This window comes from Panicum hallii, chromosome 6, assembly GCF_002211085.1.
Source record: "Panicum hallii strain FIL2 chromosome 6, PHallii_v3.1, whole genome shotgun sequence".
Classification (NCBI taxonomy): Eukaryota; Viridiplantae; Streptophyta; class Magnoliopsida; order Poales; family Poaceae; genus Panicum; species Panicum hallii.
In genome coordinates this window covers 33,780,897-33,850,799 of record NC_038047.1, presented here as the reverse complement: position 1 = coordinate 33,850,799, position 69,903 = coordinate 33,780,897, and the positions used below count along the sequence as shown (strand labels likewise).

General features: G+C 43.7%; 6 protein-coding genes and 1 long non-coding RNA gene across 16 annotated transcripts; 4 read left to right on the top strand and 3 right to left on the bottom strand.

Moving 5' to 3' along the window:
* Positions 1-18,747: 18,747 nt before the first annotated feature.
* On the bottom strand, positions 18,748-22,137 carry LOC112896368. Of its 6 annotated transcripts, none has more exons than XR_003229437.1 (8): positions 21,660-22,136; positions 21,489-21,567; positions 21,287-21,377; positions 21,157-21,238; positions 20,799-21,080; positions 19,954-20,111; positions 19,596-19,811; positions 18,748-19,526 (listed from the first exon to the last, which is right to left on the bottom strand). It is a non-coding gene; the product is annotated as an uncharacterized LOC112896368 (long non-coding RNA). The 6 variants fall into 6 exon arrangements; XR_003229436.1 differs by having other exon boundaries at positions 21,157-21,218; positions 21,660-22,134; XR_003229435.1 differs by having other exon boundaries at positions 19,596-19,878; positions 21,157-21,377; positions 21,660-22,137.
* A 309-nt stretch (positions 22,138-22,446) lies between these two features.
* LOC112896390 (RNA polymerase II degradation factor 1) lies at positions 22,447-35,749 on the top strand. 4 transcript variants are annotated; one of them, XM_025964345.1, is made up of 15 exons: positions 22,447-22,645; positions 23,433-23,530; positions 23,726-23,955; positions 25,204-25,371; positions 26,026-26,386; positions 26,489-26,632; positions 26,730-26,750; positions 28,067-28,219; positions 28,309-28,425; positions 28,702-28,779; positions 28,875-29,024; positions 30,909-32,738; positions 34,480-34,530; positions 34,708-34,836; positions 34,920-35,749. In XM_025964345.1, the coding sequence occupies exons 1-14, from the start codon at positions 22,567-22,569 to the stop codon at positions 34,789-34,791; spliced, it is 3,564 nt and encodes a 1,187-aa protein (XP_025820130.1). In that variant the 5' UTR covers positions 22,447-22,566; the 3' UTR covers positions 34,792-34,836; positions 34,920-35,749. The 4 variants fall into 4 exon arrangements, with proteins under 4 accessions (XP_025820130.1, XP_025820129.1, XP_025820131.1 ...); XM_025964344.1 differs by having other exon boundaries at positions 34,708-35,749; XM_025964346.1 differs by lacking the exon at positions 26,730-26,750 and having other exon boundaries at positions 34,708-35,749.
* Positions 35,750-36,451: 702 nt separating this feature from the next.
* Positions 36,452-38,598, top strand: LOC112896761 (thioredoxin-like protein CITRX, chloroplastic). The gene is made up of 4 exons (XM_025964890.1): positions 36,452-36,780; positions 36,877-36,999; positions 38,026-38,106; positions 38,222-38,598. Exons 1-4 carry the CDS (start codon positions 36,535-36,537, stop codon positions 38,336-38,338), a joined length of 567 nt encoding a protein of 188 aa, XP_025820675.1. The 5' UTR covers positions 36,452-36,534; the 3' UTR covers positions 38,339-38,598.
* Positions 38,599-41,688: 3,090 nt separating this feature from the next.
* On the top strand, positions 41,689-46,827 carry LOC112896758. Its single transcript, XM_025964886.1, has 3 exons — positions 41,689-41,766; positions 43,809-44,008; positions 45,128-46,827. Exons 1-3 carry the CDS (start codon positions 41,720-41,722, stop codon positions 45,973-45,975), a joined length of 1,095 nt encoding a protein of 364 aa, XP_025820671.1. The 5' UTR covers positions 41,689-41,719; the 3' UTR covers positions 45,976-46,827.
* A 348-nt stretch (positions 46,828-47,175) lies between these two features.
* On the top strand, positions 47,176-50,526 carry LOC112896759 (RNA exonuclease 4). 2 transcript variants are annotated; one of them, XR_003229541.1, is made up of 8 exons: positions 47,176-47,548; positions 47,645-47,729; positions 49,194-49,302; positions 49,403-49,491; positions 49,559-49,623; positions 49,712-49,790; positions 49,897-50,132; positions 50,381-50,526. XR_003229541.1 is itself a non-coding variant. In XM_025964887.1 (7 exons), exons 1-7 carry the CDS (start codon positions 47,274-47,276, stop codon positions 50,062-50,064), a joined length of 870 nt encoding a protein of 289 aa, XP_025820672.1. In that variant the 5' UTR covers positions 47,177-47,273; the 3' UTR covers positions 50,065-50,364. The 2 variants fall into 2 exon arrangements, 1 of the variants encoding a protein (XP_025820672.1); XM_025964887.1 differs by lacking the exon at positions 50,381-50,526 and having other exon boundaries at positions 47,177-47,548; positions 49,897-50,364.
* Positions 50,311-51,277, bottom strand: LOC112896760. The gene has a single exon (XM_025964889.1). It carries the CDS (start codon positions 51,141-51,143, stop codon positions 50,361-50,363), a length of 783 nt encoding a protein of 260 aa, XP_025820674.1. The 5' UTR covers positions 51,144-51,277; the 3' UTR covers positions 50,311-50,360.
* A 3,618-nt stretch (positions 51,278-54,895) lies between these two features.
* Positions 54,896-56,269, bottom strand: LOC112897992 (leucine-rich repeat receptor protein kinase MSL1-like). Its single transcript, XM_025966398.1, has one exon. It carries the CDS (start codon positions 56,247-56,249, stop codon positions 55,113-55,115), a length of 1,137 nt encoding a protein of 378 aa, XP_025822183.1. The 5' UTR covers positions 56,250-56,269; the 3' UTR covers positions 54,896-55,112.
* Positions 56,270-69,903: the final 13,634 nt, after the last annotated feature.

The window sequence follows — 69,903 nt, the reverse complement described above, 5'->3', positions numbered from 1 at the left end:
TCAAAGCATGCTCGAGCAACTCCCTGGGCACCCCTGGCATATCCGCTGGTTTCCACGTGAATATATCTCGGTTAGCCCGAAGGAAGCTGACGAGCGCGAGTTCCTATTTGTCACCTAAGCCCGCGCTGATGACAGCAGTCTTAGATGAATCTCCCTCTTGAAGTTGGATCGTCTTGAGGGCCACGTCATCAGTCGACTGGATGCTCGACTTGCTGGCCTTCTTGGAGGGAATCTCCAGCCCAGACTGGGAAAGCTGCTGTGCGGCCGCGAGTACTTCTCCCGAAGCATCTGGCACACGAGTAGTCGAAGCGTATTAGATTGCCTCCTGATTGCAGTCGTACGACTTTTTCAAATCACCACGGAGGGTGAGTACTCCACTGAGTCCTAGCATCTTAAGAAGCAGATAAACATAATGCGGCACTGCCATGAACTTGGCGAGTGCCGGGCGACCCAATATAGCATGGTAAGAAGATTCGAAGTTAGCCACTTCGAACTTGATGAATTCAGTACGATAGTTCTCCCGCGTGCCGAAAGTGACTGGGAGGACCACCATACCAAGCGGGTGTGCCACGTTATCTGGGACAATGCCGTAGAAGGGGGACTTGTTGGGAACCAGCATGTCCTTGAAGTCCAGACCCATTTTCTTCAGAGTGCTGACGAAAATGAGATTGTGCCCGCTCCCGCAATCGATGAGGACCTTGGTGAGCTTGACCGCCGCCACCACAGGATCCAGGACCAAGCGGAACTTACCGGGCTCCGAAAAGCTCATCCACTGATCGTCGCGCGAGAACGAGATGGGGACCTCCGACCAACGGAGTGGTCGTGGTACCGCCGGCTCAATGGACAAAATCTCCCGGAGAAGCAACTTCTGATCCCGCCTGGAACCAAAATCCTCATCTCCCCCAAAGATGACATTGATGACCTTCGAGGCATCTTGAAACTTCGGGTTGCGCCCGTGATCCTCTTGATCGTCATCCTCGGGTTCTTTGTCCGCAGGCTTCTTGTTCTTCTTGCCACCACCGGAGTTGTTGAACGTCCTCCGAAGGTGGTAGCAGTCTATGGCGGCATGATTGGCACCTGGGTGCCACGGGCACTTCTTCTGCAGGAGCTTCGCAAACTCCTCCTGCGTCGTCGACTTCTTGCCCCGCGAAGGACAATCGATAGCCGCGATGACATCATCTGGCTTTCGTTTCCGGGGTGGACCCGAATAGTCCCGCTGGCCTTTGTCATTGCGGTTGTCGTTTGGACGCCGCAGATTGCTATCTTGACGCCTCGGGAACCACTCCCGCATCTTCTCCTCCTGTTCGGACCAATCGTGCATCATATCACGAAGGCCCGCAACAGTCTTCGGCCTGTTCCGCCCGAAATCCCTATAGATGCCCGGGTCGGTGATGCCATTGTAGAAACAATCGATGATGTCGTCCTCCGAGATGTTGGCGATGGTGGCGCGGATGTCGAAGAAGCGACGTGTGTAGGACCGCAGAAGCTCATTACGTTCCTGCTTACACTGAGCAAGATCGTGATGAGTACCTGCACGAGCAATCGCTCCCTGGAAGTTGTCGATGAAGACCTTCTTGAGGCGCTCCCAGGAGTCGATTGAGTTGTTGCTGAGGCTTTCCAACCAAGTAAGCGGCGCAGGGTCCAAAGCCATCGGGAAGTAGACGACTTTGGTAATATTTGAACCCCCTGCGACCTCAATGGCCGTGGAGTAGCAACGGAGCCACTGCTGAGGAGCTTGCTTGCCATCGTACTTGGTAATGCCAATCGGTTTGAAGCCCTCTGGATACTTGTAGCTGCTGAAACGTACAGAAAGAGCAGGAAATCGGTCGCTACAGTCAGTACCCTCCGTTTCGACTTCTTCGCGGACCTTGCACCTGGAGGAGATCATAGTCCGCGCGTCGTGACCTTCATTGATGTGTTGGCGCAGGTCCTCTGGAGGAAGTCGATGATTGGCCTGCCGCGGATGACCCCCTGGTGGTGGCTGCTGCCTCCCGCTAGGGGCCTGGCTTCCGCGAGCGTTGTCGTTGCTGAGCTAGTGTCGAGGACGGCCGCCAGCCGTTCGGCTGTGAGCCTGACTCTGACTCTCGCCCACGCGCTCCTCCCTGATGGTGGACGCCGGGTTGTGCTGATCCAGCTGGATCCAAGCCCTCTGCGCATAAAGGAGCGCTTGACGCACTTCTTGATCATGACTGCGCTCGAGGATGGCCGTCACCCTGGCGATGTTGGCCACCGGAGTCCTGAAACCCCGTTCGCTTACAGCGGCGAACTTAGGGTCAAGCTCGTGGTTTATAGATCGCCTACGCTCATTGGCCCTCCTCCGCCGGATTGTGCGGGCCCTGTTCCTGGCCCGCCGCGCCTCACGATCGGCGTTGTTCTTGTCGCCGGCGTTGGCCGTGATCTTATCTTCGAAGACCGCTTCGAAGTTGACGATGGGAAGATCCCCATTATCCTCGCCTTCTTCTGCCATTAGCACCTGGCGGGAGGAAAGCTCGTGAGAGCTTTCATCGACTAGTTCAGTCGACCCCTCCGCCACGGTAGCCAATGGCCTGCCCTCTTGAAAGGGCAAGTGCTCAAGGTGGGCCACAAGTTGACCCTCTGCCTCGAGTAGATCGGAGAGCACCATGCCCTTCCAATGCACGATGCGCCCCTCCGGTAAAGAGGTGATCACCAGATTGCTGGTGCCAGAACAACCCGAAGCCCCCCGACACGCGGTGGCTTCTGGCGTGCCATCCTGGAGCAGAAAGTCCAGGTCCTTCTCTAGCGTGGAGAGGAAACCAGAGACGTTGACCTCCTGATGATCAGTGGCCGGTTTGCATAAACCGAATTGGGACCGGTTATGCAGATCCTTGGATTGGAACGAGTCCAACCCAGGGAAAGTTGCGCAACACTGGAAGAAGTCGAGCTTGGAGCAGGCTCCATCTCGATCCCTGTTGCGGAAGCATGGAGCGGCAAGTTGTTGAGCCCGTCGATGAACTTGTCGAGGTCGTTGCAGGAATCCGCAGCAGAGATCTTTGGCCTCATGTCGATGAGGAATCACCGAAAATTGCCCACACCTTCTGCGACGCAGACCCACGAGCCAAAAACGAATGTCGTCCCCTGGGAGGGAACTAACCTGATGAATTTGAAAGACGCCATCGAGCTCGCCGGTGGACCTTCGATGCGCTCCCCTACCTGGCGCGCCAGCTGTCGGTGTTTAACCGGCTGCCCACCGAGGGATATACCCAAGGTGGTAAGTTTTGGGTGGGGAGATGCCGAGATTAGGAACTCGAAGGTGCAAGGAACACAAAGCTTAGACAGGTTCGGGCCGCAAGATGCGTAACACCCTACGTCCTGTATGGTGGTTTGTATTGCCTTTGGTATAGAATGACCTAGAGGTCGTGTTTTGAGAGGGGTCCCTGACTTCCCTTATATATCCGAGAGGCCAGGGTTACAAAGATACTAACCAACACCAGCTGAGGAATCGTACCAGAACATATCTCGAGTAGATTCCCTCTGTATCGGTTAGCTCTATCTCCTATTTAAACGAGATAAATAAGAGATAAACGAGATAAATAAGAGATAAGACGGACTTAATCTCTTAAACTACGTTATGTACCCAGTCCCGTGGCCCCGGGTCTAACACTTTGAGCTTTTGTTTGGTGGGAAATTTTACTTTACAGAAGGGTCCCTGAGTTTTTTGAAAATTCCAAAGAGATCCCTCGGACCCCCCATCTTCTTCCTCTGGCACCCCTCTGTTCCTCTGCTCCTCTGTGCCGCCGGCTGTCAGCGCCACTCACCGCCGCTCCAGCTCCTCCCCGGCGCCACCTCCTGCTTAGGCGGCCTCCACGCATCCTTCTCCTTCTTCCCCGAGCCTGCTCCCCTCCCCTGCTGCCCTCTTCCGCGAGTGCCACGACCACCTGAGCTCACTGCCGACCGCCACCTTGCCACCGCCGTCGCCAGCTCCTGCTCGCGCACGCAGCACCCCTCTTGGCCTTAAAACATGCTCAACAGCTGCTCTGTGATCTTCTTTACTCACTCACGCTCTTCTCTTCCACGACATTCCCTTTCCCCGAGCGCAGTTCCTCGCTGGACCTCCGCCGCAGCCACTGCTTGCCGTCGACAGCCGCCGCTGCCGCCTCTCAACCCCGATCCAATACTCCTGCAGCACCATGACAACCCACTGGTGCTTCCCAGCTCATCCAATTTCATTCTTCCGCGCCCGAACATCGTCTCCCATAGCGCCGACAAGCTCAAGCTCCGCCGCCGCTCAGCCTCACCGTCGACTCACCACCACAGAGCCCCTCAGCCCCACAGAGCCCTGCCCAAGGGCACTAGTAACACTACATCATCCCGCAGAAGCTTCCCAGCAGCTTCTTCTCCGCCCTCCGGCACCCCAGCCACCGGAATCACCTCGCCATCACTACCTCCTCGCCGGTGAGCTTCTGTTCCCGTCACACCCGTCCTTCCACCCCTCCCCCGACCAATCCAACCACTCCAGTAGCTTCCTCTCCTCCTGCTGCAACTGCTAGACCAGGACTTGACCACCCTCCTGGCCGGGAAGCCTCCCGCCAACGAGCTCCCCTCCGCCGCCGCCTCAGCCACCGTGGGAAACTCACCTCCGGTCACCCCCTCTTCCTCCCAAGCCCACCCCTGGACGCGCCTTGAGCTCCTGATGCTCGTGGGCCAGTCCCTCTCCACCCCCGACGCCGCCCCTCACCGGAATTTGGCCGGCGACATCCCTGCCCCTTCTTCCCCGATGAGCAAGGACCTAATTGCTATGATTTCAAACTTTCTAGGGTCCTGTCTGTAAATTTCCAATCCCTCCCCCCAATTCAATGCTGTGAACTTCAAAAATGTGTAGAAAATTGTAGAAAATTCAGAAAAATATCAAGCTAGTTGGGTTTGAATCCTTCAGTTAAATTCGACTACTTTTATATAGGGGTTTTGAACTGAATATGTCTGGATTTTGATCTAGGTTAAATAATAGGAAATAGGTGCTTTAATTGGATCTTTTGATCCATAGTTGTGCTGTAGCTGAATTTTGGAACTTAGGTTGTATGTTCCATGTGTAGCTCTGTGTAAAACTTTCGAGTTCTTTACTGCTCAATTGCTTAGAAATTCGAGTACCTTTGTCATATGTTGATAAAATGCTTAGATTTTATTTAAGGATGCTTCTGTTAGTATTTGTATCTGAAATTTATACCCTAAACTTCCTTTTTGCATGTGTAATCCATAGTAAAAATATTAGGATTAGTAATAGGCTATACACCAAGTTATGAATTTATGCTTGTTTTCAAAGATAATTCATTTATGCTAGTTTTTGTTCATGAAAAATTATAAAAATATTTTGTGGTGTTGCTCTTGAGTAGTGCAACCTGTTCACAAAAATCCAGAACAAAATCTTGTATATATCTGTAGTTATAAATAACTCTTAATATATTAATACTGTTGTTATTTATTCTTGTGACCTAATTTCTATGAAGATAAAATCTTGATAAATTTATAGTAGCTTAGACATAGCTTTATCTGTAATTAATAAAAATTTCAACCCCGGTGCTATAGTAGTTTGTTCTGTAAAAATAAAACATGTTGTCTAGTGTAGCTAACTGGGTTAGCTGATACTCGATAAATGACTGCCCAGTAGAAGAGTAAATGAGATGTTTGATGAGTGAATTATGTTTTCATTGGATTGCAACTTTATTATGAAGTGAAATGAAAGTGTAAACATCCATTGAACAACATCTTTGCATATCATATAGACTCAACTACTCTCGCCAACGGAGACTACGAACTGATCCCGGAACCAGAAGTGGAAATTTCTGAAGACCCCGGGAACATCTTTGGAAATCTAACTGAAGCTCCGAACCAAAGTTCGGAAAGCTTTGACACTCCTGCCCCCAGCCCCGCCAGCGATGGCAAGCCCCGGACATAACCCACAACTTTATCTACACTGCAATCTACATTTATATATATATATATATATACTTGTGCATTAAGTTCTTGGGAATTGTTTGGAAACCCTAGTTGCATATTCCTAGGAACCGATGTACTGAACACTAGAACTTGAGTCCGAATAGCTGCTATGCTAATAGGACCGGTAGAAGTCGAGTGATTGCCTGTCACTCGCGAGCTTTATAGGAATTGTAATGTTTACATTCCTGTCATCACTATAAGGATGACGGATGGGATTTATGTGAAGTATCATGGTTGAGATGATACCCCGTCTGTGTTGATGAATTTGGCTAAGGTCACAGTGTGTGGTAGCGGTGGTTAAGCGTTTCAAAGTACTAGCCACATGCCATGAATTATGGTAAGCGGTAAGCCTAGTAACCAATCAGCCCGAGGAGTGGACATACCTCCCACCACTCGTATTTCATTTTTCCGGTTACTCGTTTCGACGTGTGGGAATACGTGTTGCAGGGCAACCAGGAGTATGGTCATGTAGTCGTGCTACAGACATACGTCCTGCACATTGGTTGTGCGTATGGTCCTGCAGTCGCTTGTGGTGGATCTGATCCACGAGTCGGAATGAAAGGCAAACGGTTGCTTCGGAACGATCATTGGATGTTCCAAGCGTGTGAGTTAGGTTTACCCTTGCAAGGCTGAAATTTGATTCATGAATCATCCGTTTCTCGCGGAGATTGAGACTGCTTCACTGCCGGAGAAAGGCACATCAGTGCCGGTCACAGGGAGCTTTAGTGCCGGTCCCTATGACCGGCACTAACGTGACAGTCGTTAGTGCCGGCTATATTGACCGGCACTAAATGGCGAGTGTTAGTGCCGGTCCGTAATTCCAGCCGGCACTAACGTGCCCGACCCGGCCCGGCTCCTGGCAGCAAGGTTAGTGCCGGCTGGTATAACTGGTCGGCACTAAATCTTTTTTCTTATTTATCTTTTGTTTTTCGTTTTTATACGTATGGCTATGCGTATTTCTACCGTATGCGACTACATAATCATACTTTTTGCATTGCACAGTAATATTAGGACAGCATATTACACTAATATTATATATATATATTCATCATGTATGGAACACTTAGGAGTTTAAAAGTACTTGAGATATTAAAAATTATTAAGAACATCAACTATAGTAATTTACCAGCTTCCCCGTCGTCGGATCTTTTTCGGCGACGCTTGTACGGACATTGCCATAAAATTCGCCCTTAGGATTTATGACTTCATCAAGCAGGAATCCGCATATAGCTTCTTGAATTGCCCTGATCCGAGCCATTTCAATGAGTTCTTCTTTCATCCGCCAATGCTGTCACATTTTTCGATAAAAACATGAGATTAAAAGATAATGAATTAAAATGATGAGCAGATGTGATTGTGCTCACGTACATTGAATGCCTCCACTATCATTTGCCCTTTTTCACTTGCAAAAGTGTTGATCCACTCGCATACGTAGTATCCACATAAGTTGTTTCCTTGTTCCTGTCTCCAACACTATGGACAAATGTGGGTTAAGATATAGAATTTTTCTGATGTTTATTGCGAATGACATTAGTAGCGAGAGTATATTCATACCGGAAAATCAGTCACCCAACAAAGAGGCTCGATTTCACCTATGGGCAAGCCTATGTGTTTGCGGAGGTAGCGACGCCATGCAGTATTTACCACCTCGATGAGATCTTGGTACTTTGATTTATCTTGCCTTAACGAGTCGTACACCAAGACCTTGTGCTCGTCAATCCGAATACAAAGCAATATCCAATGAAAGCTGTGCATATACATACGCATAACCAATTAATGTTGATTAAAATAGTTATTAAATAGTATTATTAATACGAAGGGATTGAAAAAAGAGGCTAACAAAGAACGACTCACTGATGGTTGTATGGCAAGAGAATGAAGGGACACATGCTATTCTTACGCAACCCCCTATATATAATATTGACTATTTCTTCAGGGTTTTGCTCTACCGTTTTCTCGTGTATAATATCGGGGTCAAAGAACCCGACGTTATGGAAGTTCTTTTTTCGGCAAATTTGAATTTTTGACCTACGGGACACAAGAAAAACGGGGATCAGTAAACACACAAGGCTAAAAATAATGAAACGAGAGACAATACTCACATGCATCATACACTCACGAGGGACTTGTCAAGGGCATCTTGATGGTATAAATCGTAAAGTGCTTCAAACTCGATATATACTTCACCTGCCCCCCGCCAGAAATGCTCATCTTTAATCCGGGCTGGGAACATCTCTAATTCATTAGCTTTAGATTGCACGGCATAACATTTGTGTAACTCGGCCATTCTCGTTGGTAGGAATGGTAGCAACTCTGGCCATATCAAAGGTTCACCAAGTACAAACTTTTTCCTGCCGCGGGCATTCTGTAGGGCCTCCCCAAGCAATTGAGCCCTTGTTAGATCAGTTTGCAATATCATCCCAGCCATGGTCAATGGATCTCTTGATTCATCAGGACATTCTTCACGCGGCACTATCAACGGAGGGATCGATTGTTTGGACTGCTCTCCGAGCTGGGGAACGGTCTTTGCATTGATCCGTCGATTCTTGGGGTTGTTGTAGCACTTTCTGATCTGCCGATCATAATCCGACTCCCTTTCTTTCTCCTTGGTGGGATCTTTAATGAAGTGTTTAATGAAGTGTGCCTTCGCAACCGGATCTATTTCTGGCTTCTTGTTCGCAGCCTCCCTCAGTAGCTTGCGCTTCAGCAAGAAGGTTTCAAACGATTCTTCTGCCTCTTTCTCTTCTGGAGCCTTCGCTTTCTTCTTTCTTTGCTGCTTATGAGATGGCTGGACCGAAGGTACCGTGTATGCCTTCTGTCGCTGACTCTGATTCTGTTGTGCGGCTGGTGATGATGCCAAAATTAGCTCGCTTTGTGCGGCTGGTGATGGCGGATCCATGCTGGGGTCCCGTGCAGGCGGTGGAGAAGGTGGGCCAACACTAGGATTCCTGTCATCAGCTGGCGTTGATGATCTTTGCCTTGAGCACCGAGCGGAATCTGTGGCTGCTTGCACCAATCTTATGTCGCGCTTTGGCCACGCAATCCATGTGTGTACGGCATGTTGTAGTTCTGTTTCTTCAGGACCTATAGGGATCGGGAGGTCCAAGTCTTCCCAGCGTTCTTCAGTAATTCGGTCAACAAAGACCGTTTTCTAGTAGTGCTTGATCCCTTTGCCACATAGAGTAACAAGAGCAACTTGACGGTTATCAAAGATGATGCTTGTTTAAAGATTCTACCATGCTTGAGTAGTTATAGTTGCTTACCTAGAATGGATAATCAACTAGAATTTGAAAGCTAAAAATTGAAATTAAGGATCTACTCTTTGTTGCTTTTCAGCTAAAAACTATACACAGATCCATTATAAGCCTTCATAAGTCCAGCTACATGGCTAAGTATACCATGAAACGGGTAAGCCTTGCTGAGTATTAGAATACTCAGACTTGCATTGTGAATTTTTTCCAGGTAATCCCCCTGAGGACTCTGCTCTACCAGTACCATTGCCTTATGCTCTGCCCGATGGTTGGTCCGTGGAATGGGACCCGCCCCCGGCCAACACTGATCATACCGAGTGATGTCATGCCAGGGCTTAGCATGATGTCCGTACTAGCGATGTGTATAGTTGTCGTGTTTTAAATTCCGCTGCCGTGACTTGAAACCGTAAACTGGTTTGTAATAATTTCCATCAGTTGGAACTTATGCTACTTTTAGAATTTTTTGTAATATAAATGCTGGTGATGTAAAAATATGATGGCGATTGTATCTCTGGACTCGCCTTCGTGTGCGAGGTACCTTGTTTGATCCTGCATTCGGTGGTTTATCGGGACGTTACCCGACAGCCCCAAGGATTACACCGTTTGAAGTACGTTGGAGCCCTTGAGAGAGGACTTGCGTACTTAAGCCAGTGTAATTTAGGTTGGTTCTGCCACAGCACCGTTCGAGGCATTGTATGGTAGGAAGTGCGGAACTCTGTTGTATTAGAGTGAGACGGGTGAAAGTCAATTGTTCGGGCCTGAGATCATTAAAGAGGCCGAAAGATAGGTACAGGTTGTCCTTGAGAATTTGAAGGTGGCTCAGTCGAGGCAGAAAAGTTATGCAGATACTCGATGACGAGAGTTGACTTTTGAGGAAGGAGACTATGTGTATCTGAAGGTGTCACCTATCAAAGGTTTGCGCAGATTCAAGATCAAAGGGAAGTTGTCACCTCGTTACATTGGCCCGTTCAGGATCTTGGAACGGAAAGGTGAGATAGCTTACCAGCTAGAGCTACCTGCACAACTGTCAGACGTGCACAACGTGTTCCACATATCACGGTTAAAGAAGTGTTTAAGGGTGCTAGAGGAACAGTTGCCACTGGAGGAATTGAATGTGCAGGATGATTTGACTTACATGGAGCACCCGGTCAAAATCCTGGACACGGCAGAGAGAGTCACCCGGAGTAAGAGGATACGAATGTGTAGGGTTCAGTGGAGTCACCATGCAGAGGATGAGGCTATTTGGGAACGAGAGGACGAGTTACAGGCAGAATTTCCCTATCTCTTTGCTTGCCCAGCTGAATCTCCAGGACGAGATTCCTTTAAAGGGGATAGGTTTTGTAACACCCTAATTTTGAATTTAGGAAATTAAATAAATTTTGCTAGAATTCCTTTTAGGACCCATAAGATTTTATCTCCTCATTTTGATTTTAGAGCATTTACCGTGAATTAATAGCAATTTAAAAAACCATGAAAAGAAATATAAGGAACTATAGGTGTTGTGCATTTCATGCCCCATTGTATTGTTTTATTGCTTGTCTTCAATTGGAATTTAAATTTCAAATTCAAATTCAAATGCATTTGGATACAATTCTTTTTCTCTCTCTATTTCTAATTAGGCCCGGCCCACTTTCTTTTTTTCATTTTCTCTTTTCTTCTTTTCTTGCAGCCCAGCCCAGCCGGCCCAACCCCTTCTTCTTTTCTTTCCTCACTATGCGGCCCAGTTCCCTCCACGCGGCCCATTTCCTTTTTCTCCTCTTCTCCCCGCGCGCGGCCCAGCTCCCTGGCCCAGGTCGCCCGCATGTCGGCCCTTCCTCCTCTCCCCCTCCCGTTCTCGCTGACAGGCGGGGCCCGCATCAGGGAAGTCCCTGACCTTAGCGCGAGTCTGGCTCGGACTCGCCCCCGAGTCCGGTGCGGACCTCCGCCGCGCGGGGCCACGGGCCTGCACGCCTAGGCGCCTAGCCACCCCTTTTTAAGCGCCCCATGCCCTAGCGCCTTTCCCTGAGCCGCAGCTGCCGCCTTTTACTCGAGAAACCCTAGCGCCCGGAGCTTCCGCCACCACCATCGATGCAGTGCCTCGGCCGCTCGCCGCGCCGCCGCGCCGCCGCTCCCCGCCGTCGAGAAAGCGCTCTAGAAGTTTCGCATTGGGGTGAGGATACTCGCCCGCCGCTTCTCTCCCTCTCCCTTGCTTTCCTGTGCTCGCTATTGGTCACCGGAGTTCCTGAGCCGCCTCTCACCGCTGCACCGCTGCTCCGGCCACTTCCGCCGCCTCAAGAGCGCTAGATGGGTTACCCGTGATGCCCGTGACCTCCCAGAGCAACCCGCTCTCGAAACCGAGACCAGGAGCGCGTTTACGCGTTTTCCACGATGAGCTGCCGCCGTCCGCCGCCCCGCGCCTCCAGCAACCCCTGGCCGTTAGATCTAGATCCAACGGGTTAGATTAGATCTAACCCGAGTCAATAGACCCAGATACCGGTCAACCCGAGGTCATTTTGCGCTTTAGCCCCTGAGTTTTGTAGATATCAACCCGCAGTCTACGGTAGTTCAAAAGTATTCACGAATAGATCCTTTTTCTTCTGTTTAGACCCCTGTCTTTTCCAAAAATAGAACCCGCAGTCCTAAACCTTTCTGTTTTGCAATCTAAACCCTAAATCTAAGGTTTAATTATGATCTAGCCCTCGGTTTCTTCGGTCAGAGCCCTTGTAGTTTTAAATCTTCTACAAATAGGCCCCTAGAATCATATTTTAGCCATAACTTCTCCATTTTAACTTCTTTTTCAACGATTCTCGCGCTCACGCGATCCTGGCTCTAAGGTTTATTATATTTGTTTGCTTGTATGTATTTGTGTATTACGATAGACGGTGCGTAGTTCGAGGGTCCGCAAGAGTCAAGCTTTGAAGATGTTCTCGAGCAGCAGCAGTTCGTTGACGAAGGCAAGTGATCCTTGATCATACTCTAGTCCCAAAAATATTATAAATACATATATTTACTTTATATGCATGCATGTGTCTAGAATATGATGGATCCCAACTTAAGGATGTGCCTAGTTTCTGTTAAATTTCCTTGATTAAATCTGGGTTATTATATTTATGTTGTAGCTATGCTAGTTGCTTTTAGTTAGATTTTGGTTGGATAACCTGAAAATCATGTTACACTGGTTTACTCATGTTATGAAATACTTTATTGATGATAATTAAGATCATTGCATTAATTGGAATATGGAGAACCACCCAGGAAAATAGTGCAACCACAATACTACATGGCTCTGATCTTGGCTAATTAATTAGAAACTTTAACTTATGATAATCTTACTGAAAGGGCAAGAGGGGTTGCATCGTCGGGGTACAGCTCGGTCCTCTTGAGGCATATTGATATATGTGGTCCTTGGCTAAGGCGTTACCTCGTTAGAGAGGGTTATGACTGCTTTGGCTTGAAACCTTAGCGAATTGTTATAAGTTAGGGAATCTTTGTAAAGGCCTCGTAGTGAATCCCTGCCACTCACTTCGGAAGTGTTTAAGGGCCTTGCAAACCCAAGCATCAAGAGAAAGACGAATTGTGGGTAAAGTGTACAACCTCTGCAAAGTGAAAACTGATATATCAGTCGTGCTCACGGTTAAGAGCGACTTGGACACTCACATGATAATTGAACTTAAAGATGATCTAAATCGATATTCTTTATTTATTTATATTTTTGTTATCTTATCTCTTTATTTATTTAAGGGTTGATATATATTTACACTTAGTTAATGCTTGCTTAATAAAACTTGATCAACTAAAAATGTTTATCGCAGTCAAATCATGTCAGCTTTCCCTTGATTATAGCCTTGCATATCATATAATTTACTCCACTTGCTGAGTACCAATCATAAGTGTATTCACACTTGCTTTATTAAAAACTATGCTGCTCAGAATAAGATGATTGTCCGGAGTTCCCTGAAGATTTCGAGGAGTGCTAGACGTATGTCTCCCAGTCATCTGCGTGTGAAGTTGAAGTCCGCAGCTAGTTATAAACGTTTGTTTATTCTCTTAAGATTAAGACCGTCGGTCATATAATAAAGTACTATTATATTCTATTTCGTTAATGCATTGTTTTGGGTATTCACTTATGACATCTATTGTATGTGCAGAACTTGATCCTAACGCACATATGGAATGCATTCGGTTACCTTTTCTAAACCGGGTGTGACGTATCCCCGCATCTCACGCTAGCTCTGCCTATTTTCTAAAAAAGCCCTCCAATTTTCTAATAGTCACAACTAAACCCAGCTAGCCCAATGGTACAGAAACCACGTTCTTATACTTTTCATGTGGACCCTCAAATTAGTATTTATTTCCTCCCCGCCTCCCCGCCGCCCTTTCCCTCCCTCTCCTGCTCCCCACTGCCGCCCTCTCTCTTGTTCTCTCCTCTCAGCCTCCCCGCCGCCGCCTCCCCTCCCCTTCTCCCTCTCTGCCTACCTCCAAAGAACCTGAACGAGCCAAGCCGAATCAAGTGAGCCGAACCAAGGATTCAAATTCGAGTTTTGATAAAATTTGTTCAAATTTTATGAATTCAAATTTTGATTTTGAATTACAAAACCGTAGTGCTAACTATATCCTACTGACATAGCTGTTTCATATTGAATTCATCTTATATAGTTTGTCATTTTTTATTGCCTTATGGTTACTTACATTTGATTGTTCAAATGGTAGGGCGCGCATCGGGCGCCAAATGTTCTAGTTGATAAATTGCAGACTTGTTTGGTGGCCAACGGGTTATGGTGGCACTGGAAAGAAGCCAAGGACCTCTCCGGCAGCCTCTGTGATAAAGGTAGACAGTGGCGCATTGGCAGCACGGAGGAGCACACCGTTGTCTAGCTCAGCCGGCTACTGCGCCATTGTTGATCCAACCATTGCCATTGAGATGGCAACCATGGCAGTCTCCTCTCAGTTTACCAGCATGGCGAGGTTTTGCTACACCCATAACCGGCCGTTGGCACGCATGGAGAATATGGCAAAGATGAAGCACCCTTGATGGTTGTTGGGCGACGTGCGGGCCTAAGACCTAGTGTGGTGGCCTACTGTGGAGTATGGACTTAAGGTGGTGTTGTGCTGCTATTGGTATGGTGACCCCCTAGCACTCGTTTGTCCCAACACCCACTGCAGGCCAACTCCTATAATCGAATGCGATCGCAATCTGCAAGCAGAATTGTTGTTGTATGCTTAAATAAGAATAATTGATTGTTGCATCCATGCCATTGTATTTTTTTATTTGTGTGCAAGTGTATCCTGAGTTTTATCCCAACTTTAGTTGGGATTAACTTCCTTTTCTAGGGTTTCCTAACTATTCCTTTTTTCATTCATTTTTCCTCTCTCTTTTCTCCTCTCTCTTTTTCCTTTTCCCTATTCCCCTTTTTCTTTCTCCTCGGCCAGCCCTCTTTTACTTTTTCCCCAGGCTGCAACCTCACTTCCCCTTTTTCCCCAGGCCAAGCCTGTATTTGTTCCCCACCTCCCCCATCCCCTTCATGTATCATTTATTGGGCTGTGGTCTTTCGGCTCGCTCATTTTCCGGCCCATGCCACACCCCTTTCCTCTCTTTGTGAGTCGTTGACAGGTGGATCCAACTTATTAGGGGTAGGGCGCTTCTTCCCATCGACCTAGACTCCTAGGCTAGCGTGCTCACCTTTTCGTCTGAGCGCTACCCTCGATCCTGTGGTCCAAGCTCCTTGCCACCTTTTGGGTCCGCGAATCGAATTGTGTTTCCCACGAACCCTAACCAAACAATGCGCGACACCCGGCCTTGTTCGCTGCCACCGCCAATCCACCGTACCAAGCTCCTTCGCCCACCTCATCCCGCCTGCAAGACTTGGGCTAAGCTCTAATTTGTTCCCCCGCTCGGCTGGTGCTCTCCTGCGCTCTCTCCCTTAGTCTCAGCTTCACCGGAGCTCTGCGCATGGTGTGATGTCGCCGCCAGCCACCACCGAGCTAGGCCTCCCCGGCCTCCCCGATGCACCCTACCGAGCTCATCATAACACTTCTAAGCTCTAGTGCAGCTTCGCGCATTTTTTTCACACTTTGATCGCCCTCACACTATCGCGGTCCCACCCTTTGCACTCCAGGCATCGGAACTGAGATCAACAGGCCGCATTAGGTTGGATCAGGTCAGCGTCTAGTCGATATCGGCCAGTTGAGTCATTTTTGTAGTATAAGCCCATATAGTTACCAATGGTTCACCATTGTGTAAAAGTATTTACATTTCAGCCCTTTTTATCGTTCAGTCCCTGAGCTTCATTAAATTAGTTCCAGCCATTCTTTTTAGCATTTTAACACGTTAGCCCTTGTAGTTTTAAATAGATAATTGTGTTTAGACCTCTATTTTCTTTCTATTTAGTCATTTTTATTTGTTTTATGATTTCATCACGTTTAAGCTCTTGCAGACTTGTTTTAAGTATATCATATTCATTTTAGTTCCGTTCTAAGCATTTCTTGTTTTTTGAGATCATAGTAGCATGTAGAACTGATTTATATGCTTTATTTCACCTTGTCATGCTGGTTTGTGTGCTGTTTTTATTTATTTGCATTTATTTGCTTGTATGTAGCTGTGTTGCTTGTTTGGACTCGTTCGCGATGCGTAGATGAGTTGCACATAAACTTCCGAGATCAAGATCAAGTGTTCGAGAGAAGCTTAATCCAAAGAAGGCAAGTGTACTCATCCTTGATCGTTCTTTTGTTCTAATTACAGGACCTATTTACTTTATGCCCTTTGTTTGTATCAATCATTGAGGCTAAGTTTTATCTTTATGTGGGTAGGTTGCTTAGTTGCTATATTTTGATTGTGGTTGGTTCAATAATGAATTAATGATAATACTTCAAACACTGGTTACTACTTTATTTGTCAACTGGCTCGTACATGATAATGGTTAACTAAAACATGGAGTGACCACTCAGAATAACAGTGTAACTCTAAGAACTAATGAGCTCTGATCTTATCTAACTAATTAGATATCTCTAATTTGTTAGTAGTCACTCTAACGTGGGGGGGTTCTGTGGTGAGGAGTTTGCTGTCAGCCAAAGGTGTACGTGCGTGGTTGTTTTTTTTCATGCCTTGGGGAGGTTAACTCATGCAACTGCCGAAACCTTAGCTGACTATTGACTTATTAGGAAATCTATGGAAAGACTTTATGGTGAATCCCTGCAACTCACCTCGGAAGCGTTTACCCGAGTTTACAGCCTTTGCAAACCTAGGCATCAAGGGGAAAACATCTTGTGGGTAAATATGTACAACATATGTAGAGTGTTAAAATTAATATATCAAACATGCTCACGGTCATAAACGATCTGAAACTTCGCATGACAACTAATATATCCAGCTTTTACTTTATTGTCGTTTATCCCTATTTTATCATAATTGTGGGATGGAATTATATCATAGTAAATATGTTGCTCATTATGCAATGCCAACTAAAATGCTAGCTGCAGTAAGTGAGCTAACCTTAATCCTTCTTAAAGTCTTGCATTTTTACTTATACATTTATTGAATACAAGCTACAAGCATACTCAATTTTGCTAAATCAATACTGCTCACATATTTGAAAAGTCCATAGTGGATTATTAGCAGTTCTAGGCGTCTATTCCCCAAATCGAGTGCCTGTTAAGTCTGGTCGTGGCGCAACTAGAATAATTACAGCATTTAAATACTTTATTTTTTATTAGAACTATGTCACTCATGTAATATTTAAATTTGATACCATTTATGACACTATTTTTATTATTCATTGTTTGTCATTGTATGTATGTAACTCAATCCTGGTACATCTACGATTTAAGCAAAATAGGCATATTCGTCCCTCAACTGTCGTCGTCCAAAGATCAAGTTCATCCCTAAACTTCCAATTAGGTCGACTAGTCCTCCAACTTCTATTTCGAGTCATCTCGTCCCTCGTCCTAGTTGGTCTTCCATATTAGCGTGCTGCGTCACCCTATACATATTTTTTTCGCTGACTCATCACTATTAAATAACATATATGTCTTTCTCCATCTTTTACAAGGTCACTCAAACTCCATACATCTTATTCTCTCTCATCTGGCACTCGGCTTTACATTATTGAGTAAATTGGAAACCAAACCATATTTTTAGAGAAAATAAAGGGTTGGTGGTGGCCTCAACAATAGATGAAGGAGAGAGAGCACAAGAGGTATATAGGATATTCTGGTATTGATGACTTCGTAGAAAACGCTTCTAGGACGACGTGGCATGCCAACATGGACAATCACCTAGGACGAGGAACAAGATTGATCTGAAAATAAAAAGTTTAAGAACTAAATTGGTATAATTCAAATTTGAGGGATAAATATAACTCTTAGATTGAGGGATGAAAACGACTGTTTTTCCTATGGTTTATTTCTCCATTTACCTCTTTTAAAATCAGGTAAGACAGGCACAGGCATGAGACGTCCCATTTTGCAAGCTGCTTTGTCGCTTCAACCCTAACATGCATTACTTCCTTTGTGGACCGTGCATAAGGGTGTCGTGAACCTTCTAAACATGTGTTTGGTTTGGGGACAAGATGGGGTTCAATCCATATTTTTTAGGATGGGATTGACCTACTTCATGTTTAGTTGAGAGTTTAGTTCATCCTAGTTTAGTGTTTGGTACGAAGGTTTGGGGATGAGATAGATGATGATTTTTTGACACCGTTAAGCTACAGCAGTTAGCAATAAGCTCATTAGCTACCCTCGCAGCCATGTTTCACGCATTTCAATTGAAATCCATGCAATTTTAATCGCTGTGACATAGGATGTACGTAGAAGTTACTAGATGAATAATGATGCAATAAAGTCAAATCTTACTTATTGAGTGAAAAATAGTTGATTTTCGCCTTTTCCATCCCATATCTCAAACAAACCACAATAGATGGAAGAGGTGTATTTTGATTTGTCCAAAAACCGATGCAATTTTTCTCATTTTCTCCTAAATTCCAGTTGTATGCACTTTTTCTCATTTCCTCCACTGTACGTATTCCTTTGAACTGTACTAGTGGAGATGCGGCACGTGTTTAAGATCAAATTATTTAAAAATAATAGGATCACATGGAACTACTACTAAAAATCTCATTAATAAATAACAAAGTTTCATTGCACCAAGTAATTTCATATAAGGGAGCTATGTGCGTATCTACAAGCTGGGAAAGGAATCCTTATCCTTTAGGTTCCATAAATAACCAAGATTTTACTTTATTTCCTTCAACCAACTTCAACCAACAATAAGTGCAAATCACAATTATATATGGAACATTGGATCGAAAATCTATTCTACTCTAACTTCATAAGTAAATTGTATAGGAACAAATCCACATGCTCGGCTAGGTCGTAAGATAGAAATTAAGATGTCATGTATGTCTGCATCTTTCTCACAAACAGATCCATCATACTTCACAGCTAGCTTGTGAATATCATGAAGATTCTCATGTGCAAATGTTTAGAAGGATATCTTGACTTCCTAACTAAACGTTCTTACAGCAAAAGGAAATAGAGATGTATGTGTACTACATAATATAATTTCTACATATATGAATGACCATGACAAGGATTGTTAACTTTATTCAATTGAGTGGCAGTATATGGGCCAGTTTGGCAGAGCTCCTAGAGCTGATTCTCTGCTGAATCCAGCAAGAGCTCTGCCAAACAGTTTTTCAGAGAGAAGTGATTCTCTGCTGATTCTGTGGAGTGATTCTCTGAAATGAACTAAGAGACTGGGAGCTGAAAAAAGTAGCTTCTCCTGATTCTGTGAAGTGATTCTCCATCCTGATTTTAAAAGTTTATGCTAGACAATCAAAGAGAATCACCTTCAGCCACAGAATCACTTCTATCAGAGAATCAGCTCTCACAGAGAATCAGGATCAGTTGGAGCTCTACCAAACTGGCCCTATATATCATCCATACAACTCCAAGAAGTACACATGGTTCAAATAAAATTTTTCCGACCCAATAGTAAACATATGGTGCATCAACACAAACATATGGTGCATCAACACGTCAACATGACGATCACATGTGAGCTTGATGTAGAGAATTGATCAGTTGCTATCCATGCATGGTTAATGAACACTTGTCGTGCCCAGCATAGTGATGCACCATACTCTCAATTATAGGCAAATGTTCTTCCATCATCGTGTGAGTGTAGCAACAAATCAGCTTGTCTTATACACCATGTTCAACTTTTTAGATTTTGCAAATACATCTCTGAAACGTGAATATACCACCCTCACTTCTCCGGATGAATGCAATCAACAGTAGGTGTTTGATGATTGAACACCCATTCGTCCTCTCTCAGTCTAATTCTGGTATCTGCATGAATGGGGTTATTCCTAATCTTACAAATGAAATCAAGTAGATGTCACGGTAACAACGACAAACCTTCAAGTGACGACAACCATATGCGGCTTTCAATAAGAGTGATACATGTTTATGCACCTTCGACCAAGCAACCTGGGATAGGAGATAAAAAAAATCCCTGTTTGATCGTAATCATCTCAATAAATTTAGCACATACCCTGGATCTGATCAACTATAGCTTTGGTTGCCATCAGACATTGATTTTGTCCACAAGCCTCCATGAAGAACCCAAGGTCCCTGTCATCCAAGTCCGTGATGCATGAACAGTTGATAAGAGTAAACCACCCGAATGAAAGGAACACGGCTAAAGATGCATAAACAGTTGATAAGCGTAAACCAAGAAAATGAAATAGGAATAATTGTGTAAAATGACGCAAACCTTGTATCCTTAATTGCCACCTCTCTTGATCCATGATGAGGAGGAACCATGGAGTGGTACAAAAGACCGACCAAACACGTCTAAAACAGATCCATGAGGTTTCTTCCTAGAACCAGAAAAACAAATATCCCATTGGGCAATCACTGCCAACTTCATACCTGCCAGAATAAAAACATTTGTCAAACCAGAACAGGTTAATCCCCAGTAGTAGGATATAGATACTACAGTTTTAGCCAAGTAGAACATGATCACTGCTACGTCTAGAGAAGTTTGTATTGCATATTGGAAATATGTCCTAGTTATAGGAAAATATTTTGGCATGAGAGTTTTGAACAAAGTAACATATCTCAAACTGAATTCTTTTTTTTAACTTTCTTATCCATAAACATGCCGAATATGGGCAATATTATAATGTGCACCATATCCATCTTCTCTAATTTGGTGCAAAACTGAACATTTTAACACAACCGGTAAAAGACAACACAGACCATATTGAATGTGCACATTTTATCCGTTCCAGTTTAGTTATCCTACAGCAAAAAGTAACATTTATTGAACCATCAAACATCTAAATCTAATATAAATAATCAACAAGTTCAGTAAATGATTCGTTCATCTTACATGGCACTTGATTTGGACTGTAGGAAGAAAAGATAAAAAACAGTAATGGAAGAATGTATCCTAGGTACAAACATATATATTGGCTAGATTCTTTTCCACATTACCCAGGATTCATGTTACTCTAGTATATACACTGTCGTACAGGAAAGAGTGCCTTATAACTCTTATATGACCATGCAAACACTGAAATGGTAGCTCAGGAATTGGTGAAAGATACCAATTACCTATTTAGCAAACTAATTGCCTCAAGCACCAATAAGAACACCAGTGAGAATGGAAAGACATCAACGGAGAGATCCCCAGACGGGACCAAAGCGCCACCACAGTGGGGTGATGGATGAAAATGTGAGCGTCTGTCTCGAGGATGCCATGACACCACTCACAGTTGGAGTCTTCACGGGTCAAGTATGTTTTTGTGAAACAGGTTTGCTACATCTCAGTCCAATTACACATATGCATGGATAAACCAATGCGCCTCAAAAATTCAGAAATGAAAATTTGGAGACCTATTATGCAGATTAAATCAGAGCACAATGAGAAATCCGGATACAACCCACTAACTTGATTTACTTTCTGCACTACCTGTATGCTGATCATCGAGCCGTCGAGGGCTTGCCTGCCCAGACCAATCGCTTCTCGACGAGCTGCACAAGGAATTACACCACTAATCCACACAAAAATGTTAGTCTATCTGGACATCATAGATTCATACCTTGTCAACAGATGATCCCACATGCCAGCTTATTAAACAGAATATGGTGGTACGCCCTTGTCTTGTGCAGGATCAGATCAATCAAGATGATCTACAAAAAGGAGCAAGCAACTGTCAAGACTTCAGTCAAGCATGCTACGAGATGTGCAGCTGACATATTCCAACTACAAGATTGCAAGACATAGTTCATTGACCACCATACCATGAATTCACAATCGATGCAGGGATCAGCAAGAGCCTTGCAGTTATCCTAGGCACAAAGATGATCGTAGCATTCAGAGCTGACGGCTCACATGCAGACAGCAAAAAGGATTAAAGTCATGGTGCGAACACTTGAGAGATGGGGGTGGAGAGCTGGGGCTGTGTGGCTTACGCATTTCATCAAGCGGATGTTGGCCGGGAATACTGCACGAAGAGCATCTTCACTTGCCCACCGCAGCCAACGCAGCGCATCGCCCATTGCTAGGACTCCGTCTGCAGAAGCTCCTGCAGGACCCAACTCCGGCCCGCCGCAGCTCAGACCCCCACTCGCAGTCCAGGGGAGCGAGGATCGGGATGGCGGCGCGATGTGAAAGGGGAACTCGCGGCCACCACATCTGCTGCTCTGCTCCCGCCCCTACCGACGGCTCCGCGTGCTCGCCCTCCGCCGAGGAAGGAAGCGTGGAGAGGAGGAGCGAGGATCGGCCATGATGGGGCGTCGTGGCCGCGGGGAGCAATAGCCGTCCGCGAGGCGTGGTGGCACGGCGTGGTCACGAACCCATGCGCGGCGTGGTGGCGAGGCGCGCGGCGTGATGGGAGAAGGAAAAATCAAACAAGGAAACCGGCGTGACGTGGGAAAAAGGAACGTGCAACATTTTTTTATGTGCATCAAATAAGGGGATCATGCCGGAGAAATCAAGGGTACGAAAGGAAACAAACCGGCGTTATGAAAGAAAATAAATGCGGATAGATGTAGGTAGATGAAAGGAGTTGGTATAAAATGTGTTATTATTTTGGTAGAAATATTTTAGAAATATCAATTTTGTGGATATCCACGGCTTCTATCGAATCTTCCGCGCTGGCAGGTGGGACCTAAGAGCTACGGTGGTCCTAATCTTAATCTTAATCTTAAGAAAGGGTTTCAGTTATTTTAACCAGTGCACAGTAGATGGAGCAAGCATCAGTCCACACGGTGACTCCGTGAGCAACAGTTACAGACCCGGGTCAGACCCGAACCCAACACGCCGCCTTCCGACCCCAAACCCGCGGCCACGCCAGCGGCGGCACCCTTGCCCCCGGAGATGGAGCCGGAGCCGGAGGCCGCGGGCGCAGCCCTCGTGTCGGACGCCGCGGCGCCGGAGCACCACCCATCGCAGCTTGGTGAGCAGATCCCTTTTTTCTCTTTTCCTTTCCTTCCGAGGGAATTGCGTTTCAGAATCGTTGTGGATTACAACTGAATCGAAGGGTCTTGAAGGCACCAGCTCCGAATTGTTTAGGGTTTTAGGCAAAGTGCCCCAGGTATTTGTGTGCGGAATGAGCGATGTTAACACTGACGCGCACACAAAACCTTGGAACTGCTGGGGTTACTGTACTGGACCGGTCTGAAAGGAATGTCCGTCCTTATCTCGTAGGTGGTCTTGTGCCGTTTTGTTTCTCTTGGTTAAGGATTCAAGAACTGCTGATGCCCATGTGTTGAAAATGGGGATAATGACTGATTGCCTTCGGCACTGTGAGCTCTTTGAGTAGGTTTTAGGGTTTTGGTAGTTGGTCTAGTTCTCTGTCCATTATGTTCTTTGTTCATGATTTTCTTGAGCAGGAATAACAGTTATTTTATTAAGACATGATAGTTACAGTTGGGTACGTATCGGAAGACAAGTGTAACTAACAAGGTGCTCAAGGGGGAAGGCTCAACCTGCTGGAACCTTCCTGTTGTGCTTTCTTTTTTTTCCCCTCATGCAGTTTGCATTGGAATGAAAATCAAATGAGTATTTGAAACTTTTGGGTTATTGTTGGCTACAGAGGATCTGTGATGATGATAACTAGGTAGAAAGGTATCGAGTTATCAATTTCATGGGATTAGGCTGCCAGAAATCTTCTCTCTGCTTGCAGTTGTACTGCATGTGCATCCGAACAATGCATTGGACATGACTGTTTGACTCTGTACCAGATGTTTTCAAGAACAGGGTTCAACTATTACGTGATAGTAACACGCGCGATTTCAATGCATGGGTATCATTAATCAGTGCTGCAGAGGGAACGTCGGCAGTAAGTGGAATCTTTCTCATTGTTTCATTCAATTTATTTTCACAGTTTGATACTGCCTCTCCTTTTTTTTCTCATGTGATGTCACATGATCGCATAGAGAAACTAGTGGAACTATATGTTTCTTTCAATGCTTTTGAATGCTGGGTCACTATATATTAAGCATTCATCTGGTTTCTGATGTTAGCCTTGTTTCAGGATGACATAGAGGTTATAAGCTTGGTATACAATAGCTTCTTATTGGAATTTCCTTTGTGCTATGGCTACTGGATCAAGTATGCAGCTCACAAGGCATGGCTATGCAAAAACAAAGATGTAGTGGATATTTACGAACAAGCTGTCCAAGCTGTGCCTCATTCTGTTGATCTTTGGGTCAGTTACTGTGGCTTTGGTATATGTGCATATGAAGAACCTGCTGATATCAGAAGGTGAACAAAACATTAGTGTAATATTTGTTTGGAGTCAATTTTGCTTCTTATTTACACTGAAGAAAAATTTGATTCTGCTTTGTCTTTTTCATTTTCTACTTTTGCCCCCCCCCCCCCCTTTAGATCTTCATAATAATTCTTAACATAGTGTATTAGAACATCCCCGATAGTGGAGTCAGCCATAATCTATAAGAAGCATACAAGTCACCTAAAGATAACATAACAAACAACATGTTCAACGGATCGACCATAGCACATTCTTCAAAGTTAATATGGTCCACAAGTCATATAGGTTTATTAATTGCATGCCTATTGGGAGACATGAATCGACTGCCTACTAACTAGCAGTAAGCCTTTATCTCTCCTTATTAACTTTTCCTACCACAAAAGCAAAATGCTGATATGAATGCTGGTTTGGCATCGTCAGAGACGCCCTTAGTCATATGTTTTGAATGCTACAAACTGATATATCCCTGAGCCAGCTACAATTTATTTTTTATTAATTCCTAACTATTACCCAGTGGATGAGTTTGAAATATTTGGAGCAGAAAGATCATTGATTGGCCAATTGTCACTACAAAAATATGAGCATTTTCTTATATGGTGTAAACTTCTAATACAAATCAAATCAAACTAGATAGGCTTTGAGCATGAAGATAAAAAAGTGTAGACCTTGGGAAGAAAAAACAATGTAGTTCTGGTAGTCTCGACCCTTCTTAAAAAATTGAATCATTCAAATCTCTCTGTGGCCTGGAGGTCCTGGGTACGAAGCAGCCTTTTTTTTCTGTAATAGCTCTCTTATGAGATCCCTGCAGCCCTCACTCTGGTCCAAGGTGAGGTGTTGTTCATTGTAACTGGACCACTCTTTTTCTCTCTTAATACAAAGATACACAGCTCTCCTGCGTGTTCGAGAGAAAAAAGGCTGTCTAGGAATTTCCTTCCCCAGACCCTACCTTATGTGGGAGCTTTTGCACTGGATATTCCCTTTTTTTTTATCTCTGTGCCCTTCCCCCACCCACCCACCCACCCACCCACTCACTGATTTATGGAATATGTATGCTATCTCAAAATTCAATATGGATATTGCTTGCAGCAAGTTATAGATGCACAGAATGTTTAATAAACATCCTTTGATCATTTGATATCATGTTGACCCTTTCTGACGGGGTGCAGCCTGTTGGCAAGGTTTATCGTATATTACTTCTGTAGTTCTGTACATCTTGTACTTATCTTTTTTCTACATGGCAGTTTATTTGAAAGAGCTTTATCTCTTGTTGAAAAGGATTATTTGTGCTATCGCCTATGGGACAAGTATATAGAATTTGAAAGTTCTCAGAAGCAGCTGATTCAGCTTGCCACCATTTATATTAACACACTGAAATTTCCCACAAAGAAGCTGCACATGTATTATGAAAGGTATGTAATGGCCTCTTATGATGTCACCTTGATTTAACATTTGCGTTTTAGGAATTATGGTACTCCAGTAGTCCAGTTAGGCTATTCTCACTATTATTACCGATCAATATAAGGGTGTTGTTGCTGCTGCTGTTAGACTTGCTCTTTTACTCTTCTTACTGCTGGCTATTGATAATCATTACTCCGTTTTCATTAAGTTTTGACCCTGACTACCTGAGTAATCATATTACCGATTTGATCGACGACCTGGTGATATAGTAAATTGTTTATTGGGTTAGTTAATGTAAAGATGACATTAAACTCCCACCTCTTCTTGATATGTGGAGACAATAGCGAATAGCTAACCTTGCTAGTTACTACTTACAAAAATAATATCCTCTACTTCAATTTCAAAAGAATATTTTGTAGACCATAGCAAAACGCTCCTTCCCAAGCAAGGTTATGGATACATAGAATTGTTCCTAGATCTGCTAGGATGGTCAAGAGATTCATGCAGACCTTTAGTTGCATACATAGAATTGCTATGGATAACTGGGGGATGTTGATACTAGAACTGTCCATGCCTTCACACTACAAAGTTTCTTATGTATAAATTGTATGAAGTCTTACTAATGGGCCTTCTTTTTTTCTTTCTTGGGATTGTAAATGTTCCAGTTTTAGAAAGTTGGTAACATTATTGGAACAAGAAGTGACAAGTTGTGCTGCTGAAAGATTATCAGGAAAGATACATACTTCTGAAATGATAGATGGCGAAGATTCTGAAGTGGATATATCAACAATGATTGCGGACTTATTTGACCAAAAAGGTGGGCATATTAGTCCTGAAGCATTGAAGCGTTACTTATCTGCTGGGGAGAGGCTCTACAAAAGGTCCAGTAAAATTTACAAAGAAATCTGTTGCTTTGAGGCATCCATAAAAAGGCCCTTTTTTCATGTCAAGCCACTTGATGATGATCAGCTTGAAAACTGGCACCAGTATCTTGACTTTGTTGAGAAGAATGGGGATTTTGACTGGGTATTTTTCATCTTGTAATTGTTTCTTTATGCAGAAGGCTAGCTACATATCTTCTATTCTAGCATCGGATTACATCTTAGGGTCCTTGCCTTCCGCTTGCAGGCTGTAAAACTTTACGAGAGGTGTTTGATCCCTTGTGCTAATTATTCGGAGTTTTGGATTCGCTACTCGGAGTATGTCGATGCTAAAGGTGGCCGAGAAATTGCGAACCATGCTCTTGTTCGAGCATCATCATGTTTTGTAAAGGTATTGCTTGGCCATGTACTTGGCTTTCTACACCTTTTCATTGTTTTAAGCTTGTGTAAGGACACTATGTGCTTTCTATTTTTTTCTGCATAGTCAGGTATGGGTCCAAGGACAAAGGGTATGGCACCTGCTCTCATCTTATCACTGGCAAGGGTGCAGGGCTCTTCTCTGTGTGGTAGTCTTTGAGGCATGGTTAAGGAGGGAGAGACTAGATAACTTCTTGTTTATTCTCAATGATAGATACGAGACTCTCTTAACAATGGGTAGATTAATTGAAATAATGACTGATCTAACTCATACAGCTTTGGTCACAAAAATGAATAATTTTTGCATGGGCACTGTCTAAGAACTGTAACCTTTGATCACGAATTTTTAATGTAATATATTTATGAAATCATGAAACTACTTTTCAAGACCAATCTACTAATTACATTTTCAAGTTCATCGTTTTCTTGCACACATGCATCCACTCAATCCTGGTACTGCCAATAACAGCTTCTCAACCAAATATTGCTTGTATGATGATGATATGATGCCATTTGAATCATAAAACAATATTGAGCAAATATTATAAAATAATGCTGAGCAACTCCAGTTTCATTATGTAATACAATATGTTGGTCAAAGTTTAGATGATTTGACTTTAGGCAACCGAAAACTCACTTATTTGAAACTAGAGGGAGTATGTAAGATACTAAATACTGATCATAAGTATTTTGGGTAAATACATATTCTTGCGGGAGAAGATAAAAGGCCTATTACAGTTCCACGGGAGCTGTTCACGCTAAGAAGTGGTCATAAAGTCATACAAAGAAGGCACAATCAACTTCTAATACATCTTCCATCGACTCTACTGCTGGAAGATAGCCTATTGATTTCAGAACATTAGAGGGTACAGTTTCAAAGAGCTACACCTAAAAAGTTGTCTTTGTTCCTCTTCTTTGCCAACAAAGGGTGAATTGGTGACTGATACAGCATTATAGATTTATGATTTATTCTATATTGAAGTTCATTGCCTTTCCTTTGGAGTATGATCTTCTAGCCCTCTGCAAGTTTTTATTTGAATGCTTCCACATTATTATGCTTTATACAAACCTGTCATTTGTCAAACCTGTTGTAACTTGACAGAGTTTCAGATTTTATGTATCCTTTTTGGCATGTAGTCAAGTAACCAATCAATGAGTTAATTTTACTAAATTCACAAACCATTAGAATTTTGTCACATGGATTTTAGAACCTGAAATGGGAAAGCTTTCATATGTTCATATTAACAAAATCAACATAGATTCTCAAAACAAGCTTAATCAGTGTTCCGCCTCTCCATCTCAAATAAGGTTGTAACTTAATTTCTTGTTTATTTTAGAGCATGCACTTTACTCCTAGCAACTCCAGTCTCATTCTTGTTTTTCTCTCTTTTTTTCCCCATCCAAGCAGGGAGTTCCAACTTTCTGCATGTATTACGCGCTATTTAAAGAGCAAATTGGTGATGCATCAGCTGCACGTTCTCTTTTTGTTAAAGCAAGCAGCAACTTCACTTCAGGGTTTTATGCTAATATTAATAGGCTGGCCAACATGGAAAAACGAATGGTATACACTAATACATTTTTGTGCCTCTTGTGTCATTTATGCACTTATCTTTGTCTGAATATCATTCTCTTCCACTGTAATGTTTATAGGGAAACACTAAAGCAGCTTTTGAGATATACGAGATAGCCATTGAGGATGCAATGCAGAAGCAGAACATAGAGTTACTTACGAACCTGTACAGAAATTTTGCTCAATTCATATATGCGGTAAGAACAAAGTACTTTGCGATGGACATCAAGTATTCTATGCCCATTTCAGTTCCACTATGCATGCTTTCTACAAAGACATCTTTCAGGATTCCACGCGAAATGAAATGTGCAGATTGTAGGTTATTCATTATCTGGCAAACATGATCTGCAGTGGACCAAAATTAGACTCATTTATGCATGATCAATGTGTGTAGCAATGTCTGCTGTATCCACTATCTTTACATGTTCCTTTTCTTTTTTATTTTAGGCTGAAATTCATGTTATGCTGTACAGGCAAGTCATAGCATTGTGGAGGCTAAAGATGTCTTTGTCAAGGGAATAGATCGTGTACCCTGTAAACCACTGATTAAGGTGCATAATGTGTTGAGCACAGTTCCTACATTATTTAGGTTTGCTTACGTAAAGAAACCTTTGTAATTTTTATTTTTATTTTTTTTTCTGTTTAGGGACTCATACAGTTCATGAGTACACATGGAGGACCTACAGAAATACCTCTTCTTGATTCTGTTATTTCTAATGCCATAACTCCTGGATCTGATGTATCTACAGCTTTAAGCCCTGAGGACCGTGAAGATATCTCATTGTTGTTTTTGGAGGTTAGAGAGTTTCCAATAGTTATGCCATTATTTTCCTTCCCATATGTTTCCTTTAGTAGACTGTGTACGACAGTAGGAGTATCTGTCGCATTTACAGTTTGCACACTTGCCATCTATACACTTGTGCAACTCCTTCGCTTTAAGCACCAATCAGATGATGACTTGGGTTGAAATAGAGTTGTGCATATGATATGCTTCTGTTCAATACGTGCTGGTACAATGTACTTGTTACACATGAGGCATTACTATATTTATATTTTATTCCTAAATGGATTGGTTAATAATAAAATAATGCTGTCTGTTGTTTTGCTTGCTCTTTACTTGAGATTTACAAACTGCGTATTTTGCATTGAACATGTCCTATCAAATATTTATTAACAGGTAGACGCTAATGGGAAATTTACAACAGTGGATATGGCCCATTAGATGGTCATTGATGAATCATGCATTCTTTTTCTTTGTTTATTTTGTGGTTGGTGTTGGGATTCCAAAATATGTGTACATGATGCATTTAACTATTATGCAGAATCACAATAGCCTTGAGCTGTAGCCTGTAGTATCTTACTGGTTGATTTGCGGACCTGGAACCTGCTTATGAAATGGTAGCCTATGGTACTGGGTTGTTTTGTCACTGGTCAGTGATTATATTATCTAAAATGAGAAATATGTGTACACGTTCGTTTGATAATTTCCAGCACATTACATCTTCATTTTAGTTAATCTGACAGTCATTATCCTTTTTTTAATGTCTGTGCTAAGTGAAAGCCAGAGCCTTATGCTTAACTTGTATTGTCAGAGTACCAAATTTACCTATTCTCCATCTGGTCATAAAAAACTCTGTTGCTTTTTGTACAAAGACAGCCAAACCTTTCTTACATCAAACTCGCCATACGTGTACAGATTTAATTTGCAACATTAAAGTTGCGTGTCTGTTGTAGAATATCAGAAGATTTTCCTGTGGTTGTGTGGAATATCGGGAGGGTATCGAGCCACGGTGGAAGCTGTCAGCTCCTTCTCCCTGGCGTGGTGTGTTGTTGCAAAGAGCCACAGATTTGTTATGGTACCTAGCAATTATTGAAAGTTTGGTGTGAAATAGCAAAGTGCCAACAAAGTCCAGTATGTTGTTCCTCTTTTTTGTTTTTATTTTGTTTGTTGTTGCGAAACCCTGTGGCAAATTTTGCCTAGTAGTAATGATAGTAGGGCCTGTTTGGTTCATGCCTAATATTGCCATGCCTAAGGGTAGGCGCGCCACAGATTCTTAGGCTTTTTAGCCACCTACCCCACATGTCATCGACACATTTTGTTTCCAAACTTTGCCACAACTGTGGCCTCAATTTTGTTGGCCACACTTTCTTTGGCAGCTACAACTTGCCTAATCTTAGTTATGGCAAGCTTAGGCACCAACCAAACAGGCCCTAAAAGGGCACCAAGGAATTAGGTTATGGTTTGGGCATGCAAATTGCTGACCACTAAAGTAGGAAAAAATATTTTGGAGGTCTAGAGTAATAAATATTTTGTTTATGATGTGCTAAGTAGTTACAGATTGGACATGATGCTTGTTAGGGCACCAATCCATCCTAGCTAATGGATGTTCCCCTTTTTCTTTTTTCTGAATGGAAGTGATTTTCCCTTTGCCTGTCATTTATGTCTGTTGATCTCAATTACAACTGATATATTCAATGTTTAATCTTAAGTGTGTCGTGCTGGGGTAACTTGAAATAATTGTAGTTTTTGGTTAACTTGAAATAATTGTAGTATTCGGTTCACATTTGCTTTGTATGGCTGGTCATGCTGAGAGAACATGCAGCATTACAGCAGGAACTCAAGATATAATGTCTCCTGTATGAGATATTTTACATGCCTCATTTGTTTTCCTTCTCACAGTTTGTTGACCTCTATGGGGGTATTAAAGAACTCAGAAAGGCGTGGGCTCGGCATAGTAAATTGTTTCCTCACAGCACTGGAAACATGTCACAGCATTATTCCACTATGGGAAATAGCCTTCAAGAGAGTAACAAGAGGAGGAAAACAGAACCTTCGATTGTTGCTCATGATCAGTCTTTAGAAGATATAAGGAAACTGAAACAGCCATCCAAAACTGACAATTTTTCTCTTATATTTGATAAAGAGGTTGAGTCACAAGTGGAAGACATTGTGGATTCAGGAAAAGGGTATAAAGACGCAGGAGAGCAGAAAGCTTTAGAGAATCTCAATTCACATGAAGAGACCAGCAGGACATCTCAGGAATGCACTGACATGGTTCACCGTGAACATAGCTTGGACAAATTTGGAATGCAGAACCAAACGAATTCATATGCTAAAGAAGTGACTAATCAAGATCTAAGTTTGCATGTACAAAATGATGAGAAAATATCTCATGAGGTTCGAAGCGGCGAAGCCCCTGTATCTGAGTCAGGTGACTGTGATTCTCCTTCCAAAGCAATTGCTAGCTCTGAGAGCATCAATTGTCAGGACAAGGTCGCTGAGGTATCTGCAAGCAACCATCGAGAAATGGTATGCTCCAAATTTGATTTGCCATCTGGATCAAGCATGCCCAAAGAAGGAAGTTCTTCTGATCTAGCTCGAATATCTCCGGAGCTGGAGGAAAGGCAACCTGTGGAGGTTCAGGTAAAGCTTGACACAGTAACAGACAATGGTTTGTCTGTCAGTAATGAAAACTTAGAGAGGTCTAATGATAGTCCAAACACAACTGAATGTGACAAGGTAAACTCTGCTCTCGGTCACGAGATTCAAGACCATGTCCAATCTTCACAGCCACAGCAACTCTCAGTCTGTGCAAAACCTTCAAGCTCAGAATTAGCGGACACAAAAGCAGATACTCTGGGTTTTCAAGCTCAACTTCAACACCAGGTGGCGAATTGTCAAACACATCAATCTAATAACCTTTCTCTGTCTGTACAAAACATACAACAGCAAGAGCTTTCTTGTACAATGCCTCAGAATGTTCAAACATCTGCACAAACTCAAGATCAACTTTTTGCACAGTCTAATCAGGGAAACCAACAGTATCTTCAAATGACCCAAGGGTATGCATCACAAATGTGGCAGTATTATCAGCAACAACTGTATTACCTGCAAGCTCAGCACAATCAACAGATGCAGACCCTGCAACAGCAACAGCTTCCAACTGAGCATCTTCAGCAAAATTTCATGCAGCAAGTACAACAGCTGAACCAGCAAATGGTACTCTGGCAGCAACAAGTGCAACAGCAGCAAGTAGTACTACAACAGGCACTGCCAGTTCAGCAACTCCCTGTCAAGAAACAGGGTCAGTATCCTTCTTCTTCAGGGGATACCAATCATGGCAAAAATAAACAGCAGCAACAAGCACCTCAAGTGGATCAGCAAAGCCAACAGTTGCAGCAACAGCAGCTTCTTTATTTCCAGCAGCAGCAGCAGCAACAGATGTATCTTATGCAGCAGCAGCAGCAGCAGGTGTACCAACAACAACAAGCCCAACAGCAGCAGCTCTTTCAGCAGCAGTTAATGCAGCAGCAACAGTTTGTTCTGCAGACGCCACAGCTACAGCAAGACTCAGTTCAGCAGCAGCAGCAGCAGCAACTGTTTCAGCAACAACAGCAGCAGATGATGCTTCTTCAGCAACAGTTTATGCAACAACAGATGCAACAGTACCTGCAACAGCAACAAATCCAACAAGGGCCCAAGGATCAAACGTACAAATCAAATCCTCAGGTACGTACCTTATTGTACCAAATTCTGATGAAACATGATGGGTATGAGCACATTGGCTTAGTGATAGCCCATGATTTAATTTAAGTTTAAAATTTCAACAATACTTCAATACCAAAGTCCAATTCTCTTGTCATTCTTGTATGGTTACTCATGCCATAAAATTCAAGCTCAGCTGCCTTTCTCCAAGATGTTGTGCTTCAAGACGCCTTAAAAAGTTTGTCAAATCAAACTAGTTAAGTTTCTAACATGAGCGAATCAGTAATTTGTAGATATAAACTTTGGCTCTTCGCCATCTGGAAAAAGTTAATGCCCATGGGAGAGGGGTCATTCAGTATGTATTCATTAGTTGGTTAGGTTATAATTTTTATGAACCAATCTGGTATATATTTCTTCTGTCCAGAGGGAGGGAGGGTAAATGGAAAATGGTCTTTTTCAAAAAAAAATGCAAAATGGGACAAACAATCTTGTTTAGTTGAGCTAATGGATGTTCACTCTCGGTCTTGTTATATTTTTATATTCTTTGTTACCATGGATGTCCTCCACTTATGTTGCCTATTCTACTTCAAGATTCGTGGACCTTTTTACAAAGAGAACTACTGAACCAAACCTCTTGTTTTAAGATATTTCTCCTTGTAATTCGTGACTACCAGATACTACATAATGGAATCAGAATCTAATATTCACCTGAGTAATGCTACACCTGCAAAGATGTTTTTACAAAAATACTCTACTTGCATGCTAACATGGACAACAATCATGCATCTGATTGGAACTTACCAATTGAAAGGTTCATGTGGCGGTGGTGATTTTCCACATCAGTACGTATGTAGAGTTTTTTGTAAAACTTATTTTGTAGTTCTAGCATTACTCTTTCCATCTTGACCACATCTGATTAAATGAGTTAAACTGTATTCTTGAGAAGAGTGTCATGTATGGCATACTCTATGGGGCCTGTGCTGCCAGACTCAATCAGCCAAAGCACTCATAGGGCCAGCAGTCTAGCACATCACCTAACGGGAGTTCGGGCTCTGGCAGCATGCCCTCTATCTTTGATTTCCCTTCTCTTTTCCTGTGCCTCTCTCATTCTTTCTGCCCGGCTGTGGGCACTCTGTTTGGCTGAAGTGCCATCAAGCACGATCCAAGGGGTCTGGGACCTCAGTCAACTACCTCTCATTTTCTCTTGTTGCTTTCCAAACTTCATCCTGACATTTGGTATCCGGACTAACATGCTGATCTCTACTGATAAATGCGTTAAAGACCAACACATACAAGATAATCATGATCACCACCACTTGCATGATGATGCCACACTTACCCACGCGAAGGCAATAATGGCGGACATGGCAACAACATTGGTCGGGGAGAACGACCAGGACAAATAGCATAAATGGTCCTGAGTTATGTGGCACTTGCCATAGAGTTGGTTGGGGCTGCCCGCTGAGCTTGCCCCAGAGTAGCTGTAGATTCCTCACCTCAAGAATGGTCAGACAAAGCAAGATGATTCTTGGGTTGAGCAAGTCCTTATTATGTTTCTTATTTCGAGGATAATTTGCATTGCACCATACCAGGATCTCATATCATATTTGCTTGTCTTGTTTATTTTACATCTGAACTGAACTCGTGTCAGTTCATTGGTTTGTTGCTGCCAAATTCAAGACTTCAAGAGGAACCCTGTCTGCACGTGCAGAGACCTATCCATATCTTGTCTCTAATTTGCTCTGAGAAATTATTCCTTTTTCAGGATGGAAGGAACATGCAAATGGAGCATGCGCAGCATTCTGAAGCATCACAGGTGACAGAAATTATCAACTTGTTCATTTGCATTACAATAGTTTCATCATGTTGTGTGTTTTCTATGCATACGCTGACTTTTTTGTCAGTAAAAGTTGATTATTTTTTTCGTTCACAATTTCCAATCTTGATTTCCCTCAAAAGTTTTGCTCAATCCTGATTTACTTGTCTTCTTCAGAGTGATGGTTCCAAACTGCGGAGTGGTGAACAATCTGAGTTATCCTACCCATCAACTCCACAATCACAGCGCTCAAATCGCTGAATCATTTAGGATCACCTGTCTTCTAATCAAAAGACAATGGAAGATGTAAGTACCATCTGGCAAATGGATCCATAGACATACTTAAGAAACATGGAAGGCCACATGTCTATTTTCTATCTTGCTCCCAGTGGATGGCCTCGACTCTGTACTGTGTCAGAATGGTGATGATGAGTTGCCCCTCCCCCCTGGTGATGAGGAAGCTTGAACTCTTGCACTTGGATTGCTCCATGTAACAAATCTTATGGTGGCTTTTAGCTTGTGCTAGACTGCGTTCCTCAACTGCAGGTGACGTTATCTACTGAGAACTAGCTTCTGTTAAACTGCATCATGTGAAATGTCAGCTATGATCAACACGATCTACAGCTTAGGTATGAAATTCTCAGTAATGTGCACATGTCTGGAAAAGGGGCACTGTGATATGTTGGAGATGAATTGTCATGCCTTGGTGAATCACTCAAATTTCAATTAGAAAACCTTCACTCAAGCAGGGATATCTAGAATATATTTTGATAAAGCGGATGGCTTCCTGTCACAGCTCCTATATGTTGGATCATATTGACCTCAGGTGGAATAGCGACAAAAAGAAAGCAAAAAGGCTGGAAATTGTGCAGTACTGCCATCAACCTGCTGCTACATATTTGCAATTTTTTCGGCTGGTTAAACTGCTGTCATACTCCTGTATTCTTCAGCGTCTCTTAGTGTATTTAGGCATTTAGCGATATGTTAACACCATAGCTTATTGGTGATGGTGTTTCCAATAATTTGAGATATTGAATTTAATTGTTAGGTATTTCAATCATTTCTAGAGAATTGGTCTGGCTACTTCAGCATGGTGATTGAAGGAGCTGTAAATATTAGAATTCTTAAGTTTTATGATGTATCTGTGGTTATTGCAACATGTAATGGAAATATTGAAGGGAAAATGCTTCAGCACTTCAAAATGACTGCAGTCATCCAATCACGCGCAATGCCCTTGGGAGCTACATTTGCGTACCGGACGTAGATGACATTATGACACCATTTAACGTGTGACAAATCCATGTGACACCATCAACGTTTTACTTTTATACACACATCGTTCTCTTATCCCAAAAGATTTCATTTCTCACCAGAAGCAGGTAGGACTGGCATCTCTCCGAGATCATCAAGACTACTTCTTGGTCAAAAATGGCATGCAAGTTAAGGTCATTTGTCTATTGCAAATAATATTACTAACCTTTGTTTCTAAATATACTTGATACTTTTGAGTTTTGATTACTCTATCTGTTTACAAATACTTGGCACTTTCATGTATCCTGAAATGTATTTTCCCATTTTGCCTATTATAAGATATCATTTTTCTCCACAAATAAATGTTCTAGAAATATTTATATAATTTCATATGGGTGTTTTGGTATCTTTGCATTAGAAAAGTGGCGTACCTAAGTATGCGTGCATTGGTAAAAAGGCAAATATTTAGAAATGGAGGGTTGTAGTTTCGTTTCTTTCAAAAATGACGTATTCACAGAGGGGGTACAATTTGAGAATTCCGTGGTGACAGCGCTAGATTCCGACTTGTGGCGTCCAATGTATAACACAGAAAATAAACAATCCAATGTTCACAAAATATCAAGAAATACAAAGGGTGTCACTGGCAAAATGCCAAACTTGGGCAGTTCTGCTTAAACCCCCGTGCCATTTGCACGAAACTCTACCGGATAGGATTCATCTCCCTCCCTCCGCGCGCTGTCCGTCGTGTCCGCCATGGCCACGGCTGCCGCCGTCCTGCCGGCCTTCGCCGCCGGTCCCCTCTCCCGAGCACCCGCCCCGCTCCCGCGGCGCCTCCTCTCCATGCAGCCCTCCCCCGCGCGCAGGGACGGCTCCCGCGGCTGCAGCCTCGCCGGCGCCAGCGGCGGCCGCGCGCCAACCGTTCGACGGAACGCTGCCGCGGAGACGGTCGTTCCCTACGTGCCAGGATCCGGCAAGTACATAGCGCCGGACTACCTGGTGGTACGCAGCGACAGCGGGGTTCACTCGGCCAGGAATCTTGCCACGCTTCATCAGTCTGAAACTCTGAATGGTGCTTTTCTTTGTTCGTGGTTGCAGAAGAAGGTGTCGGCCAAGGAGGTGGAGGAGCTGGTGAGGGGGGAGAGGAAGGTGCCGCTCATCGTCGACTTCTACGCGACCTGGTGCGGGCCCTGCGTTCAGGTGGCGCAGGACATCGAGATGGTACGCCACGCCCCCTGCCAGTTTCGCATCCTTTGGTTTTGTTCGTTGCCCTGTGATTTCTGATTACCTTGGCCAATACAACACCCGACTGTAAGGTTGGAAACAATGGGACTAGCTAGTGGTATAAACGAGTTTTGCCCATGGATGATGGATGCCAATGAGATGAAATGGACTCGAATGTAGCACACTGCTACTCTGACCTTTTCGCTTTGCTAATTTTTAAGGTGAAATTTTACAGCAGGACACTCTTCATTCTTGGTATATGCCGACACAGAGCTATAAGACACTAGGCAAAGAAACTAATGTCCTATATCAAAGAAAATGCATTTCAGTGTCCTACAGCTAATTTCATGGAGGAGCAGTGTCCTGTAGCAAAATTTTCCTTCAAGCGATGTGTAAAGCTTCTGATGATATTTGAAAACCTCCATTGGGTGCTTTAGTCTAGAATAATATCACATTAGATATCATTTAGCTTTTGCAGTCCGGTAGTGAACATTATTAAGAAGAATTTTTGACAGTTTGAAATCACATCTGAAATGAACTGAAGATGGTTCTTGGGAAAAAAAAGAAATGAATAGAAAACAAATTATAAAGAATTGTTTCCAAAAAACATTGTTGTACTTGGCAATTAGTTATTACTCTTTCAGTGCTTTTGGGTTATTACTCTTTCAGTACTTGGCAAAAAATATTGTGAAATAGTGGTGTCTTCATGCTTGGAAAAAATATCTTGACAAAAACTAATTTAGGATGCCTGGCTTATATTAAAGCATGGTGAGTTGTCTTAGGAATTTTGTTCAATTATTGCTGATATTCTGATTCTTGGAGGTGGTAGCACTTCTATTCTGCTCTGAGCTTCCCATTGGGATAAAAAGTGTCTGAGGAGTGAATTAGTTTAGCAGTTTTTCCTCAGTGATCAGAAGGGCCATATATTGTTATGGAGGCATATTTGAAAGATGGACAAATTGTTCTGCCTTTCATAATAAACCTTACTGTATCCTTAGCATTTGTTGCAATATATTTTTGCAGCTTGCAGTTGAGTATGATGACAACGCCCTATTTGTGAAGGTGGACACTGACGACGAGTATGAGTTTGCAAAAGACATGCAGGTACACCTATCCTGGTCCACATTCGAGCTAACAAAGTGTTGGTTACATACTTCTTGAGAGTTCTACTTTTTGTTTCCTTTAATGTCTGAAGAGTTACCATTGATAAAACATTCAGGTAAGAGGACTTCCAACACTGTATTTCTTCAGTCCAGACCAAAACAAAGACGCCATACGCACGGAGGGGCTACTTCCAATGGATATGATCAGAAACATCATTGACAACGAGCTATGACAGCTGATAGGCATATAGACATGTAGGCAGTGTTTTTTGTTTCTAGCGGATGAGATTTTGTCTTGAGACCTAAGTGTTTAGGTACTAGTTTGCTGTGCTGTATTCGGGTTTGTATTGCTTCATTGCCAGAGTTTCTGCGTGCAAAATCTGCAGGTATAGCATAGGATTGGCACTTGAGACTCACGACTAAGTTACTGTGTTGTTTCTCCATCCTTGTATTTATTGTCTTCATCGAAATCCTTTGGTTTGTCGAGTGTTCATTTTGATCCACAAAATGATAAGTTGGTTTTGGCTCACATCGGTCCTCCAAATTTGAAGAGAACCAATTTGGTCCTGGAACTGGTATTTTTGGGCTCAAATAATGTTGGGACTTGGGACGGAAAAGTTGTTGACTTTCAGAGGAAGAATGACTTCTGTGCTTGGAAGAAATGAGGTGTGGCAGACCAGCAAATTCGATTCCGCAAACCAAACAAGTTTGGACCAGAGCCCGACAGCTCGTGTGCTGCTCGTCTTGTGTTCACTTCCAGGTCAGCACGAATTACAAGAGAGCCAAGCTTGTTTTGGATCTAAGATTCTGGCCCTATTTGGCACAGCTGAAACTTGTTCAGAAGCCAGGTGGTGGGTAGCTGGCCAGAGAAGCAGCTTGTTAAAGAAGCAGCTGGTCACAGACCCTGTTTGGCACAGCTGAAACTTGTTCATAAATTATTAACAATTAATATATCATACAATTAATCATAAATTACTCTTAAATAAGATAATGATAACTTAATTACAAATTAGAGTGTCATTACACAAATAAGGCTGGCGCGGGGGGCGGCGCAGGGGGCCGGCGCGGGGGGCCGGAGGCCGGCACGGGGGAGCTGCACGGGGGGTGGCGCGGGGGGCTCGGCGCAGGAGAGCGGGGGGGTGGGGGGCGGGCGGGGGAGCTGCGCGGGGAGGCCGGCGGGGAGGCCGGCGCAGGGGAGCTGCGCGGGGGGGGGGGGGTGGGTTGGCGCGGGGAGCTGCACGGGGAGCGGCGCGGGGGGCCCGGCGCAGGGGAGCTGCGCAGGGGGGGAGCTGCGCGGGGAGGCCGGCGCGGGGGCGGCGCGGGAGGCCGGCGCAGGGGAGCTGCGGGGAGGGGGGGCGGCACGAGGGGAAGCGAGAAGCTGCGGAAGCTGGTGCGGGGCGGCTGCTCGTTTCATGAAGGCAGTCGGGAAGCGCTTGGTAGGGAAGCGGCCCATAAGCGAAGCGTTTGGCCAGTCCGCAGCTTAAACTTGCTCACAGACTGGCCCATAAGCTGTCCCAAACAGGCCCAGTTTTCTGCTCCACTCCAAAACTTTAGTCGGAGCAGGTTCCTCGTGGAGTTGAAACTGTTTGGATGTGACGTTCGGCTAGAAAGGTATCCAACTCCACGAAAGAGAGCTTTGAGAGGTCTGATTGAATGTATTGTTAATTAGAGAAAATAAACGAGTACAACTATTTTCTCCGTACATACGAAATGAAATGACAGCAGAAATGGTCGCTTCGCTGCCATGCAGGCCCTCGTCTGATGCTGGTACGCCTGCACAACATTGAGCAGAGCATGAGCGTGGCGCTGCAGCGAGTGTTGCGCCGGCGCGGCCGCCGACCTAGGCACCGGTGCAAGAACAGGAAGCCGCGCTTGAGCAGCCCATACAGCACCGCCGGCGAGGAGGAGGTGGAGGAGGAGGAGGAGAAGGTCGCAAAGGTCTGGATGGGCTGTGGAGGAAGGCAAGGTGGGAAGAAAAAAAAAGAAGAAATGAACCGTTTTCTTGTGTAATTGATAGCAGTGGGTAATTATCTTCGATCTCCACCACTTAGATTGTTTCCTAGGCTTTTGGAACAGCTGGAGAGATGTTCATGATAAATACCAATTCCGTGGAGTTTTCCCGCATCATTCATTTTTTTGGAGTTTGGAGACCTGACCTATTTTATTTCAAGTAAATCAATAAATTCCAAGATCATGCTTAATGTTGGAAATTATGTGCAATAATTCCATATGAAAAATTGAGAAAAAATAAATGGGTACAGGTAATTTGTAAAGTTAGAAAGGAAAGAAAGATCGCCCAAATTGATATGGTCTCGTTTTATTTAGGTGGGTGTATGGATACCTACATGCATACAAAGGACCTGGTATACAGAAAAGAAATTGCGTCCGATTCACCATATTGGTGCTTAGTTGAATGGTTGAACTAGCTGATATAGAATCTCTCTCGTTAGAAAGAAAAACGAAGTATTGGATTTTTTTTTCAAAACATCCTCATTAAAATTTTTAAAAGAGTGAAATACATGGACCGTATGTGAACTTGTTACTGAGTGTCATCTAAATCCATGAGTTTTGAAAATGGAAACTTAGATTCTTAAACTTAAAGAAGTATCATTAGGCTCGAGCTTTCCAAAATATCCCACGGTCTTCTCCTGAAAATATTTAAAAGAGTGGAATATTTAAATATATAGAATAAGTTTAGTTGTTTATAAATTAGAAAAGTGAATCAATAAATTTGTAAATATATTTAAGAATTTAACCGGCGCTATTTTTCCATGGTAAGCAACGTGCCCGCCAATAGCGAGACGTATGTGGTGATTTTATCAATCTCAAGTATTTATCTGCTCCGTATTTTAGAGGTACTCATAGTTGTATTCATAAGGGAAATTTGTAAATATATTTAAGAATTTAACAGGCACTATTTTCCACGGTAAGCAATGTGCCCGTCAATAGCGAGATGTATGTGGTGATTTCGTCAATCTCAAGTATTTATCTGCTCAGTATTTTAGAGGTATTTATAGTTGTATTCATAAGGGCAGCCACAACGTTTATTTTCTTAGCAAGGTGCAAACTAAGCCATGTCACCGCTTAGCAATACGGCACAGATTAGTCCAAAAGCTTCTTGCATATTTCCAAGATGAGACCCACGAAGATGTAAAAAATCATTTCAATCAATTACCTCACCAATCTTTTTACGAGCAGAGGGCACATCTGGTACATACTGATGCAGCTGCTTGAGAGATTGTGTGAGAGAATCGGAGTACCGGTAGCTAACCAGAGCTAAGAAAACATTGCATCTCTACCCTCCGGCGTATTGCACCTTCTTAGACTCACTCTCTCATCTTAGCACCCTGAAAAAACAAACGTTGGAGCTGCCCTAAGGATGAATGTATATTTGTGTACGCGGCCGTACTTTATTTTTTAAAAAATTGATTATCCAACTGTTAGCTTAGGAGTATTAGAAAAAGTATCCGCATAAGGACTTAAGAATGACTTAATAACCGATAAATAAAAAAACAGTGTAACGCCGGCATCTTTTCCTGACGGTCTGGGCGATCACCCATCCTTATCCATCTTTTCCGTTCACCTCCCCTTCTCGGTCTCTTGGCCTTCCTTTCATGCCGGCAACGACCGGCGGCGCCCTTCTCTGGCGACGAGCACCTAGGTATGCCTGCCCCTTCTCTTCCCTTCCTGTTGCGTGAAATGGAGCACCCCAAACCCTAATTGAAGTTAATTGTAGTCAGATCTGACCCAGTTACATGTAGTATGCCTACAAAGTTCGATTTTCTTTTTGCAAAAATTATCGGCATGTCCTATACCGGGTCCGCCTCTCTACGGAAGTATGTGAAACATGTGATACGAGCTTTGAGAAATTGAGTATCAATTTAGTGCCGTTGGGTTTTATTAACCAACACTTCGCCAAAAGTTTATATATTTATAATTAATGTGGATAGCGTACTGAAAAACTTCAAAGGCTCCTTAATTTAGAAGTGATCTGCAGTTCTTTTTGATACTAGGTCCGCCTCTCTACGGAGGTATGTGAAACATGTGATACGAGCTTTGAGAAATCGAGTATCAATTTAGTTTGAACATATATTATTTTACAAGCTAAAAATTATTACTTAAACATACATTCCATTCCTCCTTAGACAATAACTTATCATATCTAAAAAAGCAATAACTTCTTAAGATCAAATAATAAACATTTCACATATTTTGTGTATATTCGTCTAGTATTTTATTTATAGCTTATGTTAGTTGTTATATAGCTAGCATATAAAATATCTATCAATATGATATTTTGCTCTCCACTATATAATTTGAAGTGTCATATGATTTGAAGTGTTACAGGGCATGTTTTCTAAGTAGAATAAAATTTTTTAGCTGGAACAATTTGTTATAATCCTAGATAATATGACCGTGCGTTGCTACAGGTGATACTGTGAAATATTTATTAATCTTATCGGTTTAAATATCATCATGATATAATTAAATTTCATATGACAACATCTCATTCAATATCCTTTCAAATAATATTTTGACCTCTAACACTTCTTAACACTTTCATACATGCTACCCATCCCCTTCTTCAAAAATCTCCCTGCCATCCTTCACGATGCTGGCTGTCATGACCTTCGACAACAAGGGCGCCCACCATATTAGCATGCGCGCTCGTCTCGACACTGTGGCCTAATGACATGCTGATTTACACTTGCTAAGTATTCACGGTTCACCCCTATCCCTAAGTAGGGTTACCTGAAAAGCTCGAGACTTCCGAGCTATTTATATTTGACTTGCTAAAAAATTCAATTCAAGCTAAGCTATACTTGGAATCAAGCCAAGCTTGAATCTAACCTGGAGCTCGCGAGCTCCAACGATCGAGATTGGTATTCGATGATACTCGAGTATTTCAGTTTTACATAGCATATGCATGCACCATGCTATCTCTGTTAATTAAATTTCCAACCATCGAAAGATAACATAGCTGGAGGCTAGAGCCTTGCATCACCTAGCGAGCTACTGTGTTGCATAAGCTAAAATAGGTATAAAATAATACTTCCTCTATTCTCTTTTATTCTCTTTTGATAGTTCGATTTTATCTTGGTACAATGATCAGGAAGAATAACCTTGCTTATCATCTTATTTATTACGACTCCTTATTTTTAATGTTATCATATATATTAATCTTTTTTAAGAGAAATTACTCTGCACATGAATCAAACGGCCATCCATACTATTCCCAAATGTCAACTTAAATGAGACTATAAAAAAGAATAATTCAATTTTAGAAATAGATCTATTAAGTAAAAAGAGGGAATAAAGCTAAATATTCAGATATACTTTTCTTTCCATTTATTTATCGTATTTTACGCCAATTGCAATGTATACTTTAATTGCTCTATTATAAAGACTGTAAACTTGATAACCGAACCCAATAAGTGTTATAGGGATGAAAATCCTCTCACGTCAAATATCAAATGAAACTTTTCCTTCTCTCCTTGTAATGATCATTATATATCAATAAATTTGCTGATATGATATAATATTTAATGCCTATAAAATTTCTACTTCTAAAATTAGTTTTATACGTGCGTCTATTTATTATTAATACTATTGTTACCGTAAAATTGTTGTGCGGTGGTCTCTAACTCTGCATAAGTGTTAAACATCTTATGGTTGGATCGACCTCGGCTCGTGATCCTACAGGTTAGGTGGCAGGCTCGCTGGAGCTTTGCTCATTGACAGCACTCCCGCTCAGGGCCTCAGGTCCATCTTCTCCCTCTGTTTCTTAAACCTTTCCCTTCTCTCGGACTCTCTCCTCCCTTGCTCTTCCTTCCCTGGCGGCGACGGCTGGGCGAGCGGCAGCGCCATTTGTCCCCTTTGCCGGCGACGAGCGCATCCTCCAGGTATGCCCGCCCCTTCTCTTTCCTTCTGCTGTGCGAGACGGAGCACCCCAAACCCTAACAAAACTATTTGTATTCGGATCTGAATCCAGTTACAATATATTACCTACTAAGTTCGATTTCGTTTGCAAGAATTATCGGGTGTACATGTGTACACCCATGTCCTATGCTGGGTCCGCCCCTGCTCTATACACGAGTTTTAGATGTATCTTGCAAACCTGTCCTTGGATGTTTAACTACTCGGATATAACGGTGCCTTGGGGCAACATCCTCATGTTATCGTCTATTTCCAATTTCTATGATATGTTTTTTTCCCTTTGGAAGCTATCAACTCATCATAAAGATGGAAAATATTACAAACAAGCTTATTAATTCTGTTATTAAGTTCAAGTGGCTCCTTAGGAAAATTTTGGTTTGTGGGCCAGCCATGTCTAGTAGGTTAGCAGTTCACTTCATTGCTTGTTTGCTGCTTTGTTGCTTCATTTGTCATACTTGTCAATCTTTTTATTTTACCTTTTTAACCTATGAGTTGGTGATTGTGTTTTAGATACAATTGATACCATTCTTGTTGGATCCGATTATAGGGGTGCCATTCCTTGGTGATTGGGGCTCATAGGGCTGTTATGTATTGTGAAATGACGCAAGAGGATTTTCACTGTCACACACACACACAATGAAGAAGTTAATGCAATGCCAATAAAAAAATAATGGTACAACAACAAAAGGACAAATTGATTTCTCGGTTTAGTTAATGAACACTTAGCTGATTACATGTAGGCTTAATAATTGTGGCGAAGTTTGACTGTAATGGAAATTTATGTTGCACATTGGAATCAAGAAAGATATATATTCGCTCAAATGGAACTTTTGTAATTGGTTAATGGTGTCCTTATTCTTCAACTAAGCACATTTTATATGTTCTTGTTGTCTTGACTCTTGAATCACTATGGCATTCTTTACTGTCAAGCTGCCCTTCCTTATTTTAAAGTATACTGTTTGATACTTTGATGCGTGTATACTTATTCCATTATATAGGTTTTGTTATCATATTACTTTCAGTTCAGCACAAAATGCAAAAATTTTAACATCCAATTGTTTCTTTTTTTATTCACATCTTGTTAGGTAGTCTTGTAAACACCACGGAGGTTTTCAATTCTGTGCATAAAAGTCAGTTCATGAACACGCAATTAGCCATGTCTGGTGTGTATGATGAGAAGCCACCTACAGAGGTTCCCACTGATCCGGCATGTTCAAGGAACAGTATTGATGAGGATGATGATTGGGTGATAGTCAAGAAACAGCGGATCACCATATTAATTCCTCCACCATCACCAGATGCTGCGAACCCTGAATCAGACAGGCCCACAGTAAGTTCTAAACATTCTGGCTTAACACTGAGGAACAGAGACTGGGATGCTGCCAGAAAGAAGCACCCTAAGCAGCTGATTGCCGAGAAATCCAAGAACACTCCAGAGGATGGCAATAGTGAGAAAGCTCAGGTAGACCATTCTGAAGGTACAGTTCAAAAAGATGTTCCCAAGATGGTGGTTGACATACCGCTACACAGTCCTGCTGCCCCTGTTATAAAGTCAGAATGGACTGAAGGTGGATTTCAGGCTGTTAAAGGACTCTTTCATCAAGGCAGCGGACAAGTGGCAAATTCCACTGGAATCATGTATAATCCAATGATGCCAGTTATTTCTTCACCTGTTGCAGATAAGATCATGCGAGCCCGGCTTCTTGAGAGACGCGTTGCTCGGTTTGGAGGACTGAGGAATTGGCTTTTTGATTGCGGTCTTGGATGGTTTGTCGGCATATTGGACAGTGAAAAGCTGGGGATGTACCAGCTAGTCTCCCTTACAATGACCCAGCTGAAAGAAATGGGCCTTGTTGCTGTAGGTCCACGGAGAAAACTGATCCATGCCATTGACAGTCTGTGCTGCCCTCGCCATGTTGAGACGGTTTCTTGATCTCTAACACATTTTAGATGGCTAGAATGTCAGAAAGCTATTACAGGAAGGAATGTCTGAGTGGTCAGCGATTGCAGTCAGTTTGGTTACTTAAGCCATATTTGTCTCTTGTATGGATAGCTAAAGGTTGACTCATGACCGGGAATCAGAAGCTGAAGCGATTGCTGAAAGCATTCGGGAAGCTGAACCAGGAATCAGAAGCTAAAGTGATAGGCAGTTCATCCTGCTTTGAGACATGCTTTTCTAGACTGTCCCGTGTAAGATAATCTGACGTAGGTCGAGCTTGATACCATGTAATCTCGCAGGTATGGAAGGACATTTCCTTCTCTAAGAACTGAGGACTTTTATGAATCTGTCGGGCCTCTCCCCTGGCAAATTTGCGATGTCTGAGTTGGTGGGTACCCGCGTAATTGTAAAAGCTCTTGTGTTTGGAGTTGCATTTACTGCTGCAGTTGAGGAATTAAGAGGATCGGACATTCTAAAGTTAATCACAAGTGAGGCAGATACGCTCATTTGGCTTTTCATGAAGTGGATACCATAACTTGTTTCAAAGCCTTAAAAGGTGATTATGCATTAGCATCCCAGGAAAACTGCTGTTCTTGAGCAGTTTGGTAAGGGATTTACCAGTTTTACCAGGTCAGAAACCTGCTAGTTCTGTTGCTGAAAATGGTGTAGAGTAGGCCACTACTGCACCATCGCATATAGCTTGTGACTTGTTAAGTTGTTGGGATCCGTGGACACTCCTTTTATTTAGAAATGTTGTGCAAACACACCAGTTGCCATGCAAAAGAACATTTCACATTTGGATAGCTTACTGAAGAAATGAATCACATGACTATGTGCGGCCATAAATGAGGATTGTCGATAAACACTGGCGAGATGTGATGTATTGTAAGCAGTGACATATCCGAATATTTGGTGGGGCAAATCGAATGGGCTTTGCACCTGCTCCAGGTCATTTTGCCATCATGCCTCCGCCATCTTTTACCCTCCATAGCCAGCAACCACTAACAAATAATATGCTAGCTCATTATACTATCTCTTTGATCACCAGCATTGCCAGGCCTACGTGTCGATCCTAACACGTTTTTTAACTTCGGTAATCATGAAATGCTTATCCTTACAATCCCTCATTCATCCAATTTCAGGCATGGACGTAGTAAGAGAAAAATTAATAAAATAATAGCTGAAATTGGCAACCCCCCCCCCCCCTAACACAACACAAGAGAACAAAAACAAAAGAAAACCCTCGCACAAAAAACCCTCCACCTGCAGTCCTCCCGCGCCGCAATCCTTCCATGGCGGCGGAAGCTGCGCCGCCGTCGGCCACAGGAGCAAACCCTGGCCGCAGCCCGAAGAGGAAGCGGAAGCCCAAGCCCAAAGCGGCCGGCCCCTCCGCCCTGAACCCTAACTGGGCGCAGCTCCAGTCCAAGCTCCCCCAGCGCCCCGCCGCCACCCACCTCGGCAAGCGCAAGCACGACGCCGGCCCTCCGACGCTGCCTCCCGCGTCGAAGGAGCCGTCTCCTCCCGCGGAAGCGGAGGTCAAGCTCGAGCCGACCTCCGACGACGTCAGGTGAGAGCGCCCTCGCAGCGAGATGCTCGGATTGCCGGTTTCAGATGTTTGGTTTTTTGACTTCGTGATTTGGGAATGGTGGTGGGGTTTGGTCAGCTTGACGAAGGCGGTGGCGATTGACTGCGAGATGGTTGGGGTAGGTTCCGACGGCAGCAAGAGCGCCCTCGGCAGGGTCACCTTGGTAAGCATGATCTTTTACTTCACTTTTCTTGTTTGTTTACTTTGTGTAGTAACAATATGATTAGTCGGAAATTTATGAAGTGGAGTAGGGAGTACTCTGGAGTTGGGTTGAAGGCAAGAAATGTTCTGTAGTCATTGATTAAAATTTAGCTGGAAGGGCCAGGATTTGCCAAAAGCTCTTAACAATGAAGCAGGTGCAGGAGTGTAATGCCCTGCTTTATTAAGAATTGCAACTATTTTGTAGCTGCAGTTAGTTCGATGTGGAGATGTTGTGTGGTTGATTTGGGCAATTCACAGCTGGAGGATGGTTATTCATAGATGTCTGGCTTAAGAATTAGGTCGTTTCAATAACTCCATGACTCAGACGGATTGACTTTCTTGTGGTTTCATGATAGTGGTGGTTAGTAGCTTGCACTTGGAGCTGGTATCATGCTGGTATTGTTAAAAAAACATGTGATTAGCTTAGATTCGGGTCTGGCAGTACAGTAAACTAGTAAAGCAATTTCCTATCCTATGGGGTTTGTAATGCTTGTTTTATTAACTTTGTTTTATTAACCTGATGTTAAGCCCAGAATTATGCTAATAAAGTAGCATATACATTGGCTGTATTAGACAAGATTTAGCAATTTACTAGTGCAATGTGGCCCTTTTCCCTTGTAATGTGGTTTTATCTATTAAATTGTTTTGTGTGGCTACTTGCTAGTTCCATGACAATGCTATAAGGTACTGTTTTAGTGTAGTTACTAAGTGATCTGTAGCTCTTACATGAATTTCAAGATTTGATGTAATAAAATAGAATGTTTACATCATTAAAAAAATCATAAAATGTTTTAGTGATTTGTGTATACTTTATTTTCTGTGTCCCTGAATCTGGAGCTCAAATATGAGATAGATTTGATGTTAAATTCTTAATGCTCAATACTTGCCCTGTGTGACAGTGTGAGAGGGAATATTATGTAGAGTCAATAGCATTTATTTATAGGATAAGTGCACAGTAATGATAGTGTAGGTTGTTTATGTTGTCATCTGGTAATTTGAATGCATTTGTACTTGGATACTTGATGTTATGTAAATGGTTCAAGGCTTCAAGCAGCGAAGGTTATTCTTGAAGTTTGTAAATTACATGCTTAAAGTTTGATGGAAAGTTATTAGTGTAGGCCATGTTTTGCCTAGCCTTGCTTTGGAAAAGAGTGAGCAAAGATTTCCTCTCTGTTGAGAGATAGCAAGGGAGGAAGAACCAAACTTGCTCCTCCAACAAGAAGGATTTCTGGACCACAAGGGAACCAAACATTCTCGACTGCGTTGTTCAACGTTATGTAGTACTTGATATATAAGTTTCTGTAGCATTTGCAATGCAATAAATGTACTTAATGAAGTTTGGTTGAAATGTCCAAACATTTAGGCAACATAAATGCATTCCTGCCTTTCAAAATATCATCCTCTAATCTTAATGTGCTTTTGTCAGGTTAATTCCTTTGGCAATGTAGTGTATGATGAATATGTTCGAACAGTGGAGCGAATTGTGGACTACCGTACCCGTATTAGTGGGATTAGACCCAAACACATGAATAAAGGTAGATATGTCAACATTGTCAATCTATGACTATATGATATTTTGCTGCTGTTGAGAGTGACGATTTATGTGGGTTATGCAACTGTCTTATGTCACTGCAGCCAAAGAATTCTGGGTTGTGCAGAAGGAGGTAGCTGAGCTGATTAAAGGAAGAATTCTTGTTGGGCATGCACTGCACAATGATCTTAAGGTTGGTGGCTGTAACTCCAATTTTTATGCACTCTGTGTTCTTGTCTAATTTATTTCACATTTTCCAGGTTTTGCTACTAAGCCACCCAAAGAAGGACATTCGGGATACATCAGAATATGAGATTTTCCGAAGGTTAGATGGTCTGAGCATCTATTCTGACATAATTATTCTTATTATGATTATCGAAAACTGTGTTGACATGTGAATTTCAATTCACTAGGGAGAGGAAGCGGCGATCGTTGAGGGATCTTGCTGCTGAAGTACTTGGTGCAAAAATACAGCAGAATGAACACTGCCCAGTATGTGTGATATTTCATGGTTATTGATTTGTCGTTAGTCTAATACTTCCATTTTGATGTCCTTCAAATCATGATTGCTTGCATGATCATTTTGATAATCCTGCAGATTGAAGATGCCCGAGCTGCGATGTTGATTTACAACAAGCACAAGAAAGCGTGGGAGAAGAACATGAAAGAACAATTCAGGTTCAAAAAGAAGCTCAAGAAGCGAGGCAAGAAGAAACCTGCTGAGTCCAATGCGAGTGACCCCAATGTCCCCACTGTTCTTCTATAAAGACTAGCAAAAGATACCCAGGAACCTGTGTGAACCATTTCCCTAGAAGTCTTTCACTCTGACAATGGGTATGGATATGATAAATCCTACTGGAACTTTAGCTCAAGTCAGTATCTAACCATTAAATTTTCAGAGAATACTTGGTGCCAGTGTCGTGATTCCAATCGATGATTCATAGTTCTCTGTGTAGCATTTTTACTAGGGAAACAGTATTTGTAATGAAAATTTTGTAGCTCAACATTCATGTATTGTAAATTCACATTTGCATTCGGGTTTTGTAACAAACAATTTCACTATCAACTGAAAAATGTCACAGGTGACAAGATTGGGTTGCTGAGAATTGGATTCTGAGGACCGGGGTGGCTCGCAGCAATTGTAGCAGGTGTGAAACCTCTGTGCTGCTCATGCCGCTTCCTAACCGTAAACTGGTGCTGGTGCAGGGGCAGGGAGTTGGTGTCCAGCATGTGCAGGATGACCACCATGAGCAGGGAGCAGGCGAACATCGGTATCGGCCCGAAGATCCACATGAGCAGCGTGGTGGCGAAGTAGAGCGCCCGGAGCCCCATTGACCAGAAGTTGCCGCCCCGGATGACGGCGTGCTGCACGTAGTCTGCCGGCACGTCGGAGTTGAGGGTGGTGATGAGGAAGCTGGCCTGGACATAGTACCTTGCCGAGTGGATGAAGCAGGTGAAGGAGGCGAGGAAGCAGACGAGGAGCGAGATGTACTTGACGGTGGCCGTGGCCTGGCTGCGATCGCCGTAGACGAGCTCCGTCATGAACACCTTGGTGGTGCTGCTGATCCAGGCGCCGATGAGGGAGCCCAGCGCGATGGAGAGGGAGGCCAGGTTGGTGGACGCCGAGATGTTGCCAGAGATGACGCTCAGCGCCAGGCCCGTCTCGTCAGGGGCCGCTCGGACCATGCGGCGCACCCAGGCGGCCTTGTTATGGTTCTCGTAGCCGATGACGGTGGTGCTGGGGTGCCGGAGGATCCGGTAGAGGAGGAGGAGGTGGTAGCTGAGCATGACCACCAGGCCACAGGGGACCAGCACCAGGTCCAGGGAGCCCTTCTCCAGCTGCATCTCCTGGTCTCCTCTCCTGCTGCTCTTTCGTTCCTAGGATTGGAGGTTTCGTTATTGCTCGTCTCTGCAGGTGTCTCGCTCTCGCATTTTGATGCTGCTTCGTTGGGAGTTCCGTAGAGGACGTTAGATCGTCGTGGCTTGTGGTTTGCGGTTTTATTTTTTGTGCGTGCTAGTGGCCGAGGAATGGGCTCCTGGTTGCTTATGAGTTTTGCATTGGAGTTGCGGCCGTGGTACTAACGGTGTGGCTTGTCGCTTGGGGGCAAAGACTCTGAGCACGGCAAGCAATTTTTTTTGAGATTGCTTGGAAGAAAGGTCGGGAGATATAACTGCTTGACGGGTTGTTGGATCCTCTGGGCTCTTGTTTGGATCAAGAACCCATCATAGAAAAATTTGGTAATGAACACTGGTAGCAACGACTCCACTGGATTCCGTCATCATAGAAATGGCAGAAAACAGAGCAGCTGCAAGAAGCAACGATGGTTATCGTGATCGTGCAACACTAAGAAGGAAGTGAAATAAACGGTAATGTCGTTTGGGAGCGGGTACCGGGTACCGGGGGCCGCGAACCCGTTACCCCCCGCGTGTCTGCGTGTACCGCCATGTGTTTGCTTGCACTCAAGGAGTCAAGGGGCACGGGCCAATTTGAGTACATCGTATCATCGACTCGGCAACTCCGTTAGGTCAAGTCCCAGAAAGCATTCGGTGGTCACTGGTCATATGAGCTACATCCGGATTACGTACCCTGTATAATTTTCCAAGCCTACAAGCCTTTCACAGTAGAGCGTGCCTAAGCCTACATTTTTTTTGATAATTGAAGGATTTCATTCGAATCAAACACAATTGACAGATTTTATTCGAATCAAACATCTTGTACACTATTCGATTGAGGCAAATTTTTCAAGAGGGAACGCAGCTGGCGGCCACTCTTTTAATAATACATCAAATCAATTGATATTAAGGCCATATTTGTTTTAGCTACAGGTTATAGAAAATATCTTGTAAATCATGAATTATGGAATTTTAAGATTGTGTGAGCTGAGGGTCGAAAGAAACAGGCACCATCTGGATTCTGGGTAAAACCTGTTTATTTCAGCTAGAGTTTTAAAAGCCAAGAATCCATAATCTAAAGCTCATACAAACAAGGCCTAACGTGTTTCTTCATATAAATTTTTCTCACCGAGAAATTCACATATCTGAAAAATAACAAATAATATATATAGAAAATAAAACAAAATAGTCGACGTTCTTTTTGGCATAAGGGCAGAACCATGTTTCCCTACTGTTCAACACCTAGGAAAATATCCTTTACAAATCATCGGAGGATTTTTGCCAAATTATGACAAGAGACATTGCATATTGTTTGTGCGTGCCCATCAATCCATCATCCTCGTGCCTAGACGTTGAAAGCGATCTTTCCTTCCAAGCAGAGCTATACCCGCCGCCGTATAGCCCGCTGATAAGGATGATCGGCTTTGAAACTACTATTACGTGCTCGCTCCATTCATACTCTCTCGTTATAAAATGTAGGTTGTTTTAAATTTATAGATTCATAAATTTTGTTATGTATTTATACATATATTATATCCAGATGCATAGCAAATATCATAAATCTAGAAAAGTTAAAATGAACTACATTTTAAAATGGAGTAAGCATTACCTACTAAAGGCTGAGAAACTGTGGCGCCTAGGGCTAACAGCTTTTCACCAGAAGCAGGAATCGTCCCCTGAACTAGAGGAAAGACCACATATCGTCCTGGAGCAACTAGAAAGCAGGCCCCATTCAACAAAAGAGGGTCCAGCATCCGAAGACCGAAAACCAAGCTTATTTCACGCCTGTGTAGCTGGTTCCGCATCATCCGGAATATGAAAACTAGAAAACAATAAAAACATAAAAACATAAAAACAATAGCATGCGATAAAGCAAAGGGCACCGATGAAGCATTGTATGGACACACTCAAAAACTTGTGCTGTACAAAGGAATCTATGCACTTAGGGACTTGTGGCATTAAAAAAGAATCCATATGTAGTCCAAGAACTCAATAGAAGCAGTTCGGGCCATGCAGCAATAAGCCAATAATATATGCTATACCTTAATAATGCAAAGATCAGCGAAGAAGATAAAGATCAACGAAGAAAGAAGTACTCTCTGCGGCACTATATAAAAGGAGGTGATGTTGCACAGAACAGAATCATCGAAGGAGAAACTAGAAGCTCCACAAGCAGAGAGACCTGTGAGTCCCTAGCCATAAAAATCCTTAGTAATAGCACTTCGTGGTGTATAATAGCTATAAAAATCCGTTGTAATATAAGTAATTTTTTTCTTTCTTTCCTCAATAGTTTGGGTACCCGAAACGTGAAACGGGAAAAATCATATGTAAGCCCGTTTGTTTTAATAAAGTAGTTTTTCTTTATTTTTTCTGTATTCGCTGGATCGATTGTGCAATGTAAATTTCTGTGCTAAGGACCCTATAGGAAAAATCTTTTCGGCAGTTCTCGTTTAAGCCCTGTGTTTGGCGGTTGTGAGAAACCTCGTGACCGTAGACAAGTGTTCTATTTGGGTGGAACTGTCTGGAAGACGATAAAAATCTAAACAAAGTAATCACGTCCATAAACATCTAGGAAAAGAAAACTGCTTAATTATTACTAATCACATCGGTATCGAAGAAGTGGCTGAGGAGGGAAGGCGTGGGTTGATGGGATATATGTAATTTTCATAGGAACGACGACGAGCAATGACTGGGTAAGTGAGCGCAACCCTGAAGAGGAATGGGAATGCCGAAAAGCTCAAAATAGCTAGGACCGAGAACGAAAACTTAAATTTTGGGTTGAGACCAGAATGATCGATCCTTAATTGTGGGCTGAAACCAAAAAGATCCATCCAAACGGATAAAATGTGTGAAAACAACGGTGGACAAAGCAGCCAAAACGCTACATGCACATCTCCACACGTTTATATTTAAACACTTTCTTTGTTGAAGCTGTTTAGATGCCAAAAAGAGTGGCTAAACTATTAGAAATATTGATTTGATCTAACTGTTGTAGCTACATTTTATCATCTATGCCAAGATGACATTAAAAGGCTCGTAATTTTTCTTTCACTACTTCAAAAAACACTATCACCAGCGCTATTATCGACAATAATCGGTTCGTCAGGGGAAAAGCTATCATTGTTGAATCTAACTATAAAACCAGCAGTGAGAATAGTATTGCCGGGTCTCACCACAACCGACAGTGAAGAGGTATCTGGATCTGAAATTCGTATCAAATTTGAAAACTATAATTAATGGGAAAAGTTCCAATATTCCTCCAGCTAGTACCTTGTTCCAAATCTAATCGCTGAAATCTTTGCGTCTCCATGTTAAAGAGGTCACGAGGCCAAACTGAAACTGCATTTATTCGGGCGGGGATTGAGTATACGGCAGGCATCCTCTCTGCCAAATCTGACAGAGAAATGCATGGCTTCCACAGGAACGCTAGCCCACGGCACAAGCCACCAAAGCCTCTGGCAAGCACCTGCGTAGCTCCTGAACTACTATTCAGCAGCTTACTGTCAACGGGCAACAGTGATCGATGAACAGTGAGTCAACAGCTCCGATGATCCATGGGGTCTTGTTCCTCCCAAATTAAGAATCATGGTGCTAGTCCTGCGATGATGCGGAATTTTACCAGAATTCACAAGAACCGGTACAAATGTTCATGGTTTCTTGAAGAAATTCCGCGTTCTGAACAGGGTCGAAATCGAGAAATCACCGAATCAATTTGAAACCACTAGGTGCTCAAATTTCCTGTACATTCTACCCATGATCTACGCAGTAACTGTATTTTTTTACAAAAAGAAAAAAAGAAGTTTCAGAAAAAAGTTGTATACATGTTCAAACAAACAAGAACATTTCCTACTATCCTAGCCAATTACTAGTAGTCATCAGTTGATCACTTTCCCTAAGAATTCAATAGCTTTGGGTTTCCATTCACACGGGAGGCCGGAGCAGCGTGTCCGCCTTGTGGATGCTCCTGCTGGGGCCAAGAAGGCATCCACTGAGGCGTCCTTCGTCGCCTTCCTCGTCCTCGCCCATCGGTGCGCCGTCGCGGCGCCGATACGCGGCCTCCACGTCGCTGAGGATGGTAGACACCTCCGGCATCCCCGGCCGGCTGCGCCCGTCGTTGCCCACACACGCCAGCGCCACCCTGGCCGCCCGCGCCAGGAGCCTCGCCTCCGCCTTGTCGGCCGGCGCGCCGGCCCGCGCCACGTCGAGCACCTCCATGCCGCCGCCGGCGCGTATGTGCGGCAGGGCCCAGTCCGCGAGCCGGCCGCCGTCCCAGCGCCGCCCCGTGAGCAGCTCCAGCAGCACCGCGCCGAACATGTACACGTCGTCCTCCGCGCGCGCGTCGTCGCGGCGGTCGAGGAAGGCCGCCAGCCCGTAGTCGGTGAGCCTGGTCGCGTGCCTCCAGCGCGCGCCGCCGCCGCCGGTGGATGCGTTCACGAGAACGTTGCACGGCCGCACGCGGCCGTGGACCACGCCGTGCGCGTGCAGGTGCGCCAGCCCGCGCGCGGCGCCTGCGGCGACCGCGGCGCGCTGGCGCCACGACAGCGTGGGGATGTGGCGTGCGTCGCCCTCGCCGAGGAGCCTGTCGAGGCTTGCGGCGCCGACGGGGGCGCGCTCGACGAGGATGACCCGCTCGCCTGGGCCCTCGGTGAGGCCGACGATGGCGGCGAGGTTCGGGTGGGGCGGCACGGCGAGCGAGCGGACCGCGGCGGGGAACCGCCGGCCTCCGGGGTCCACGAGGACGAGGTGCGGGTGCATGCGCTTGGCGGCGACCCCGGGCCCCGCCGCGTACACGGCGAAGTGCCGCCCCTGCCCGATGACCCGGCTCGGGTGGAACCCGTCCGTGGCGCGCTCGACGTCGGCAAGCGGGACCACCGGCAGGGGCGCCGCCGTCGTCGCGGCCGCGGAGCCGGGGCGGGACACGGCACCGTCGGTGCCTCTCGCGGCCGCGGCGCGCCTCCTGCGCCAGAGCAGGAAGAGCGCGACGGCCAGCGCGAGCAGCGCAGCGGCGGCACAGGCGACGAGGGCGTGGTGGACGGCGGCCACGGCGGCGTCGTGCATGGCGCGCGGCGTGGCCGGAGCGGTCGTGGCGCGACGGCCGGAGTGGAGCGCGTTCCGGGGGCACGTATGGGGATTAAGTAGCACGTACGCGAGGATCGGCACACGTGCGACGGTACGTGCGCGCAGGTGTAGCCGTGTGCCCGTGTAGGTCAAACCTGCTATGGGTACGCCGTGAAGGAATGGACTGTCAGTGTGGGACGTGTCGCAACTGTGTTGAGCAGCTCACCTGGTCCAAGCAACTCCTTGGTTTTTTGCTCACCAGCAGCTCTGGAAATTTGTTGTAGCATTTCACTGTGTTCTTTTGTCACCTGTCCGGAAGTTCTGAAATATAATTATTGTTTTCTGAAAAGTTATACAATCTTTTGTAATCTAAGCTGTTAATTAAGCTTCCATAACCACTGCACTGATATGCAAATGCTCCCTTTGTTTTACTCATTGTTCGCCTAGATGGTTGTTTAGTTCGTTTAAACCACGTTTAAATCCTACTCCACAATAGCTATTCAAATATGTTTAATCATCCATTTAGCCTGTTTATTCGGCCTGTTTAAATATCGTTTAGTCCGATAGTTGGCTAAACAATATGTGACCGAATGCTTAGTATTTAGAATAACATTGGTTTCATTTTGTACAGCGTATCAACGTTTGAAAAAGATGTAGTTTTAGCCAGCAATTGATTTAATTTGTTATATTTAAACCTACAACAAATTGTATCAATAGGTTGTATTTCAAAAAAGGTAGAACATATTGATTTTGTGAGTGCGTGTGTTTCCTTTTCCATCTATGATACTCGTTGGGGTTTAAGATTCTTTGACTGTGGCAACCTATTCCCTAACGGTGAAACTGCACAGTTTTTTTTTTCTCCCAAAAGGATCCTAGGGTTGAAATTTTCTCACGGGCACGTCAGCGTTGTTATCCTTCTCCCTCGTATAGTCAACTTTATCAAGTTTGTTTCAGCACATTTGTCTGTGCATGTCCGGCATCTGCATATACCTAGAAATAAACAATAATATCTTGTATCACTCAAGTAAAAACAGAATGCCAAAATATTGTACTGCGTACTCGGTGCACAAACATAATGAAAGGAAGCATTTTAGGACAATGCACAATTACTCTTTCTGCAATAATGAAGGGCCATATGTATCATACATGGCATTTACACTCTTTTCTTTAATCAAATCTCAATTAAGTGTTTGACCCAGCGATTGTTCTTAAGGCATACCGCCTTGGGGTACGCCTTATCACCTAGGCGACAAAGGCGTAAAACTATGTTGAGACAACCATCCTTACCTAGTTTTTCATCCAAAGTGTCAAATCTTCAAACCTAAATTCCTAACTACACATAACCCTAAAAACCCAAATCCTAAAGTGTTGAATTAGTGACAATTGGTGAAGGGAAAAAAAAGGTGCAATGGAGGAAAAGAAACACCTAGGTATCATATAACAGTTCCAAATTAATAACACTTATCCGTAGGTTTTGGGTACCGAATTTACATCACCCTGAGAATAAATTAAACCAAGCTAGCTTGGTTAGGAATTGGAAGGTTAATCGTATTTTTATGTTTGTACGCATCCAAGAGTACTCGAACAGGTACAAGTGGTTATAGCTAACGTGATCGTGTAGAGTTTTAAATTGAAGAGCAGGTTAGGGTGGTGTTGAAAAGCGCTTCTCAGATTAAATTTCTTCCTAAATAAATCGAACTTGTTGACACCTGCTCTGTCAAAGACACATCAGGGTTTCAACATATTCTTTTTTTAAAAAAAATCACTTTACAAAACCATTCCAATCACACGAAAGTATGAATCTGACAATGAAAGAGCACTAGATCAGTTAGTTGGGCACACTATGTATTACCTCATCACAGTGGCGTACCTAGGATTTTAACATAGGGTATACCGTACAAATGATACAACAGTTCGGTATAATTCATAGAACGATTCGAGTAACTATAAGTTCGTATAACAATTCGATATATACAAATATAAATAACTAAAGGTCTGATAATATTGATCAACATCTTAAATAGTATTGGTGCATGTTTAAAAAAAGAGATGTAATTCTCCACTCCTTTAATTTTTATAATTCTACCAACTCGTATATTAAAATGAATTGAGATATGACTTCATTAAGTAGGAACAAACTAAATTTTAGTCATTTTTAAAAATACCTTCACACGAGCAAGGAACACAATTCATGACAAGGTATTCGCAATTCTCGATCTCACATGGAATATCATCGCAAATCGCATTTAAGTAGTACACTCATATCAATTGTAACCTAATAATTCCAATTTACATGATATAAGTGTTATCGCCATAATTTGACTGGGCCAAGGGATGGGCCGAGAGCAACATGGGCTGAAGGAGATTATCGTAACGGTTTGCGAATTGACTTCTGTGCGAGCATGTCAAGGGCCGGGATGGCCGTGTATCTAGTAAGGATAGTTTAAATATAGTAAGTTAGAGATTGTATCGTAAGCAGTTAGGGTTAGTTAAAAAGATCAAGTCTCTGGACTATAAATATGTATGGTGAGATTCAATAAAGATATCAATCCAATATTCACAACAAACTCCCGGCGCATCGCCACCCCTTTCCGAAGGGTTTCTCCAGATAATCGACATGCTGCTCCGATCATGCTCTGCATGGTCGGGGCAGCGTCGCGTTTATCTGCTTATCTTTGTGTTTCTCGTGCTGAAGCGTTGTTGATGACGAGTAACACTAGTTATCTTAAACGATTATGATACTGCATTAGTTCCGAATAGTACATCCATGTTCTGTTTGCTGTTCGTAATCGTTTAGCTGCCCTTGTACGTGATCCCAGATGCAAGGGCAGCACCTTGCTCTGTTCTTGCTTAGTAGATCTAATCTGTTATGGTAGTTCTTTGCATTGCAAGGATTTGGTTTAATATCCGTATGATTAGGCCCTTCAAACGGGTTGAATGTTCCGGCTGCATGTTTGGTGCTTTATGGTAATCTAAGGAGGGATTATTCCGGGAATCGGCTTGTTAGTTGGTTTTTAAGCCTCTTTTTAGGTTAGCATCCTGTTATCTTTCATGTTCGTTAGGCTTAACCAAGTATAGGATGTTCCGGTTGCACGGTGAAGACTTTTACCGTCGTAGATTGGATTAGCTTGGTAATTACGGAGCATGCTTTTATCTTTTCTACCGGATTCATACAAGACATTCGAATATTAATAGATCCGATCTGTTAAACGGGTGCAATCGGTTTCTTGTTGTGACACCCTAGGTGTCAAATAGATTGAACCTTTTGAAATAATATGTGGTATGTGTGAAATTGTGTGAAAATCCAATAAAGTTATGAGAATAAGGGTATTTGTGTAATTTTATGAAAATGCAAACCCTTTTATGTAATTTAGTTGGAGTATAAAGTAACTTTCCAAAATTTACCAAGGGTCAAAGTGAAAAAGGTGAATGTCATCATTACCAGCCTTAAATGCTTGCAAATAAGCCCCCAAAGTTATAAGATTTGCATTACTAGGACAAAACTTATATAAAGTTTAATTGAGTGCAAAATGGTGGAATAAAACTTTATACTTTAGATTTCTAAACTTGAGCTCTAAAGCAAAGTTATAGGTTTTGAAAAGTTCTACAACTTCCTTTTTGGCCATTTCCTCATTTGAGCTCTGGATCAGTGGGAATTTTCTATTTACAGTAAAGTCCCTAAGGTTTTTGCAATTTCCAACCAAGTCCCTCGGACCTCCTTCTCTCTTCTTCCTCCTCTGGCGCCTCCCCTGTTTCGCTCGCTGCTCCTCTGCCGCCGGTGTCAGCGCCGCTTTGTAGGATCAAGAACACCGACTAGAGGGGGGGTGAATAGGCGGTTTAAAACTAAAACTCACAAACACTAGAGAAATTTTAATTAGTAACACAAGAGAGTCCTATGTCATGCTACTACTATCTCTAGAGAGGTTTGCAACCTAGGATGACAATATGCAATTCAAATTCTAGTAAAGTAAATTGCTCAAAATAAAACAAAGATTAAAGAGAGCAAGAGAGATAACCAAGCTTGACACACAAATTTTATCCCGTGGTGTCGATGACTTGCCGGTCACCCCTAATCCACGTTGAGGTGGATTCCAAGGACCAACCGCTCCTCTATCAAGAACCTCTTGATCTTGAGCCGGCTAGAAACACGGAACCGCTCCACACCTCGATTTCACTAGAGTTGCTCTTCACCACTCCGGTGAGGTGAGCACAAAACCTCTCACAACCGAAATCGGGGCTTCTCAACAATCTCCTTCAAGAAGCTCCACGAAATCACCTTCTCCAAGCCGTCTAGGGAGCGGCAACTCCCAAGAGTAACAAGTCAATGATCCTTGCTTGAAGATTCACTAGTGACACAAAGCTCAAACTCTAAATGCAATGCACTAGGAAGCACTCTCACTCTCAAAAATGCAAATCCTTAGCAAGTGTGTGAGAGAGAGGGATGTCTTAGCTCTGGAGGGTCAAGAATGCTATCCAAATGGCCAAGAGGGTTACCCAAAGGCCGGGCAATGGGTATATATAGACATCCCATCAAAAACTAGCCGTTACAGTCTTTTCTGCGAGATCGCGGACCGTCCGGTTTCAAAAACCGGACCGTCCGCCGTTATAAACCAGAGAGTCAACGTGCATTAAATGCGTGTCAGAACTAGCCGTTACAGCCCTGGCGGACCGTCCGCGCACAACAGGCGGACCGTCCGCAGTTGAGAGTTCCACCACTCCAGAGACAAGGCAGTCTCTGGAATAAACCTGAAAATGGCCAGCGGACCGTCCGCCCAGAAGGAGCGGACCGTCCGCAGTTCTTTCTAGAAAAACAGGCAGAGACAGTAAGGGTTCTGGATCATTTTATCAGAGAGCCAGCGGACCGTCCGCGCCCAAGAGGCGGACCGTCCGCGGACCAGACTACCAAACAGACCAGAGAACACCCTTTCTGGAATGGAAAAAGGTTAGAGTTGCGGACCGTCCGCCAAGGATGGCCGGACCGTCCGCCAGCCACAAGACATTCCCACTTGTCCTTCTGTAATGTTGGCGGACCGTCCGCAACCTGGGAGCGGACCGTCCGCCCTTAGGCAGTCAGCTCTCAAACTTGTTCTTTTTCAAAACCCGACAAAACGTAGTTAGCCCTCATGCATGCACTTAGACATTTTGAGCAAAATGGCACTAGAGACCCGTCAAGCACGAGTACATTGCCCCTCTTGATAGTACGGCTATCTATCCAACAAATCCGGTCACTTTTCATCCACTAAACACCTTGTGACCGGTAAAATTCAAAAGACCCTATCTTATACCTTTGCCTTGAGCCCAAACTTTGCTCATTGTCTCCAAGAGTCCATACATTCACAATTAACTCTCATTCATCCGTAGATCAACCTATACTCATTATCTCAAAGAGAATTGTTAATCCACAAATCGTTGTCATTAATTACCAAAACTCGAATTAGGGGCCTAGATGCTCTCACGCTTCCCCGGCCATGTGCTGCGCCACGGCCGCTCCCCGGCGCCACCTCCAGCTCCTAGCTACTCCACGCGTCGCCCCCAACCCGAGCGCCACTCTAGCTTTCCCTCTCTGGCTCTCTCTCGCGCGCGCCACGCCGTCCTGCGGCTCTGCCGCCGCCGTCTCGCCGTCGCCGTGGCATTACCCGTGCACGCCCCCTTGCCTCATCTCTTCTGGTTCAAGAGCAGCACTATATCCCTATCTTCCCATTCCATTCTTGCTCCTGCCCTCTTTCTGCCCGGAACCCCGAGCACCACCGCCGCCATCCCCTCCGACTCTGGCGCCCTTCTGCTCGCCGTGGGCAGCCCACTGCAGCTCTTCCCGTAACACCACAACCCTCTAGGAAGTTTCCCCATACATCACTGACGCTCACCAGTCACTTACCGAGGCCGGACCTCCACCGGAGCTACCTCGCCGCCGTTCGCCCTTCGCCGGTAATCTTCTGCCACCGTCGAGCTCTTGTCTTCGCCCCTCCTCCGCTCAATTTAACTGCTCCAATAGCTTCCTCTCATCCTCCTGCAGCTGTTGAGCCCAAGCTTCGCCTCCTTCCTCGCTGGGAACCTCCTCGCCGACGAGCGCCCCTCCGCCGCCGCTTCGGCCACCGTGGGAAAGCTCCCTCCGGTCTTCTCCTCCTCCTCCCAAGACCTCCTGGTGCTCGCTGACCACTTCTTCCCCAACCCCTCGCCGTCCCCTCGCCGGAATTTGGCCAGCAACCTCACGGCCCTTCTTTCCCGACGAGCCAGGGGCATCCCTGTAAGGTTTTCAAAAATGTTAAGGGTGTCCCTGTAAATTTCCAGAGCCCCCCCCATTCAAAAGCTGTGAACTTCAAAAATTCATAGAAAGTCGTAGAAAATTCAGAAAAAAGCCAAACCAATTTTGTTGGAATCCTTGAATTAAATTCGACTACTTTTGTGTAATGAACTTTAGCTATATATGTATAATTTCTGCTGTAGATTAAATACTAGAAAATAAGTGTTTTATTTGTATCTCATGCTGTAGGCATATGTTATAGCTGAAATTTGGAACTTAGATTGTATGTGCTATGTATAGCTCTGTGTAAAAAGTTCGAGTACTTTACTGTTCATTTGCTTAGATTTCGAGTACTTTTTGTTATATGTTGATAAACGTTACTTAATTTAATTCCAAATGTTTTCCTTCATGTTTAGGGCTGAAAAATTTATCTTAGCTTTGTTACAATAGGAGTAATCTAAGATAAAAATTTGAGAGTCAGAAGCCTAATGTAACCTCAGCCATGAATTTAAGTTTAGATTCAAAGGAAAATTCATGACCCATAGTTTTAGTTCATGGAAATTTATGAAAATAATTTAAAGCTTTATTCATAAGTGGTATAGCATAGCCACAAATTATCAACCTAGGATCATGTGTAAAACTCCTAAATTAAATAGAGTTTTTAAGTGGGATTAGTGTGACTATTTAAACTAATCATGCTACTTAAGGTAGATGGCTAAGGGTTGGTGTAGATAACCCTGCTGCTTAATGTAACCAGTAATTTATTTAATACTCGATAAATGACTGCCCAATAAGGGAGTTTGTGTTGTTTGCTGGTGTGTAATGTTGAATGTATTGGATTGCAACTTTATCGTGAAGTAGAATTTAGATTTATGCATTTCCTAAGCTGCATCCTTTTGATCACATGTAGACTCGACGTTTCTCGCCGACGGTGACTATCAGATTCTCCCAGAGCCTGAAGTAGAAATCTCTGAAGCCACCGGGAACCTCACTGAGGAATTAACTGAAGCCCCGAACCCGAGTTCGGAAGGATTTATTAATATTTCTGACCCCAGCCCCGCCAGTGAAGGCAAGCCCTGGACATAAACCCACTATCTTATTTACACTGCAATTTACCTTTATATCTATATAATTGTGCATTAAGTTCTTAGGAGTTGTCTGGAAACCATAGATGCATCTCCCTAGGAACCCATGTACTGAATATTAGAAGCTGAGTCCGACTAGTGCTATGCTAATAGGACCGGTAGAAGTCGAGTGATTTCCTGTCACTCGCGTGATATAGGAATTGATTATCTTCATTCCTGCAATCACTATAAGGATGACGGACGGGGTTATGTGTAAATTTCATGGAAGGAAGAGATACCCCGTCTGTGTTGATGAATTTGGTTAAGGTCGCAGTGTGTGGTAGTGGCAGTTAAACGTTTGAAAGTACTAGCCACATGCCGCGAAATATGGTAAGCGGTAAGCCTAGTAACCAATCGGCCCGGCAAGTTGAAAGCATCTAGGCCCCTAATTCGAGTTTTGCTAATTAATGACAACGATTTGTAGATTAACAATTCTTTTTGAGAAAATGAGTATAGGTTGATCCATGGATGAATGAGTGTTATTTGTGAACGTGTGGATTTTTGGAGACGATGAGCAAAGCTTGGACTCAAGGCAAAGGTATAAAATAGGGTCTTTTGAATTTTACCGGTCACAAGGTGTTTAGTGGATGAAAAGTGACCGGATTTGTTGGATAGATAGCCGTACTATCAAGAGGGGTCATGTACTCGTGCTTGACGGGTCTCTAGTGCCATTTTGCTCAAAATATCTAAGTGCATGCATGAGGGCTAACTGCGCTTTGCCGAGTTTTGAAAAAGATCAAGTTTGAGAGCTGTCTGCTTAATCGCGGACGGTCCGCCCTTGGGTGCGGACAGTCCGCTACCGTTACAGAAGGCTTAGTGGGAATTTCTTGTGGCTGGCGGACGGTCCGGTTCTCTTGAGCGGACGGTCCGCCACTCTAACTCACTTTAGTTCCAGAAAGGGTGTTCTCTGGTCTGTCTAAATGATCTGGCCTGCGGACGGTCCGCCGCTGGGGCGCGGACAGTCCGCAGGCTCTCTGATAACTTGATCCAGAAACATTGCTGTGTCTGCCTGTTCTTCTAGGATGAACGGCGGACGGTCCGCCCTTTGTGGGCGGACGGTCCGCTGGCTAATTTCAGGTCTGTTCCAGAGACTGTCATGTCTCTGGAGTTGTGGAACTCTTAACTGCGGACGGTCCGTCGATTGAGCGCGGACGGTCCGCCAGGGCTGTAACGGCTAGTTCTGACACGCATTTAATGCACTCTGACTCTCTGGCTTATAACGGCGGACGGTCCGGTTTTTGAAACCGGACGGTCCGTGAACTCGCAGAAAAGACTGTAACGGCTAGTTTTTGATGGGATGTCTATATATACCCAATGCCCGGCCTTTGGGTCTCTCTCTTGGCCATTTGGACTGCATTCTTGACACTCGAGAGCTAAGACATCCCTCTCTCTCACACACTTGCTAAGGATTTGCATTTTTGAGAGTGAGAGTGTTTCCTAGTGCATTGCATCAAGAGTTTGAGCTTTGTGGCACTAGGGAATCTTCAAGCAAGGATCATTGGCTTGTTACTCTTGGGAGTTGCCACTCCCTAGACGGCTTGGAGAAGGTGATTTCTTGGAGCTTCTTGAAGGAGATTGTTGAGAAGCCCCGATTTCGATTGTGAGAGGTTTTGTGCTCACCTCACCGGAGTGGTGAAGAGCAACTCTAGTGAAATCGAGGTGTGGAGCGGTTCCTTGTTTCTAGCCGGCTCAAGATCAAGAGGTTCTTGATTGAGGAGCGGTTGATTCTTGAAATCCACCTCAATGTGGATTAGGGGTGACCGGCAAGTCATCGACACCACGGGATAAATTTGTGTGTCAAGCTTGGTTATCTCTCTTGCTCACCTTAATCGTTGTATTTATTTTGAGCAATTTACTTTACTAGAGCTTGAATTGTATCTTGTCACCCTAGGTTGCAAACCTCTCTAGAGATAGTAGTAGCATGACATAGGATTCTCTTTTGATACTAATTAAATTTCTCTAGTGTTGTTGGTTTTAGTTTTAAACCGCCTATTCACCCCCCCTCTAGTCGGTGTTCTTGATCCTACAAGTGGTATCAGAGCTAAGTACTCCATTAATTGCGGATTTAACCATCTTGGAGTAGAACAATGACTAGTGATAATGGAATTCATGTTGGGAAGCCACCGTTCTTTGATGGGAACAATTATGATTATTGGAAGACTAGGATGTCGGCTCATATCAAAGCCATGAGTAGAAAGCTATGGAGAGTAGTAAATGATGGATATGTCATTTTGGACTCAAAGAATTTGACACCCCTAGAAGAGGAAAATGAGATACTAAATGATCAAGGGGTCAATGTGCTCTTTAGTGCCCTTGATGTGACTGAATTTAATAGAGTCAAGAGTCTCACAAATGCACATGATATATGGGAAAAGCTCATGGAAATTCATGAGGGCACATCAAGTGTGAAGGAGGCCAAGTTATATTTGCTTAAGGGAAATTTTAGTGAATTTACCATGAAGAAGGATGAAAGTATAGCCGAGATGTTCAACCGGCTAAATGACATTGTGAATGACCTCAAGGGACTTGGATTTGAGGTACCGGATGCGGATTTCAACCACAAGTTTCTTAGATGTCTTCCGGAAAGATATGACACAATTGTGACCTTGCTTGTAAGGTCAAATGTGAAGACCGCAACTCCCACACAAATATTGGGAGAAGTTCTCACCCATGACATGTTCAAGAAATCTCAAGATGAAGCTCATGGGGGAGAAATTGTATGAAAAAGAAAAGTGTGGCATTCAAAGCTCAAGATAGCAAAAAGGAAGAAGAAAGTGGGTGCCAAGAAGAAGAATCGGATGAAGAGATGACTCTTTTTGTCAAGAGATTCAATAGAATGATGAACAAGAAAAACTTTGGCAAGAAAGGTCAATCATCAAGGAAAAATCCTTTTGTGGACAAGACTTGCTTCCAATGTGGTGAAATGGGTCATATTAGTGTTAATTGTCCAAGCAAGAAGGATGACAAGAACAAGAAGGACAAGAAAAATGATGAAAGGAAGAAGAAGAAGTTCATCAAGAAGAAGAAAAATGGTCAAGCTTATTTTGTTGAATGGGATTCCGATGCAAGCTCCGATGATGATGATGATGATGATGATGACGACAAGCCATCCAAGGGAGTTGCCGGGATTGCCATCAAGGAGGCTCCATCACTCTTCTCCACACCACATTGTCTTATGGCAAAGGGTGGTGCAAAGGTACAACAAGATGATGAACTTGATAAACTTTCATATGATGATCTTGTTGAAATGCTCAATGATGCCGATGAATTCATGACTAAAGAAAAGGCCAAGTTAAAGGACTTGAAGTTGAAGTTTTCTTCTCTTCAAGATTCCTATGAGGAGCTAAAGATTTCTCATGAGAATCTCAAAGAAACTCATGAGAAGCTTGAGGAAGCTCACAATACCTTACTTAATCATGAAAGAAAAGCAACATTGAGCGTTGGTGTTAGTTGTGATTTAATTGATGATAAACCTTGTGGCTCTAGCTGTACTAGTTCTTTTTGCACCACAATTGATAACTCATCTTGCAATGAATCTCTTATTATGGAAAATGATTTGTTAAAGAAAGAAGTTACTTGTTTGACAAATGATTTGAGAAAATGCTATGATAGTAGAGCCATGTTTAATCATTGTTGGGCAAGCCAAAAATTCACTTTGAACAAGCAAGGGCTTGGATACATTCCTAAGAAAGGGAAGAAGGCTTTTGTGCAAGCCAAAACTACTTTTGTGAAGAATAGTGGTAAGTTATATTGTGAAAAATGCAAGAAGGTTGGTCATGTTGAGAAGAATTGCACCAATATGAAAGTCATATCCTTTGATTCAAGTTACAATCTTATGAGAAATTCAAATGGCAATATTAGTGCAAAATTTGTTGGAATACCTATAGATGGTGCTAAAAAGAATGCCATTTGGGTGCCAAAAGTCTTGGTCGCTAACGTTTAAGGACCCAAGAAAGTTTGGGTACCTAAAAGAGTTATATCTTTGTTGTAGGTGAACTACAAGTCCGGAGGAAGACATTGGGTGCTTGATAGTGGATGCACTCAACACATGACCGGAGATCTAATGATGTTTTCCTCTCTAGATGAGAATGTGGATGGCTATAGTGATATCATTTTTGGTGACAATAGCCGAGGCAAAGTCAAAGGAGTTGGTACAATTTCAATCTCAAGTGATCATTCTCTTTCAAAAGTATTGTTGGTTGATTCTCTCAAGTTTAATCTCTTAGCAGTCACTCAACTTTGTGATTTTGGATTAAGTGTAGTTTCACTAAAGATGATGTTGTAGTGACTAGCTTGGATGGAAAAAATCACATCTTTACGGGATTTAGATATGAGGATGTATATCTTGTGGATTTTGCTACTAAAGAGGCAAACTTGTCTACATGTTTGTTCACTCAATCATCTTTGGGTTGGTTATGGCATAGAAGACTTGGTCATGTTGGCATGAAATAACTCAACCTTCTCATAAAGCATGATTTAGTAGTTGGATTGAAGAATGTGAAGTTTGAGAAAGATAAGCTATGTAGTGCATGTCAAGCCGAAAAGCAAGTTGCAAATACTCATCCTACTAAGAGTGTCATGTCAACCGAGAGACCATTGGAATTATTACATATTGATTTATTTGGTCCTACTACTTATAGAAGTATTGGTGGAAATTGCTATTGTCTTGTGGTAGTGGATGATTACTCAAGGTATACTTGGGTTTTCTTTCTTCATGACAAAGCCGATACTTATGACATTTTCAAGAAATTCTTGACAAGGGCCGAAAATGAATTTGAACTCAAGGTGAAGAAAGTGAGGAGTGACAACGGAAGTGAATTTAAAAATGCAAGAGTTGAAGAATGGTGTGATGAGAAAGGAATCAAACATGAATTTTCAACCAAGTACACTCCGGAACAAAATGGTCTTGTTGAGCGGAAAAATAGAACCTTGATTGATATGGCAAGATTAATGCTCTCCGAGTACAATGTTTCCGATAGTTTTTGGGCCGAAGCAATCAACACGGCTTGTCATGCATCTAATAGATTGTATTGCCATAGATTTCATAACAAGACCCCATATGAGTTGCTCATTGAAAGGAAACCAAATATTTCATATTTTAGAGTGTTTGGTTGCAAATGCTATATTCTCAAGAAGGGAACTCGGTTATCAAAGTTTCAAAGCAAATGTGATGAGAGTTTTCTTCTTGGGTATTCATCTTGTAGCAAGGCTTATCGAGTCTACAATAAAACACATGGTATTGTTGAAGAAGCATATGATGTTGAATTTGATGAGCCAGAGAGAGCGCTCCCCTTCTTCAAGTTGATGAGGGGGTCCGGTCCATTCAGATGGACTGAGGAGGCGGAGCAAGCCTTCCAGGAAATGAAGCAGTATCTCACCTCCCTACCAGTACTGGTAGCTCCGGTGCCGGGTGAGACACTGTTTCTGTATCTTGCAGCAACGACTGAGGTGATCAGCATGGTGCTGGTCGCAGAGAGGTCCGAGCAGCTCATACAGGGGGCCCCCGTGGTCCCCCTTGTAGAAAGTGGAGGTCCGACCTCCACCGATGAGACAACCGGCCCTGCTTCGGGGGGTCCGGCCGGGTCCCAACCCGGGAAAGAGCCAGAAGATCTGGGGTCCAGAGAATCCCTAGCTCAAGGAGAAGGGCCCAGTCCCGCTACTAAGGTCAAGACCATCCAAAAGCCGCTCTACTACGTCAGCGAAGTCTTGCATGAAGCAAAGGCCAGGTATTCCGAGATGCATAAGCTCCTTTATGCTATACTCATAGCGTCCCAGAAGCTTCGCCATTATTTCCAGGCCCACAAAATTGTGGTGGTGATCTCTTATCCATTGAGGGCTATCCTCCACAACTCCATCACCACGGGCAACATCGCCATGTGGGCTCCAGAGCTTGCGGGATTTCAACTCGACTTCTAGCCCCGCCACGCCATCAAGAGTCAAGTCCTTGCCGACTTCATTGCAGAGTGGACTCCTACACCAAGCGTTCCTAGGGGTCTGGACCACGGTTTGGACCCCACGCTTCCAGAAGTCAGGGCTCCGGTGTTCACCGGACCCCACTGGACGCTCTTCTTCGACGGGACTGCACGCGACAAGAGGGCTGGAGCTGGCGTGGTCCTCATCGACCCAAATGGTGAACAAGTGAAGTACATGGTGCTCCTCGACTTTGAGGCCACCAACAACATGGTGGAATACAAGGCCCTGATCTTTGGATTGACTGCGGCGCTATCCCTAGGAGTTCGGCAGCTCCTGGTCAAGGGAGACTCCCAGCTCGTCATCAAGCAGGTCCGGG

Coding starts and splice junctions, on each gene's coding strand:
- LOC112896390 (XM_025964345.1), top strand. CDS start 22,567: ATGGAGCCGGAGCCGGAGGCCGCGGGCGCAGCCCTCGTGTCGGACGCC. Junction 23,531..23,725: donor CTGCAGAGGGAACGTCGGCA/GTAAGTGGAATC, acceptor GCCTTGTTTCAG/GATGACATAGAGGTTATAAG. Junction 23,956..25,203: donor GAACCTGCTGATATCAGAAG/GTGAACAAAACA, acceptor TCTACATGGCAG/TTTATTTGAAAGAGCTTTAT.
- LOC112896761 (XM_025964890.1), top strand. CDS start 36,535: ATGGCCACGGCTGCCGCCGTCCTGCCGGCCTTCGCCGCCGGTCCCCTC. Junction 36,781..36,876: donor TAGCGCCGGACTACCTGGTG/GTACGCAGCGAC, acceptor TCGTGGTTGCAG/AAGAAGGTGTCGGCCAAGGA. Junction 37,000..38,025: donor TGGCGCAGGACATCGAGATG/GTACGCCACGCC, acceptor ATATTTTTGCAG/CTTGCAGTTGAGTATGATGA.
- LOC112896758 (XM_025964886.1), top strand. CDS start 41,720: ATGCCGGCAACGACCGGCGGCGCCCTTCTCTGGCGACGAGCACCTAG. Junction 41,767..43,808: donor CTCTGGCGACGAGCACCTAG/GTATGCCTGCCC, acceptor GTGATCCTACAG/GTTAGGTGGCAGGCTCGCTG. Junction 44,009..45,127: donor GCGACGAGCGCATCCTCCAG/GTATGCCCGCCC, acceptor ACATCTTGTTAG/GTAGTCTTGTAAACACCACG.
- LOC112896759 (XM_025964887.1), top strand. CDS start 47,274: ATGGCGGCGGAAGCTGCGCCGCCGTCGGCCACAGGAGCAAACCCTGGC. Junction 49,303..49,402: donor ACCCAAACACATGAATAAAG/GTAGATATGTCA, acceptor ATGTCACTGCAG/CCAAAGAATTCTGGGTTGTG. Junction 49,791..49,896: donor AGCAGAATGAACACTGCCCA/GTATGTGTGATA, acceptor ATAATCCTGCAG/ATTGAAGATGCCCGAGCTGC.
- LOC112896760 (XM_025964889.1), bottom strand. CDS start 51,143: ATGCAGCTGGAGAAGGGCTCCCTGGACCTGGTGCTGGTCCCCTGTGGC.
- LOC112897992 (XM_025966398.1), bottom strand. CDS start 56,249: ATGCACGACGCCGCCGTGGCCGCCGTCCACCACGCCCTCGTCGCCTGT.